This window comes from Coregonus clupeaformis, chromosome 28 (assembly GCF_020615455.1).
Source record: "Coregonus clupeaformis isolate EN_2021a chromosome 28, ASM2061545v1, whole genome shotgun sequence".
In the NCBI taxonomy this organism is placed as follows: Eukaryota; Metazoa; Chordata; class Actinopteri; order Salmoniformes; family Salmonidae; genus Coregonus; species Coregonus clupeaformis.
Genome location: NC_059219.1, coordinates 5,303,285 through 5,375,373, shown reverse-complemented (window position 1 = coordinate 5,375,373; position 72,089 = coordinate 5,303,285). Strand labels below are relative to the sequence as shown.

General features: G+C 45.7%; 1 protein-coding gene across 1 annotated transcript; it reads left to right on the top strand.

Annotated features, from left to right (window-relative positions):
• Positions 1-37,248: 37,248 nt before the first annotated feature.
• LOC121542317 (protein asteroid homolog 1-like) lies at positions 37,249-69,506 on the top strand. The gene is made up of 9 exons (XM_045208300.1): positions 37,249-38,018; positions 43,521-44,047; positions 46,619-46,832; positions 46,949-47,114; positions 47,321-47,469; positions 59,742-60,841; positions 68,659-68,854; positions 68,952-69,126; positions 69,236-69,506. The coding sequence occupies exons 1-9, from the start codon at positions 37,268-37,270 to the stop codon at positions 69,420-69,422; spliced, it is 3,465 nt and encodes a 1,154-aa protein (XP_045064235.1). The 5' UTR covers positions 37,249-37,267; the 3' UTR covers positions 69,423-69,506.
• Positions 69,507-72,089: the final 2,583 nt, after the last annotated feature.

Genomic DNA, 72,089 nt, shown 5'->3' with positions numbered 1-72,089 from the left:
AGATCCACTAGCTGACTGAACAATGCTGTCATTATCATTATGGAGAGAGAAATATCCGCAAGCTGACTGAACAATGCTGTCATTATCATTATGGAGAGAGAAAGATCCACTAGCTGACTGAACAATGCTGTCATTATCATTGTATGGAGAGAAAGATCCACTAGCTGACTGAACAATGCTGTCATTATCATTATGGAGAGAGAAATATCCACTAGCTGACTGAACAATGCTGTCATTATCATTATGGAGAGAGAAAGATCCACTAGCTGACTGAACAATGCTGTCATTATCATTATGGAGAGAGAAATATCCGCTAGCTGACTGAACAATGCTGTCATTATCATTATGGAGAGAGAAATATCCGCTAGCTGACTGAACAATGCTGTCATTATCATTATGGAGAGAGAAATATCCGCTAGCTGACTGAACAATGCTGTCATTATCATTATGGAGAGAGAAAGATCCACTAGCTGACTGAACAATGCTGTCATTATCATTATGGGGAGATAAATATCCACTAGCTGACTGAACAATGCTGTCACAATCATTATGGGGAGAGAAATATCCGCTAGCTGACTGAACAATGCTGTCATTATCATTATGGAGAGAGAAAGATCCACTAGCTGACTGAACAATGCTGTCACAATCATTATGGGGAGAGAAATATCCGCTAGCTGACTGAACAATGCTGTCATAATCATTATGGGGAGAGAAATATCCGCTAGCTGACTGAACAATGCTGTCATAATCATTATGGGGAGAGAAATATCCACTAGCTGACTGAACAATGCTGTCATAATCATTATGGGGAGAGAAATATCCGCTAGCTGACTGAACAATGCTGTCACAATCATTATGGGGAGAGAAATATCCGCTAGCTGACTGAACAATGCTGTCATTATCATTATGGAGAGAGAAATATCCACTAGCTGACTGAACAATGCTGTCGTCATCATTATGGAGAGAGAAATATCCGTTAGCTGACTGAACAATGCTGTCATAATCATTATGGGGAGAGAAATATCCGCTAGCTGACTGAACAATGCTGTCATTATCATTATGGGGAGAGAAATATCCGCTAGCTGACTGAACAATGCTGTCATTATCATTATGGGGAGAGAAATATCCACTAGCTGACTGAACAATGCTGTCATAATCATTATGGAGAGAGAAATATCCACTAGCTGACTGAACAATGCTGTCATAATCATTATGGGGAGAGAAATATCCACTAGCTGACTGAACAATGCTGTCATTATCATTATGGAGAGAGAGAATATCCGCTAGCTGACTGAACAATGCTGTCATTATCATTATGGAGAGAGAAAAATATCCGCCAGCTGACTGAACAATGCTGTCATTATCATTATGGAGAGAGAAATATCCACTAGCTGACTGAACAATGCTGTCATAATCATTATGGAGAGAGAAATATCCACTAGCTGACTGAACAATGCTGTCATTATCATTATGGAGAGAGAAAGATCCACTAGCTGACTGAACAATGCTGTCATTATCGTTAAGGGGAGAGAAATATCCACCAGCTGACTGAACAATGCTGTCATAATCATTAGGGAGAGAAATATCCACTAGCTGACTGAACAATGCTGTCATAATCATTATGGGGAGAGAAATATCCACTAGCTGACTGAACAATGCTGTCATTATCATTATGGAGAAGAAATATCCGCTAGCTGACTGAACAATGCTGTCATTATCATTATGGAGAGAGAAATATCCGCTAGCTGACTGAACAATGCTGTCACAATCATTATGGGAGAGAAATATCCACTAGCTGACTGAACAATGCTGTCATAATCATTATGGGGAGAGAAAGATCCACTAGCTGACTGAACAACGCTGTCGTTATCATTATGGAGAGAGAAATATCCGCTAGCTGACTGAACAATGCTGTCATTATCATTATGGAGAGAGAAAGATCCACTAGCTGACTGAACAATGCTGTCATAATCATTATGGGGAGAGAAATATCCGCAGCTGACTGAACAATGCTGTCATTATCATTATGGAGAGAGAAATATCCGCTAGCTGACTGAACAATGCTGTCACAATCATTATGGGAGAGGAAATATCCACTAGCTGACTGAACAATGCTGTCATAATCATTATGGGGAGAGAAAGATCCACTAGCTGACTGGACTCAAACGCTGTCATTATCATTATGGAGAGAGAAATATCCGCTAGCTGACTGAACAATGCTGTCATAATCATTATGGGGAGAGAAATATCCACTAGCTGACTGAACAATGCTGTCATAATCATTATGGGGAGAGAAATATCCACTAGCTGACTGAACAATGCTGTCATAATCATTATGGGGAGAGAAAGATCCAGCTAGCTGACTGAACAACGCTCCTAATGTCATTATGGAGAGCGAAAGATCCACTAGCTGACTGAACAATGCTCCTAATGTCATTATGGAGAGAGAAAGATCCACTAGCTGACTGAACAATGCTGTCATAATCATTATGGAGAGAAATATCCGCTAGCTGACTGAACAATGCTCCTAATGTCATTATGGATCATGAACAGCAGAGTTGCCTAGGTGGATGATTAATGCTCCTAATGTCATCATCATTATGGATAGTGAAAGGTACAATAGAAGACTCACAGTAGACAAGGTGGCTGGAAACAGCACAGTAGGTAACAATGGTCCTAGCTAGTGTTATTATAGATAATGTAGATGGCTGAGCAGAACAACATGCCTAAATGTCAATATACTCCTGCCTTCACAACCCCTGCTAGCTTAGCTTTCCTATCTTCACAACTGTTGATGATCACAAGTTTACTGGAGAACGGAGACCAAGTAGAGACTTTCGGACAAGGTGGATAATTGTATAATATGAGGCAGTTTATTCAGAGGTAAAGATATCTGTAAATAGCGTGCACGACCCGTTCCGCCAACCTCGTAGGGAGATATCTGAGAGAGCGAGCCCCTAAACATTGTGTGCTGACATTTTATACAATAAAATAAAGTAGGTTGATTCTAGTAGTTCTGATCTTCTGATTGGTCCTGATGAGTTGGTCGAGGTCACTTCCATTGCATTGGCTCTGAGTCGGGTTCTCTGTCTTCAGATGTTCAGCCTAAGAGAAGGGGGTTTTTGTGTGTGTGTGCTTAACAATGATGATGTGTGTGTGTGTGTGTGTGTCGTGTGTGTATGTGTGTGTGTGTGTGTGTGTGTGTGTGTATGTGTGTGTGTGTGTATGTGTGTGTATGTGTGTGTGTGTGTATGTGTGTATGTTTAACAATGATGATGTGTGTGTGTGTGTTGTGTGTGTGTGTGGGGGTGTGTGTGTGTATGTCCTCAGAGCAATAACTCGTGAGTTGGGAGAACTGAGAGACCTATGGCGTGGGTGTTGTCCATAGCCACCTGCTGATAAGGCCGACAAGATAGAAGTCTTTGTGCATTGTATTAAATCCAAAGGCCCAACACAAGATGGGTCATGCACAAGATTTTAGTCAGACCAAGCTATAACATAATATATTTACTACGACACAACCCCTGCTAGCTTAACTTCCTACCTTCACAACCCCTGCTAGCTTAACTTCCTACCTTCACAACCCCTGCTAGCTTAACTTCCTACCTTCACAACCCCTGCTAGCTTAACTTCCTGCCTGCTCTTAGCCTCACAGCAGCAGTCTGCTTTCACAACCCCCTGCTAGCTTAGCTTCCTGCCTTCACAACCCCTGCTAGCTCAATTTCCTAACTTCACAACCCCTGCTAGCTTAGCTTCCTGCCTTCACAACCCTTACTAGCTTAACTTCCTACCTTCACAACCCCTCTGCTAACTTCCCTTCATTCACAGCCCTGCTAGGTTAGCTTCCTGCCTTCACAACCCCTGCTAGCACGGGTTGTGAAGGCAGGAAGCTTAAGCTAGCACGGGTTGTGAAGCCAGACTGCTGCTGTGAGGCTAGGAGCAGGCAGGAAGTTAAGTTAGCAGGGGTTGTGAAGGCAGAGTTAGGTAGCAGGGGTTGTGAAGGCAGGAAGCTGCTGTGAGGCTAGAACCAACCGCAGCTACAGGAGAGAGAGTGTAGGCTGTGTATAGCATGCCTATGTGTGTATAAGTGAGGTGGGGGTGGATGTGTGTGTGTGGCTGCTACTCCTCCTACACCCAGTGGAAATCAACTGAACACAGCTGCCTGCATGGAGAAATGACAGCTCTTTCTCATGAACACCCCACTCCCTCTCTCCTCTCTCCCCCTCTCTCTCTCTCTCTCTCTCGCTCTCTCTCTCTCTCTCTCTATCTCTCTCCTGCTCTCTCTCTCTTTCCTGCTCTCTCTCTCTCTTTCTCTCTCCATCTCTGTCTCTCTCTCCCCCTTCTCTCCCCCTCTCTCTCTCTCTCCTGCTCTCTCTCTCTTCCTTTCTGTCTCTCCCTCTCTCTCTCTCCCTCTCTCCCTCTCTCTCTCTCCCTCTCTCTCTCTCTCCTGCTCTCTCTCTTTCTCTCTCCATCTCTGTCTCTCTCTCCCCCTTCTCTCCCTCTCTCTCTCTCCTGCTCTCTCTCTCTCTTTCTCTCTGTCTCTCCCTCTCTCTCTCCTCCCTCTCTCTCTCTCTCTCTCTCTCTCTCGCCCTCTCTCTCTCTCTCTCCATCTGTGATGTTGTTGTCCCTGCAGAAGATCGGAGACCCTTCCATAGCAGGTAGTACAGAAGTGGCAAGAACTGATGGAGGGTGGCGTTGCACATCTCTACAAGTGTGAGAAATTACATGATCTGAAGATTAAGTGTTTTCCCACAGCCGTGCTCCATGTGAAACATGTGATCAATACATATGCAATTTCTTCCACAGTGGTACATTTCTGTCCATTTCCATCTAATCAGTTTTAATGAGAACAAGGCCCAGTAACAGGGGAGTATAAAATGACTTTTTCATAGTCTAATTTCTGCTGTAACCTTTCTCAAGACAAGTCTCAATGCAACAGGACAGCTGCTGAACAATGCTATAGGGACTTGTCTTGAGAAAGACCTTCACATTAAAAAAGTATAATTGATAACTTCACTGTAATTTGGTAATTTCTCTTTCTTTGTTTATATTATAAAAGCATTAATGATACAGTACACATGCAATGGTTGTAAGATACCTGGGGTAAGTTAAATGTTGTGTCATGACACCATTTGTGGAACCCTGAAAAGTGCTGAACCCTAAAATAACAGAATTCAGTCCCATTTAGTGAATTGATGTTTTGAAAGGACAGGTTACGTACCATTCCATCCATGCAACACTCCACAGTTCACAGAGTTGGGCAAATAAGACAAATAAAACAGATTTCCTGGCTGTTGGTAAACTGTTTTAAACCATCACAGAGGATACGTCCCAAATGGCACCCTATTCCTACAAAGAGTACTACTTTGGCTATGGGCCCTGGTCAAAAGTAGTGCACTTCATAGGAATAAGGGATCCATTGGGACTAAGAAGGAAGGAAACAGACTGAGGCTTTAAGATGAAGTGAACCCTTTCATCAGAGAAACCGCTCTCCCTCCTCTCTCCATCTCTCTATCCTTCTCGCTCTCTTTTGCTCCCAGTCTGCAGCCAGTCTGATTGAAATTGAGCAAGGTGTATGATCAGAATGAATTTATCCTCTTCGTTCAGCACCATTTCCAGGGCAGTATTGTATCGTTCGGTGCCTGATGGAGGTCGGTGGCGTACAATCTTATCAAGAGAAGGAGGCTGCCTTGAGATTCTAAGCGTGTCCCAGCGCTTCAGTCACTTATTACACAGTGTGATGGCTTCAATGCTTTATCATAGAGCCAACAGCATAACAGAGGATAATCTTTGCTGCTTTTTGCTAGCCGGCGTGTCTGCACTTCAGTCTATCAGCCCCAGGCACAGTCGCAATCTCCTCTCACTTTTATATCGATGGAATGGAACCAATACCGTCTGCATATTTTTAATGTGGCCTATTGTGCTGTAAATGAGACTTTGGAAAAGTATGGAGCGAAATAAATGATGTGTTCAAACATTATTTTGATATGTTAAAGTGCTGAGTATTAGCTAAGTACATACAGCGATGCCAATTCCTCCTTTTGAAAAGTGTGAGAGAGACAGATACTTTAGTCCGTACACATCTCTATATACTGTAGGGCTCTGCATAAGCCTACTTTACAATCAACTCACATGTACATGGATTAAGTCACGTAGGATACATCATAAACCTACTTTACAATCAACTCACATGTTACATGGATTAAGTCATGTAGGATACGTCATAAACCTACTTTACAATCAACTCACATGTACATGGATTAAGTCATGTAGGATACATCACCGAATAAGGAATGTGTGCTTTGTTCCACTGACCAACTGACCCAGTAAGATGCTTAACAGGTCTACTTCATATGGTGCCTAGTGGAGGATAATGAAATCAATCTGTAAAGTGTGGGCTATTTTTCAGGGTGGACTTGAACTCCACTACTGGTATTGATTTACATTAAACAACATGAAGCACATATGGAAATGAATAAGTAGGGTCTACATAGTGTAAACCACCTCCTCTCACTGTGTAGGGTCTACATAGTGTAACCACCTCCTCTCTCACTGTGTAGGGTCTACATAGTGTAACCACCTCCTCTCACTGTGTAGGGTCTACAGACTGTAACCACCTCCTCTCACTGTGTAGGGTCTACATAGTGTAACCACCTCCTCTCACTGTGTAGGGTCTACATAGTGTAACCACCTCCTCTCACCGTTTAGGTCTACATAGTGTAACCACCTCCTCTCACCGTTTAGGGTCTACATAGTGTAACCACCTCCACTCACTGTGTAGGGTCCAGATACTGTAACCACCTCCTCTCACTGTGTAGGGTCTACATAGTGTAACCACCTCCTCTCACTGTGTAGGGTCTACATAGTGTAACCACCTCCTCTCACTGTGTAGGGTCTACATAGTGTAACCACCTCCTCTCACTGTGTAGGCTCCACATAGTGTAACCACCTCCTCTCACTGTGTAGGGTCTCATAGTGTAACCACCCCTCCTCTCACTGTGTAGGGTCTACATAGTGTAACCACCTCCTCTCACTGTGTAGGGTCATAGGACCACCAACTCTCTCACTGTGTAGGGTCTACAGACTGTAACCACCTCACTCTCACTGTTGTAGGTCTACATAGTGTAACCACCTCCTCTCACTGTGTAGGGTCTACATAGTGTAACCACCCCTCCTCTCACTGTGTAGGGTCTACATAGTGTAACCACCTCTCTCACTGTGTAGGGTCACATAGTGTAACCACCTCCTCTCACTGTGTAGGGTCCACTAGTGTATCCACCTCCTCTAACTGTGTAGGGTCTACAGACTGTAACCACCTCCTCTCTACTGTGTAGGGTCTACATAGTAAACCACCTCCTCTCACTGTGTAGGGTCTACAGACTGTAACCACCTCCTCTCACTGTGTAGGGTCTACAGACTGTAACCACCTCCTCTCACTGTGTAGGGTCTACACTAGTGTAACCACCTCCTCTCACTGTGTAGGGTCTACAGACTGTAACCACCTCCTCTCACTGTGTAGGGTCTACAGACTGTAACCACCTCCTCTCACTGTGTAGGGTCTACATAGTGTAACCACCTCTCTCACTGTGTAGGGTCTACATAGTGTAACCACCTCCTCTCACTGTGTAGGGTCTACATAGTGTAACCACCTCCTCTCACTGTGTAGGGGTCTACATAGTGTAACCACCTCCTCTCACTGTGTAGGGTCTACATAGTGTAACCACCTCCTCTCACTGTGTAGGGTCTACATAGTGTAACCACCTCCTCTCACTGTGTAGGGTCTACATAGTGTAACCACCTCCTCTCACTGTGTAGGGTCTACATAGTGTAACCACCCTCCTCTCACTGTGTAGGGTCTACATAGTGTAACCACCTCCTCTCACTGTGTAGGGTCTACAGTGTAACCACCTCCTCTCACTGTGTAGGGTCTACATAGTGTAACCACCTCCTCTCACTGTGTAGGGTCTACAGACTGTAACCACCTCCTCTCACTGTGTAGGGTCTACAGACTGTAACCACCTCCTCTCACTGTGTAGGGTCTACATAGTGTAACCACCTCCTCTCACTGTGTAGGGTCTACATAGTGTAACCACCTCCTCTCACTGTGTAGGGTCTACATAGTGTAACCACCTCCTCTCACTGTGTAGGGTCTACATAGTGTAACCACCTCCTCTCACTGTGTAGGGTCTACATAGTGTAACCACCTCCTCTCACTGTGTAGGGTCTACAGACTGTAACCACCTCCTCTCACTGTGTAGGGTCTACATAGTGTAACCACCTCCTCTCACTGTGTAGGGTCTACAGATGTAACCACCCTCCTCTCACTGTGTAGGGTCTACATAGTGTAACCACCTCCTCTCTCACTGTGTAGGGTCTACATAGTGTAACCACCTCCTCTCACTGTGTAGGGTCTACCAGACTGTAACCACCTCCTCTCACTGTGTAGGGTCTACATAGTGTAACCACCTCCTCTCACTGTGTAGGGTCTACAGACTGTAACCACCTCCTCTCACTGTGTAGGGTCTACAGACTGCACCCACCTCCTCTCACTGTGTAGGGTCTACACAAGGTAACCACCTCCTCTCACTGTGTAGGGTCTACATAGTGTAACCACCTCCTCTCACTGTGTAGGGTCTACATAGTGTAACCACCTCCTCTCTCACTGTGTAGGGTCTACATAGTGTAACCACCTCCTCTCACTGTGTAGGGTCTACATAGTGTAACCACCTCCTCTCACTGTGTAGGGTCTACATAGTGTAACCTCTCACTGTGCTACATTGTACCACTGTGTAGGGTCTACAGACTGTAACCACCTCCTCTCACTGTGTAGGGTCTACAGACTGTAACCACCTCCTCTCACTGTGTAGGGTCTACATAGTGTAACCACTTCCTCTCACTGTGTAGGGTCTACACAGTGTAACCACCTCCTCTCACTGTGTAGGGGTCTACATAGTGTAACCACCTCCTCTCACTGTGTAGGGTCTACATAGTGTAACCACCTCCTCTCACTGTGTAGGGTCTACATAGTGTAACCACCTCCTCTAACTGTGTAGGGTCTACAGACTGTAACCACCTCCTCTCACTGTGTAGGGTCTACATAGTGTAACCACCTCCTCTCACTGTGTAGGGTCTACAGACTGTAACCACCTCCTCTCACTGTGTAGGGTCACAGACTGTAACCACCTCCTCTCACTGTGTAGGGTCTACATAGTGTAACCACCTCCTCTCACTGTGTAGGGTCTGCATAGTGTAACCACCCCTCCTCTCACTGTGTAGGGTCTCACATAGTGTAACCACCTCCTCTCACTGTGTAGGGTCTACATAGTGTAACCACCTCCTCTCACTGTGTAGGGTCTACATAGTGTAACCACCTCCTCTCACTGTGTAGGGTCTACAGACTGTAACCACCTCCTCTCACTGTGTAGGGTCTACATAGTGTAACCACCTCCTCTCACTGTGTAGGGTCTACAGACTGTAACCACCTCCTCTCACTGTGTAGGGTCTACATACTGTAACCACCTCCTCTCACTGTGTAGGGTCTACATAGTGTAACCACCTCCTCTCACTGTGTAGGGTCTACATAGTGTAACCACCTCCTCTCACTGTGTAGGGTCTACATAGTGTAACCACCTCCTCTCACTGTGTGTAGGGTCTACAGACTGTAACCACCTCCTCTCACTGTGTAGGGTCTACATAGTGTAACCACCTCCTCTCTCACTGTGTAGGGTCTACAGACTGTAACCACCTCCTCTCACTGTGTAGGGTCTACAGACTGTAACCACCTCCTCTCACTGTGTAGGGTCTACATAGTGTAACCACCTCCTCTCACTGTGTAGGGTCTACATAGTGTAACCACTCTCCTCTCACTGTGTAGGGTCTACATAGTGTAACCACCTCCTCTCACTGTGTAGGGTTTAGCATAGTGTAACCACCTCTCTCACTGTGTAGGGTCTACAGACTGTAACCACCTCCTCTCACTGTGTAGGGTCTACATAGTGTAACCACCTCCTCTCACTGTGTAGGGTCTACATAGTGTAACCACCTCCTCTCACTGTGTAGGGTCTACAGACTGTAACCACCTCCTCTCACTGTGTAGGGTCTACAGACTGTAACCACCTCCTCTCACTGTGTAGGGTCTACATAGTGTAACCACCTCCTCTCACTGTGTAGGGTCTACATAGTGTAACCACCTCCTCTCACTGTGTAGGGTCTACATAGTGTAACCACCTCCTCTCACTGTGTAGGGTCTCCATAGTGTAACCACCTCCTCTCACTGTGTAGGGTCTACATAGTGTAACCACCTCCTCTAACTGTGTAGGGTCTACAGACTGCACCACCTCCTCTCACTGTGTAGGGTCTACATAGTGTAACCACCTCCTCTCACTGTGTAGGGTCTACAGACTGTAACCACCTCCTCTCACTGTGAGGTCTACAGACGCCTCAGACTGTAACCACCTCCTCTCACTGTGTAGGGTCTACATAGTGTAACCACCTCCTCTCACTGTGTAGGGTCTACATAGTGTAACCACCTCCTCTCACTGTGTAGGGTCTACATAGTGTAACCACCTCCTCTCACTGTGTAGGGTCTACATAGTGTAACCACCTCCTCTCACTGTGTAGGGTCTACAGACTGTAACCACCTCCTCTCACTGTGTAGGGTCTACATAGTGTAACCACCTCCTCTCACTGTGTAGGGTCTACATAGTGTAACCACCTCCTCTCACTGTGTAGGGTCTACAGACTGTAACCACCTCCCTCTCACGTGTAGGGTCTACATAGTGTAACCACCTCCTCTCACTGTGTAGGGTCTACATAGTGTAACCACCTCCTCTCACTGTGTAGGGTCTACATAGTGTAACCACCTCCTCTCACTGTGTAGGGTCTACATAGTGTAACCACCTCCTCTCACTGTGTAGGGTCTACATAGTGCAACCACCTCCTCTCACTGTGTAGGGTCTACATAGTGTAACCACCTCCTCTCACTGTGTAGGGTCTACATAGTGTAACCACCTCCTCTCACTGTGTAGGGTCTACATAGTGTAACCACCTCCTCTCACTGTGTAGGGTCTACAGTGTAACCACCTCCTCTCACTGTGTAGGGTCTACATAGTGTAACCACCTCCTCTCACTGTGTAGGGTCTACATAGTGTAACCACCTCCTCTCACTGTGCAGGGTCTACATAGTGTAACCACCTCCTCTCACTGTGCTAGGGTCTACATAGTGTAACCACCTCCTCTCACTGTGTAGGGTCTACATAGTGTAACCACCTCCTCTCACTGTGTAGGGTCTACATACTGTAACCACCCTCCTCTCACTGTGTAGGGTCTACATAGTGTAACCACCTCCTCTCACTGTGTAGGGTCTACATAGTGTAACCACCTCCTCTCACTGTGTAGGGTCTACATAGTGTAACCACCTCCTCTCACTGTGTAGGGTCTACATAGTGTAACCACCTCCTCTCACTGTGTAGGGTCTACATAGTGTAACCACCTCCTCTCACTGTGTAGGGTCTACATAGTGTAACCACCTCCTCTCACTGTGTAGGGTCTACATAGATGTAACCACCTCCTCTCACTGTGTAGGGTCTACATAGTGTAACCACCTCCTCTCACTGTGTAGGGTCTACATAGTGTAACCACCTCCTCTCACTGTGTAGGGTCTACATAGTGTAACCACCTCCCTCTCACTGTGTAGGGTCTACATAGTGTAACCACCTCCTCTCACTGTGTAGGGTCCACAGTGTAACCACCTCCTCTCACTGTGTAGGGCTACATAGTGTAACCACCTCCTCTCACTGTGTGGGGTCTATAGTGTAACCACCTCCCCTCACTGTGTAGGGTCTACATAGTGTAACCACCTCTCACTGTGTAGGGTCTACATAGTGTAACCACCTCTCACTGTGTAGGGTCTACATAGTGTAACCACCTCCTCTCACTGTGTAGGGTCTACATAGTGTGAACCACCTCCTCTCACTGTGTAGGGTCTACATAGTGTAACCACCTCCTCTCACTGTGTAGGGTCTACATAGTGTAACCACCTCCTCTCACTGTGTAGGGTCTACATAGTGTAACCACCTCCTCTCACTGTGTAGGGTCTACATAGTGTAACCACCTCCTCTCACTGTGTAGGGTCTACATAGTGTAACCACCTCCTCTCACTGTGTAGGGTCTACATAGTGTAACCACCTCCTCTCACTGTGTAGGGTCTACATAGTGTAACCACCTCCCTCTCACTGTGTAGGGTCTACATAGTGTAACCACCTCCTCTCACTGTGTAGGGTCTACATAGTGTAACCACCTCCTCTCACTGTGTAGGGTCTACATAGTGTAACCACCTCCTCTCACTGTGTAGGGTCTACATAGTGTAACCACCTCCTCTCACTGTGTAGGGTCTACATAGTGTAACCACCTCCTCTCACTGTGTAGGGTCTACATAGTGTAACCACCTCCTCTCACTGTGTAGGGTCTACATAGTGTAACCACCTCCTCTCACTGTGTAGGGTCTACATAGTGTAACCACCTCCTCTCACTGTGTAGGGTCTACAGACTGTAACCACCTCCTCTCACTGTGTAGGGTCTACATAGTGTAACCACCTCCTCTCACTGTGTAGGGTCTACATAGTGTAACCACCTCCTCTCACTGTGTAGGGTCTACATAGTGTAACCACCTCCTCTCTACTGTGTAGGGTCTACATAGTGCAAACCACCTCTCACTGTGTAGGGTCTACATAGGTAACCACCTCCTCTCACTGTGTAGGGTCTACATAGTGTAACCACCTCCTCTCACTGTGTAGGGTCTACATAGTGTAACCACCTCCTCTCACTGTGTAGGGTCTACATAGTGTAACCACCTCCTCTCACTGTGTAGGGTCTACATAGTGTAACCACCTCCTCTCACTGTGTAGGGTCTACATAGTGTAACCACCCCTCCTCTCACTGTGTAGGGTCTACATAGTGTAACCACCTCCTCTCACTGTGTAGGGTCTACATAGTGTAACCACCTCCTCTCACTGTGTAGGGTCTACATAGTGTAACCACCTCCTCTCACTGTGTAGGGTCTACAAGTAGTAACCACCTCCTCTCACTGTGTAGGGTCTACATAGTGTAACCACCTCCTCTCACTGTGTAGGGTCTACATAGTGTAACCACCTCCTCTCACTGTGTAGGGTCTACATAGTGTAACCACCTCCTCTAACTGTGTAGGGTCTACATAGTGTAACCACCTCCTCTCTACTGTGTAGGGTCTACATAGTGTAACCACCTCCTCTCACTGTGTAGGGTCTACATAGTGTAACCACCTCCTCTCACTGTGTAGGGTCACCATAGTGTAACCACCTCCTCTCACTGTGTAGGGTCTACATGACTGTAACCACCTCCTCTCACTGTGTAGGGTCTACATAGTGTAACCACCTCCTCTCACTGTGTAGGGTCTACATACTGTAACCACCTCCTCTCACTGTGTAGGGTCTACATAGTGTAACCACCTCCTCTCACTGTGTAGGGTCTACATAGTGTAACCACCTCCTCTCACTGTAGGGTCTACATACGTGTAACCACCTCCTCTCACTGTGTAGGGTCTACATAGTGTAACCACCTCCTCTCACTGTGTAGGGTCTACATAGTGTAACCACCTCCTCTCACTGTGTAGGGTCTACAGGTGTAACCACCTCCTCTCACTGTGTAGGGTCTACATAGTGTAACCACCTCCTCTCACTGTGTAGGGTCCAGATACTGTAACCACCTCCTCTCACTGTGTAGGGTCTACAGACTGTAACCACCTCCTCTCACTGTGTAGGGTCTACATAGTGTAACCACCTCCTCTCACTGTGTAGGGTCTACATAGTGTAACCACCTCCTCTCACTGTGTAGGGTCTACATAGTGTAACCACCTCCTCTCACTGTGTAGGGTCTACATAGTGTAACCACCTCCTCTCACTGTGTAGGGCTCTACATAGTGTAACCACCTCCTCTCACTGTGTAGGGTCTACATAGTGTAACCACCCTCCTCTCACTGTGTAGGGTCTACATAGTGTAACCACCTCCTCTCACTGTGTAGGGTCTACATAGTGTAACCACCTCCTCTCACTGTGTAGGGTCTACATAGTGTAACCACCCTCCTCTACTGTGTAGGGTCTACATAGTGTAACCACCTCCTCTCACTGTGTAGGGTCTACATAGTGTAACCACCTCCTCTCACTGTGTAGGGTCTACATAGTGTAACCACTTCCTCTCACTGTGTAGGGTCTACATAGTGTAACCACCTCCTCTCACTGTGTAGGGTCTACAGACTGTAACCACCTCCTCTCACTGTGTAGGGTCTACATAGTGTAACCACCTCCTCTCACTGTGTAGGGTCTACATACTGTAACCACCTCCTCTCACTGTGTAGGGTCTACATAGTGTAACCACCTCCTCTCACTGTGTAGGGTCTACATAGTGTAACCACCTCCTCTCTCACTGTGTAGGGTCTACATAGTGTAACCACCTCCTCTCACTGTGTAGGGTCTACATAGTGTAACCACCTCCTCTCACTGTGTAGGGTCTACATAGTGTAACCACCTCCTCTCACTGTGTAGGGTCTACATAGTGTAACCACCCCTCCTCTCACTGTGTAGGGTCTACATAGTGTAACCACCTCCTCTCACTGTGTAGGGTCTACATAGTGTAACCACCTCCTCTCACTGTGTAGGGTCTACATAGTGTAACCACCTCCTCTCACTGTGTAGGGTCTACATAGTGTAACCACCTCCTCTCACTGTGTAGGGTCTACATAGTGTAACCACCTCCTCTCACTGTGTAGGGTCTACATAGTGTAACCACCTCCTCTCACTGTGTAGGGTCTACATAGTGTAACCACCTCCTCTCACTGTGTAGGGTCTACATAGTGTAACCACCTCCTCTAACTGTGTAGGGTCTACATAGTGTAACCACCTCCTCTCACTGTGTAGGGTCTACTAGTGTAACCACCTCCTCTCACTGTGTAGGGTCTACAGTGTAACCACCTCCTCTCACTGTGTAGGGTCCACATGTGTAACCACCTCCTCTCACTGTGTAGGGCTCTACATAGTGTAACCACCTCCTCTCTCACTGTGTAGGGTCTACATAGTGTAACCACCTCTCTCTCACTGTGTAGTGGGTCTCCATAGTGTAACCACCTCCCTCTCACTGTGTAGGGTCTACATAGTGTAACCACCTCCTCTCACTGTGTAGGGTCTACATAGTGTAACCACCTCCTCTCACTGTGTAGGGTCTACATGTAACCACCTCACTGTGTAGGGTCACAGTGTAACCACCTCCTCTCACTGTGTAGGGTCTACATAGTGTAACCACCTCTCTCTCACTGTGTAGGGTCTACATAGTGTAACCACCTCCTCTCACTGTGTAGGGTCTACATGATGTAACCACCTCCTCTCACTGTGTAGGGTCTACATAGTGTAACCACCTCCTCTCACTGTGTAGGGTCTACATAGTGTAACCACCTCCTCTCACTGTGTAGGGTCTACATAGTGTAACCACCTCCTCTCACTGTGTAGGGTCTACATAGTGTAACCACCTCCTCTCACTGTGTAGGGTCTACATAGTGTAACCACCTCCTCTCACTGTGTAGGGTCTACATAGTGTAACCACCTCCTCTCACTGTGTAGGGTCTACATAGTGTAACCACCTCCTCTCACTGTGTAGGGTCTACATAGTGTAACCACCTCCTCTCACTGTGTAGGGTCTACATAGTGTAACCACCTCCTCTCACTGTGTAGGGTCTACATAGTGTAACCACCTCTCTACTGTGTAGGGTCTCATAGTGTAACCACCTCCTCTCACTGTGTAGGGTCTACATAGTGTAACCACCTCCTCTCACTGTGTAGGGTCTACATACTGTAACCACCTCCTCTCACTGTGTAGGGTCTACATAGTGTAACCACCTCCTCTCACTGTGTAGGGGTCTACATAGTGTAACCACCTCCTCTCACTGTGTAGGGTCTACATAGTGTAACCACCTCCTCTCACTGTGTAGGGTCTACATAGTGTAACCACCTCCTCTCACTGTGTAGGGTCTACATAGTGTAACCACCTCCTCTCACTGTGTAGGGTCTACATAGTGTAACCACCTCCTCTCACTGTGTAGGGTCTACATAGTGTAACCACCTCCTCTCACTGTGTAGGGTCTACATAGTGTAACCACCTCCTCTCACTGTGTAGGGTCTACAGTGTAACCACCTCCTCTCACTGTGTAGGGTCTACATAGTGTAACCACCTCCTCTCACTGTGTAGGGTCTACATACTGTAACCACCTCCTCTCACTGTGTAGGGTCTACATACTGTAACCACCTCCTCTCACTGTGTAGGGTCTACATAGTGTAACCACCTCCTCTCACTGTGTAGGGTCTACATAGTGTAACCACCTCCTCTCACTGTGTAGGGTCTACATAGTGTAACCACCTCCTCTCACTGTGTAGGGTCTAATAGTGTAACCACCTCCTCTCACTGTGTAGGGTCTACATAGTGTAACCACCTCCTCTCACTGTGTAGGGTCTACATAGTGTAACCACCTCCTCTCACTGTGTAGGGTCTACAGTGTAACCACCTCCCTCACTGTGTAGGGTCCTACAGACTGTCCACCTCCTCTCACTGTGTAGGGTCTACATAGTGTAACCACCTCCTCTCACTGTGTAGGGTCTACATAGTGTAACCACCTCCTCTCACTGTGTAGGGTCTACATAGTGTAACCACCTCCTCTCACTGTGTAGGGTCTACATAGTGTAACCACCTCCTCTCACTGTGTAGGGTCTACATAGTGTAACCACCTCCTCTCACTGTGTAGGGTCTACATACTGTAACCACCTCCTCTCACTGTGTAGGGTCTACATAGTGTAACCACCTCCTCTCACTGTGTAGGGTCTACAGAGTGTAACCACCTCCTCTCACTGTGTAGGGTCTACATAGTGTAACCACCTCCTCTCACTGTGTAGGGTCCATAGTGTAACCACCTCCTCACTGTGTAGGGCACATAGTGTAACCACCTCCTCTCACTGTGTAGGGTCTACATAGTGTAACCACCTCCTCTCACTGTGTAGGGTCTACATAGTGTAACCACCTCCTCTCACTGTGTAGCACCCTTGTAGGTCTACATAGTGTAACCACCTCCTCTCACTGTGTAGGGTCTACATAGTGTAACCACCTCCTCTCACTGTGTAGGGTCTACATAGTGTAACCACCTCCTCTCACTGTGTAGGGTCTACATAGTGTAACCACCTCTCTCATTGTGTAGGGTCTACATAGTGTAACCACCTCCTCTCACTGTGTAGGGTCTACATAGTGTAACCACCTCCTCTCACTGTGTAGGGTCTACATAGTGTAACCACCTCCTCTCACTGTGTAGGGACATCACTCTACTGTGCATACAGACTGTAACCACCTCCTCTCACTGTGTAGGGTCTACATAGTGTAACCACCTCCTCTCACTGTGTAGGGTCTACAGACTGTAACCACCTCCTCTCACTGTGTAGGGTCTACAGACTGTAACCACCTCCTCTCACTGTGTAGGGTCTACATAGTGTAACCACCTCCTCTCACTGTGTAGGGTCTACATAGTGTAACCACCTCCTCTCACTGTGTAGGGTCTACATAGTGTAACCACCTCCTCTCACTGTGTAGGGTCTACATAGTGTAACCACCTCCTCTCACTGTGTAGGGTCTACATAGTGTAACCACCTCCTCTCACTGTGTAGGGTCTACATAGTGTAACCACCTCCTCTCACTGTGTAGGGTCTACATAGTGTAACCACCTCCTCTCACTGTGTAGGGTCTACAGACTGTAACCACCTCCTCTCACTGTGTAGGGTCTACAGACTGTAACCACCTCCTCTCACTGTGTAGGGTCTACATAGTGTAACCACTTCCTCTCACTGTGTAGGGTCTACATAGTGTAACCACCTCCTCTCACTGTGTAGGGTCTACATAGTGTAACCACCTCCTCTCACTGTGTAGGGTCTACATAGTGTAACCACCTCCTCTCACTGTGTAGGGTCTACATAGTGTAACCACCTCCTCTCACTGTGTAGGGTCTACAGACTGTAACCACCTCCTCTCACTGTGTAGGGTCTACATAGTGTAACCACCTCCTCTCACTGTGTAGGGTCTACAGACTGTAACCACCTCCTCTCACTGTGTAGGGTCTACAGACTGTAACCACCTCCTCTCACTGTGTAGGGTCTACATAGTGTAACCACCTCCTCTCACTGTGTAGGGTCTACATAGTGTAACCACCTCCTCTCACTGTGTAGGGTCTACATAGTGTAACCACCTCCTCTCACTGTGTAGGGTCTACATAGTGTAACCACCTCCTCTCACTGTGTAGGGTCTACATAGTGTAACCACCCTCCTCTCACTGTGTAGGGTCTACAGACTGTAACCACCTCCTCTCACTGTGTAGGGTCTACATAGGGTAACCACCTCCTCTCACTGTGTAGGGTCTACAGACTGTAACCACCTCCTCTCACTGTGTAGGGTCTACATAGTGTAACCACCTCCTCTCACTGTGTAGGGTCTACATAGTGTAACCACCTCCTCTCACTGTGTAGGGTCTACATAGTGTAACCACCTCCTCTCACTGTGTAGGGTCTACATAGTGTAACCACCTCCTCTCACTGTGTAGGGTCTACAGACTGTAACCACCTCCTCTCACTGTGTAGGGTCTACATAGTGTAACCACCTCCTCTCACTGTGTAGGGTCTACAGACTGTAACCACCTCCTCTCACTGTGTAGGGTCTACAGACTGTAACCACCTCCTCTCACTGTGTAGGGTCTACATAGTGTAACCACCTCCTCTCACTGTGTAGGGTCTACATAGTGTAACCACCTCCTCTCACTGTGTAGGGTCTACATAGTGTAACCACCTCCTCTCACTGTGTAGGGTCTACATAGTGTAACCACCTCCTCTCACTGTGTAGGGTCTACAGACTGTAACCACCTCCTCTCACTGTGTAGGGTCTACATAGTGTAACCACCTCCTCTCACTGTGTAGGGTCTACATAGTGTAACCACCTCCTCTCACTGTGTAGGGTCTACAGACTGTAACCACCTCCTCTCACTGTGTAGGGTCTACATACTGTAACCACCTCCTCTCACTGTGTAGGGTCTACATAGTGTAACCACCTCCTCTCACTGTGTAGGGTCTACATAGTGTAACCACCTCCTCTCACTGTGTAGGGTCTACATAGTGTAACCACCTCCTCTCACTGTGTAGGGTCTACATAGTGTAACCACCTCCTCTCACTGTGTAGGGTCTACATAGTGTAACCACCTCCTCTCACTGTGTAGGGTCTACAGACTGTAACCACCTCCTCTCACTGTGTAGGGTCTACATAGTGTAACCACCTCCTCTCACTGTGTAGGGTCTACAGCTGTAACCACCTCCTCTCACTGTGTAGGGTCTACAGACTGTAACCACCTCCTCTCACTGTGTAGGGTCTACATAGTGTAACCACCTCCTCTCACTGTGTAGGGTCTACATAGTGTAACCACCTCCTCTCACTGTGTAGGGTCTACATAGTGTAACCACCTCCTCTCACTGTGTAGGGTCTCATAGTGTAACCACCTCCTCTCACTGTGTAGGGTCTACATAGTGTAACCACCTCCTCTCACTGTGTAGGGTCTACAGACTGTAACCACCTCCTCTCTCACTGTGTAGGGTCTACATAGTGTAACCACCTCCTCTCACTGTGTAGGGTCTACAGAGTGTAACCACCTCCTCTCACTGTGTAGGGTCTACAGACTGTAACCACCTCCTCTCACTGTGTAGGGTCTACATAGTGTAACCACCTCCTCTCACTGTGTAGGGTCTACATAGTGTAACCACCTCCTCTCACTGTGTAGGGTCTACATAGTGTAACCACCTCCTCTCACTGTGTAGGGTCTACATAGTGTAACCACCTCCTCTCACTGTGTAGGGTCTACATAGTGTAACCACCTCCTCTCACTGTGTAGGGTCTACATAGTGTAACCACCTCCTCTCACTGTGTAGGGTCTACATAGTGTAACCACCTCCTCTCACTGTGTAGGGTCTACATAGTGTAACCACCTCCTCTCACTGTGTAGGGTCTCACAGACTGTAACCACCTCCTCTCACTGTGTAGGGTCTACATAGTGTAACCACCTCCTCTCACTGTGTAGGGTCTACATAGTGTAACCACCTCCTCTCACTGTGTAGGGTCTACAGACTGTAACCACCCCCTCTCACTGTGTAGGGTCTACATAGTGTAACCACCTCCTCTCACTGTGTAGGGTCTACAGACTGTAACCACCTCCTCTCACTGTGTAGGGTCTACAGACTGTAACCACCTCCTCTCACTGTGTAGGGTCTACATAGTGTAACCACCTCCTCTCACTGTGTAGGGTCTACATAGTGTAACCGCCTCCTCTCACTGTGTAGGGGTCTACATAGTGTAACCACCTCCTCTCACTGTGTAGGGTCTACATAGTGTAACCACCTCCTCTCACTGTGTAGGGTCTACATAGTGTAACCACCTCCTCTCACTGTGTAGGGTCTACATAGTGTAACCACCTCCTCTCACTGTGTAGGGTCTACATAGTGTAACCACCTCCTCTCACTGTGTAGGGTCTACATAGTGTAACCACCTCCTCTCACTGTGTAGGGTCTACATAGTGTAACCACCTCCTCTCACTGTGTAGGGTCTACATAGTGTAACCACCTCCTCTCACTGTGTAGGGTCTACATAGTGTAACCACCTCCTCTCACTGTGTAGGGTCTACATAGTGTAACCACCTCCTCTCACTGTGTAGGGTCTACATAGTGTAACCACCTCCTCTCACTGTGTAGGGTCTACATAGTGTAACCACCTCCTCTCACTGTGTAGGGTCTACATAGTGTAACCACCTCCTCTCACTGTGTAGGGTCTACATAGTGTAACCACCTCCTCTCACTGTGTAGGGTCCACATAGTGTAACCACCTCCTCTCACTGTGTAGGGTCTACATAGTGTAACCACCTCCTCTCACTGTGTAGGGTCTATAGTGTAACCACCTCCTCTCACTGTGTAGGGTCTACATAGTGTAACCACCTCCTCTCACTGTGTAGGGTCTACATAGTGTAACCACCTCCTCTCACTGTGTAGGGTCTACATAGTGTAACCACCTCCTCTCACTGTGTAGGGTCTACATAGTGTAACCACCTCCTCTCACTGTGTAGGGTCTATAGTGTAACCACCTCCTCTCACTGTGTAGGGTCTATAGTGTAACCACCTCCTCTCACTGTGTAGGGTCTATAGTGTAACCACCTCCTCTCACTGTGTAGGGTCTATAGTGTAACCACCTCCTCTCACTGTGTAGGGTCTATAGTGTAACCACCTCCTCTCACTGTGTAGGGTCTACATACTGTAACCACCTCCTCTCTCTGTGTAGGGACTACATACTGTAACCACCTCCTCTCACTGTGTAGAGTCTACATAGTGTAACCACCTCCTCTCACTGTGTAGGGTCTATAGTGTAACCACCTCCTCTCACTGTGTAGGGTCTACATAGTGTAACCACCTCCTCTCACTGTGTAGGGTCTACAGACTGTAACCACCTCCTCTCTCTGTGTAGGGTCTACAGACTGTAACCACCTCCTCTCACTGTGTAGGGTCTACATAGTGTAACCACCTCCTCTCACTGTGTAGGGTCTACATAGTGTAACCACCTCCTCTCACTGTGTAGGGTCTACATAGTGTAACCACCTCCTCTCACTGTGTTGTGTCTACATAGTGTAACCTCCTCCTCTCACTGTGTAGGGTCTACATAGTGTAACCACCTCCTCTCACTGTGTAGGGTCTACATAGTGTAACCACCTCCTCTCACTGTGTAGGGTCTACATAGTGTAACCACCTCCTCTCACTGTGTAGTGTCCACATAGTGTAACCACCCTCCTCTCACTGTGTAGGGTCTACATAGTGTAACCACCTCCTCTCACTGTGTAGGGTCTACATAGTGTAACCACCTCCTCTCACTGTGTAGGGTCTACATAGTGTAACCACCTCCTCTCACTGTGTAGGGTCTACATAGTGTAACCACCTCCTCTCATTGTGTAGGGTCTACATAGTGTAACCACCTCCTCTCACTGTGTAGGGTCTACATAGTGTAACCACCTCCTCTCACTGTGTAGGGTCTACATAGTGTAACCACCTCCTCTCACTGTGTAGGGTCTACATAGTGTAACCACCTCCTCTAACTGTGTAGGGTCTACATAGTGTAACCACCTCCTCTCACTGTGTAGGGTCTACATAGTGTAACCACCTCCTCTAACTGTGTAGGGTCTACATAGTGTAACCACCCTCCTCTCACTGTGTAGGGTCTATAGTGTAACCACCTCCTCTCACTGTGTAGGGTCTACAGACTGTAACCACCTCCTCTCACTGTGTAGGGTCTACATAGTGTAACCACCTCCTCTCACTGTGTAGGGTCTACATACTGTAACCACCTCCTCTCACTGTGTAGGGTCTACATAGTGTAACCACCTCCTCTCACTGTGTAGGGTCTACATAGTGTAACCACCTCCTCTCACTGTGTAGGGTCTACATAATGTAACCACCTCCTCTCACTGTGTAGGGTCTACATAGTGTAACCACCTCCTCTCACTGTGTAGGGTCTACATAGTGTAACCACCTCCTCTCACTGTGTAGGGTCTACATAGTGTAACCACCTCCTCTCACTGTGTAGGGTCTACATAGTGTAACCACCTCCTCTCACTGTGTAGGGTCTATAGTGTAACCACCTCCTCTCACTGTGTAGGGTCTACAGACTGTAACCACCTCCTCTCACTGTGTAGGGTCTACATAGTGTAACCACCTCCTCTCACTGTGTAGGGTCTACATAGTGTAACCACCTCCTCTCACTGTGTAGGGTCTACATAGTGTAACCACCTCCTCTCACTGTGTAGGGTCTACATAGTGTAACCACCTCCTCTCACTGTGTAGGGTCTACATAGTGTAACCACCTCCTCTCATTGTGTAGGGTCTACATAGTGTAACCACCTCCTCTCACTGTGTAGGGTCTACATAGTGTAACCACCTCCTCTCACTGTGTAGGGTCTACATAGTGTAACCACCTCCTCTCACTGTGTAGGGTCTACATAGTGTAACCACCTCCTCTAACTGTGTAGGGTCTACATAGTGTAACCACCTCCTCTCACTGTGTAGGGTCTACATAGTGTAACCACCTCCTCTAACTGTGTAGGGTCTACATAGTGTAACCACCTCCTCTCACTGTGTAGGGTCTATAGTGTAACCACCTCCTCTCTACTGTGTAGGGTCTACAGACTGTAACCACCTCCTCTCACTGTGTAGGGTCTACATAGTGTAACCACCTCCTCTCACTGTGTAGGGTCTACATACTGTAACCACCTCCTCTCACTGTGTAGGGTCTACATAGTGTAACCACCTCCTCTCACTGTGTAGGGTCTACATAGTGTAACCACCTCCTCTCACTGTGTAGGGTCTACATAGTGTAACCACCTCCTCTCACTGTGTAGGGTCTACATAGTGTAACCACCTCCTCTCACTGTGTAGGGTCTACATAGTGTAACCACCTCCTCTCACTGTGTAGGGTCTACAGACTGTAACCACCTCCTCTCACTGTGTAGGGTCTACATAGTGTAACCACCTCCTCTCACTGTGTAGGGTCTACATAGTGTAACCACCTCCTCTCATTGTGTAGGGTCTACATAGTGTAACCACCTCCTCTCACTGTGTAGGGTCTACATAGTGTAACCACCTCCTCTCACTGTGTAGGGTCTACATAGTGTAACCACCTCCTCTCACTGTGTAGGGTCTACATAGTGTAACCACCTCCTCTAACTGTGTAGGGTCTACATAGTGTAACCACCTCCTCTCACTGTGTAGGGTCTACATAGTGTAACCACCTCCTCTAACTGTGTAGGGTCTACATAGTGTAACCACCTCCTCTCACTGTGTAGGGTCTATAGTGTAACCACCTCCTCTCACTGTGTAGGGTCTACAGACTGTAACCACCTCCTCTCACTGTGTAGGGTCTACATAGTGTAACCACCTCCTCTCACTGTGTAGGGTCTACATACTGTAACCACCTCCTCTCACTGTGTAGGGTCTACATAGTGTAACCACCTCCTCTCACTGTGTAGGGTCTACATAGTGTAACCACCTCCTCTCACTGTGTAGGGTCTACATAATGTAACCACCTCCTCTCACTGTGTAGGGTCTACATAGTGTAACCACCTCCTCTCACTGTGTAGGGTCTACATAGTGTAACCACCTCCTCTCACTGTGTAGGGTCTACATAGTGTAACCACCTCCTCTCACTGTGTAGGGTCTACATAGTGTAACCACCTCCTCTCACTGTGTAGGGTCTATAGTGTAACCACCTCCTCTCACTGTGTAGGGTCTACAGACTGTAACCACCTCCTCTCACTGTGTAGGGTCTACATAGTGTAACCACCTCCTCTCACTGTGTAGGGTCTACATAGTGTAACCACCTCCTCTCACTGTGTAGGGTCTACATAGTGTAACCACCTCCTCTCACTGTGTAGGGTCTACATAGTGTAACCACCTCCTCTCACTGTGTAGGGTCTACATAGTGTAACCACCTCCTCTCATTGTGTAGGGTCTACATAGTGTAACCACCTCCTCTCACTGTGTAGGGTCTACATAGTGTAACCACCTCCTCTCACTGTGTAGGGTCTACATAGTGTAACCACCTCCTCTCACTGTGTAGGGTCTACATAGTGTAACCACCTCCTCTAACTGTGTAGGGTCTACATAGTGTAACCACCTCCTCTCACTGTGTAGGGTCTACATAGTGTAACCACCTCCTCTAACTGTGTAGGGTCTACATAGTGTAACCACCTCCTCTCACTGTGTAGGGTCTATAGTGTAACCACCTCCTCTCACTGTGTAGGGTCTACAGACTGTAACCACCTCCTCTCACTGTGTAGGGTCTACATAGTGTAACCACCTCCTCTCACTGTGTAGGGTCTACATACTGTAACCACCTCCTCTCTACTGTGTAGGGTCTACATAGTGTAACCACCTCCTCTCACTGTGTAGGGTCTACATAGTGTAACCACCTCCTCTCACTGTGTAGGGTCTACATAGTGTAACCACCTCCTCTCACTGTGTAGGGTCTACATAGTGTAACCACCTCCTCTCACTGTGTAGGGTCTACATAGTGTAACCACCTCCTCTCACTGTGTAGGGTCTACAGACTGTAACCACCTCCTCTCACTGTGTAGGGTCTACATAGTGTAACCACCTCCTCTCACTGTGTAGGGTCTACATAGTGTAACCACCTCCTCTCACTGTGTAGGGTCTACATTATGATACCACCTCCTAATTCTCTACATGACTTCTATGACTGTGGGAACGTTTTCTCATAGTGGGACATCACCTTTATCTTAGTAAGAGACATAAAAGTATAAGGTCCTGTCTGACTGTCTGACTCACTGTCTGACTGACTGACTGACTGACTGTCTGACTGACTGACTGACTGACTGACTGACTGACTGACTGTCTGACTGTCTGACTGACTGACTGACTGTCTGACTGACTGACTGACTGACTGACTGACTGTCTGACTGACTGACTGTCTGACTGACTGTCTGACTGTCTGACTGACTGACTGTCTGACTGACTGTCTGACTGACTGACTGACTGACTGACTGACTGTCTGACTGACTGACTGTCTGACTGACTGTCTGACTGACTGACTGTCTGACTGACTGACTGACTGACTGACTGTCTGACTGACTGACTGACTGACTGACTGACTGTCTGACTGACTGACTGACTGACTGACTGACTGACTGACTGACTGTCTGACTGACTGACTGTCTGACTGACTGACTGACTGACTGTCTGACTGACTGACTGACTGACTGACTGACTGACTGACTGTCTGACTGACTGACTGACTGACTGACTGACTGACTGACTGACTGACTGTCTGACTGACTGACTGACTGACTGACTGACTGTCTGACTGACTGACTGACTGACTGACTGACTGTCTGACTGACTGACTGACTGACTGACTGACTGCTTTAGGCCCAGCCAATGTTCAATAATACTCTATGTTATACATATTGGACTTGTTAGATATTTCAGTATCTCCTTTATATTGGCTGTACTGATACTTCAGTATATTTCAGTATCTCCTTTATATTGGCTGTACTGATACTTCAGTATATTTCAGTATTTCCTTTATATTGGCTGTACTGATACTTCAGTATATTTCAGTATACCTTTATATTGGCTGTACTGATACTTCAGTATATTTCAGTATACCTTTATATTGGCTGTACTGATACTTCAGTATATTTCAGTATTTCCTTTATATTGGCTGTACTGATACTTCAGTATATTTCAGTATTTCCTTTATATTGCCTGTACTGATACTTCAGTATATTTCAGTATACCTTTATATTGGCTGTACTGATACTTCAGTATATTTCAGTATACCTTTATATTGGCTGTACTGATACTTCAGTATATTTCAGTATCTCCTTTATATTGGCTGTACTGATACTTCAGTATATTTCAGTATCTCCTTTATATTGGCTGTACTGATACTTCAGTATATTTCAGTATTTCCTTTATATTGGCTGTACTGATACTTCAGTATATTTCAGTATTTCCTTTATATTGCCTGTACTGATACTTCAGTATATTTCAGTATACCTTTATATTGGCTGTACTGATACTTCAGTATATTTCAGTATACCTTTATATTGGCTGTACTGATACTTCAGTATATTTTAGTATTTCCTTTATATTGGCTGTACTGATACTTCAGTATATTTTAGTATCTCCTTTATATTGGCTGTACTGATACTTCAGTATATTTTAGTATTTCCTTTATATTGGCTGTACTGATACTTCAGTATATTTTAGTATTTCCTTTATATTGCCTGTACTGATACTTCAGTATATTTCAGTATACCTTTATATTGGCTGTACTGATACTTCAGTATATTTTAGTATCTCCTTTATATTGGCTGTACTGATACTTCAGTATATTTTAGTATTTCCTTTATATTGCCTGTACTGATACTTCAGTATATTTCAGTATACCTTTATATTAGCTGTACTGATACTTCAGTATATTTCAGTATCTCCTGTAACCAGCCCAAGGGAGAGATATATGTAATCATGGAGCTTGCAGCAATCCTACAGTCTGATTGGAGGGCTAATTTTGGGATATTGGTTTGGCTGGGTAAATGAGGAGACTTTACAGAGATGGTGCAGTTGCATAGCAACTGTTGGAAGTTAATTTTCAGCTAGCAGGGTTTGATATTAGGGGGCTGGAAATGGCTTTAATGGAAGTCTGGATGGATGGAAAGACAGATATTTTTGGTTTCATGCCAAAAAATACGGGTTGAGTAGAAAACATGTCAACGTTTGTCCTGGTAAAGTGGATTTCACTTTGCAACGCATAAATACAGCCAAAGTATAGTGAATTATATAAAGCCGTAGTATAGTGAATTATATAAAGCCATAGTATAGTGAATTATATACAGCCATAGTATAGTGAATTATATAAAGCCATAGTATAGTGAATTATATACAGCCATAGTATAGTGAATTATATAAAGCCGTAGTATAGTGAATTATATAAAGCCATAGTATAGTGAATTATATAAAGCCGTAGTATAGTGAATTATATAAAGCCATAGTATAATGAATTATATACAGCCATAGTATAGTGAATTATATAAAGCCATAGTATAGTGAATTATATACAGCCATAGTATAGTGAATTATATAAAGCCGTAGTATAGTGAATTATATAAAGCCATAGTATAGTGAATTATATAAAGCCGTAGTATAGTGAATTATATAAAGCCGTAGTATAGTGAATTATATAAAGCCATAGTATAGTGAATTATATAAAGCCGTAGTATAGTGAATTATATAAAGCCATAGTATAGTGAATTATATACAGCCTTAGTATAGTGAATTATATACAGCCATAGTATAGTGAATTATATAAAGCCATAGTATAGTGAATTATATACAGCCATAGTATAGTGAATTATATAAAGCCGTAGTATAGTGAATTATATAAAGCCATAGTATAGTGAATTATATAAAGCCGTAGTATAGTGAATTATATAAAGCCATAGTATAGTGAATTATATACAGCCATAGTATAGTGAATTATATAAAGCCATAGTATAGTGAATTATATACAGCCATAGTATAGTGAATTATATAAAGCCGTAGTATAGTGAATTATATAAAGCCATAGTATAGTGAATTATATAAAGCCGTAGTATAGTGAATTATATAAAGCCGTAGTATAGTGAATTATATAAAGCCATAGTATAGTGAATTATATAAAGCCGTAGTATAGTGAATTATATAAAGCCATAGTATAGTGAATTATATACAGCCTTAGTATAGTGAATTATATACAGCCATAGTATAGTGAATTATATAAAGCCATAGTATAGTGAATTATATACAGCCATAGTATAGTGAATTATATTCCCCTTGTTCCGTGATAGGAACAGTATATGATCATTATTCATTTACTGTATCTACAGTATAAATACTAAACAGATTAAGTGGTAACTCTTGTTAAAGTGGATTTTGCTTTCTATTCATATAATACCATACTATGTTAAGTTCCACTTGTTCTATGGAGTTTATGTAATCATATTCATATATCTACAGAATGAAAATGGTCTGTAGGTTATAACTGTAATACTAAAGGAAATACTAAGTTGCCCAGTGGTTTCCTTCAACAGGGTCTAGTTTTAGGTCCAACAGGGTCTAGTTTTAGGTCCAACAGGGTCTAGCATTAGGTCCAACGGGGTCTAGCATTAGGTCCAACAGGGTCTAGCATTAGGTCCAACAGGGTCTAGCATTAGGTCCAGCAGGGTCTAGCATTAGGTCCAGCAGGGTCTAGCATTAGGTCCAGCAGGGTCTAGCATTAGGTCCAACAGGGTCTAGCATTAGGTCCAGCAGGGTCTAGCATTAGGTCCAACAGGGTCTATCATTAGGTCCAGCAGGGTCTAGCATTAGGTCCAACAGGGTCTAGCATTAGGTCCAGCAGGGTCTAGCATTAGGTCCAGCAGGGTCTAGCATTAGGTCCAACAGGGTCTAGCATTAGGTCCAACAGGGTCTAGCATTAGGTCCAGCAGGGTCTAGCATTAGGTCCAACAGGGTCTAGCATTAGGTCCAACAGGGTCTAGCATTAGGTCCAACAGGGTCTAGCATTAGGTCCAACAGGGTCTAGCATTAGGTCCAACAGGGTCTAGCATTAGGTCCAACAGGGTCTAGCATTAGGTACAACAGGGTCTAGCATTAGGTCCAGCAGGGTCTAGCATTAGGTCCAACAGGGTCTAGCATTAGGTCCAACAGGGTCTAGCATTAGGTACAACAGGGTCTAGCATTAGGTCCAGCAGGGTCTAGCATTAGGTCCAACAGGGTCTAGCATTAGGTCCAACAGGGTCTAGCATTAGGTCCAACAGGGTCTAGCATTAGGTCCAGCAGGGTCTAGCATTAGGTCCAGCAGGGTCTAGCATTAGGTCCAGTAGGGTCTAGCATTAGGTCCAGCAGGGTCTAGCATTAGGTCCAGCAGTGTAACTGCATCATCATAATGTGTACATGGAGGCTCTATGGCTGCAGCTTGGCTACTACTGTGTAATATTAAAGTAAAAGTTGTCCAATGGTTTCCTATGGCGAGGTCTAGCTGTGCTACATTACAACATTACTCTAGTTAGAATTTATAACTGAAATCACAAACAGACCACTGACATTCATTCTGTTCATCAGAGACAACTGGTCAAATGCAAGCGGCAGCTCACAACATAGTTGAAATTACCATATGAAACGCCATACAGCGACAGTAGCTTGATTTTGATTTTGTAAACAAATACTACAAGCCTAGAAACAGAATGAAGTGCTTCCACCAGATAAGTGTTTCTTCAGAGATTAAAAGAGTAAAATTAACATTTTATGAGCAGGAATGCATAAATAATGTACAGGCTTAATTTTACTGCCTGGCTGGAAGCCTCTCTCTTTTGACGCCTAAAATTGAATGAGACATTAAGAGAGAGAGAGAGAGAGAGAGAGAGAGAGAGATTGTATGTGTAGTTAACCTCAATGTGTGTGTGTGCGTTTTTGTGTTCATACTCGTGTATATGTGTGTGTGTAAGTAGTTAATGTACTGCTGCAGAGGTTTCTGTCATATCTCTTCCCCCCAATGATTCTTGGGCCCTAAATGGTTTCCATGTAATCACAGTCATAAAACTACAGATGTCTTTTAATGCATTTCAAACAGTGATTATCAGCCCCCAAACCTCCATATTGGTAAACATGATCTTTATCTTTGTGTTAGTAGAGGACTCAATAAAGACTATATGTATTTTGCTATATAGTGCACTACTTTTGACCAGGAATGTAATCTGACCATGGCACCGGTTCCAATCCAAGTGCCAATACTGTTGATCAAACTCCAGGCGGTGCTATGGTCAGATGGCATGAAAATAGAACTCTTTGACCACGCACACCAGTGGTGAGTTTGGCGTAAAAAAACGGAAGCATATGTAGAAAAGTAGCTCATACCTACGGTAAAATATGGTGGTGCATCTTTGACGTTATGGGGCTATTTTGCTTCCACTGGTCCTGTGGACCTTGTTAAAGGTCAATGGCCATCTCAGTCTCCGGACTTGAACCCCATTGAAAATCTGTGGTTTGAACTGAACAGGTCAGTCCATAAGTGCAGACGAAGGATGTTGAGGACCTGGAATGATTCTGTATGGAGTGAATGGTCTAAGATCCATCCCAATATGTTCTCCAACTCATAAAACATTTTAGAAAAAGGCTCAGTGTCTACCAGTATCTGCCCACAAGGGGAGGGTGCCAGAGTATTAGAAACAGGGGTGCCAATAATTTTCTTTTTGAGAACAAAAAGTATTACTTGTTAATCAAAATGTATTTCTCTGAGCAATTGTATAAAATAATATAATTTACAAATGTTTTCAAACATACAATATTGCTCAGTATTTGTATGATTTATTTTATAGTCTTCTTTTGCTCATTTTTATCAAGGGTGTCAATATTTTTGGAGGTATTTTACAAATAGTGTGCAGCCGTTTATCAGTTATGGAGGTTTTATTTCCAAATAAGATGGAACAGAAAACTAGACAAGGAAAGTCAGTTTCCTGAGAGTGCCTACGTGATCATGTGTGATAAGCAGTGTTTGCATAATACATTCCTCCTCTAGGGCGTTAGCATATTAGGTTAAGTTTTCATACGTGGCATTGGGCTCCCGAGTGGCGCAGTGGTCTAAGGCACTGCATCTCAGTGCTTGAGGCGTCACTACAGACCCCCTGGTTCGATTCCAGACAACCGGCCGTGATTGGGAGTCCCATAGGGCGGCGCACAATTGTCCCAGTGTCGTCCGGGTTTGGCTGGTGTAGGCCGTCATTGTAAATAAGAATTTGTTCTTAACTGACTTGCCTAGTTAAATAAATGTCACGGTTTACTAAGCCAGAACCCAGAAGCAGACCAGGACAAGGTACGTTGAGACAAAGATGAGTGTTTATTTACTAGATTCCCGAGTGAGGTTGAATAATCCAGGGAACAGAGCGGGTGGCGTGGATGGGTTGTTGAGGGTGCAGTGGTTGGTCCGGTAATGGCTCGGCAGCCGCCGACCATCAGGCAGAGGTTGGGAGAAGGTTCCGGGTGAGAGACTGTAGATAGAAACAAACGGAGGTAAGTACACGGCAAGCCAACAAGGTGCAAAACAACAAAACTAACACTAGTAGCTCAGAGGCTGATACGCTGACAAACATACTGTTCATGGCTAACGATCCGGCAGGAACTGGATGTTAGGCCAGAGCCTAAGAAGGGTGATGATCAGGACCAGGTGTGCAGATTGCTGATGGGATGCAGGTGCGGAAATCAAGAGCGCTCCCCCGGAGCGTTCCCGAACCCTCGGGAAACTGGAGCTCACGAACAGAAACACTAGTCACCAGACAGGACCCGACTCAGACTGCCGGGATCGTTACAGTACCCCCCCTCCGACGAACGCCACCGGGCGGACTCCCCGGAGCGCCAGGATGGAGGCGGTAGAAGTCACTGATGAGGTCCGCATCTAGGACCTGTCGCCGCGGAATCCAACTCCTCTCTTCAGGGCCATACCCCTCCCAGTCCACGAGATACTGGAAACCCCGGCCCCGCCGTCTGGAATCCATGATGCGACGCACCGTGTAGGCAGGACCACCTCCGATCATCCGAGGAGGAGGAGGAGGAGGCGGAGGAGGCAACAGAGGACTGAGGAAGACAGGCTTGAGGCAGGAGACATGAAAGGTGGGATGGACTCTGAGCGTCCTCGGTAGTTTGAGTCGAACTGCCACTGGATTGATCACCTTCTCCACCACAAACGGACCAATGAACTTCGGTAACAACTTCCTAGACTCAGTCCGTAACGGAAGATCCCGTGTGGCCAACCAAACCCTATCTCCGATGGTATAGGTGGGAGCGGGGATCCGGCGACGATTCGCCTGGAGCTGATACCGGTCCGAACCTCTAAGGAGTACCTTTCTAGCCCGATGCCAGGTCCGGTGGCAACGACGAATATGGACCTGAACAGAAGGCACTGAGAGCTCCTTCTCCTGAGAAGGGAACAGGGGAGGTTGGTAGCCATACAGGCACTGGAAGGGAGACATCCCAGTGGCAGATGTAGGGAGAGTATTGTGGGCATACTCAACCCAAGGCAACTGAGAGACCCAGGAGGTGGGGTTGGAAGAGACCAGACAGCGTAGCGTGGATTCCATCTTCTGGTTGGCTCTCTCCGCCTGACCATTGGATTGGGGGTGAAAACCAGATGTGAGACTGACTGTAGCTCCAATGGCCAAACAGAAGGACTTCCAGACAGCAGAGGTAAACTGAGGACCACGGTCGGAAACGATATCACTGGGCAAACCGTGGACCCTGAAAACCTCCCTAACCAGGATCTCGGACGTCTCCGAGGCAGAGGGAAGCTTGGCAATTGGCACAAAGTGGGCGAACTTGCTGAATCTGTCCACGATAGTCAGAACGACCGTGTTCCCCTCAGAAGCGGGCAACCCAGTGACGAAGTCCAGGGCCAGATGCGACCATGGTCGCCGGGAATAGGAAGGGGGTGAAGTAGTCCAGAGCTGGGCCGATTGGTACTCTTATTCTGTGCACACACTGGACAGGCAGCAACAAAACCCCGAGTATCCTCGGCCATGGCAGGCCACCAAAACGTCTGCGAAGAAACGCCATTGTCCGAGCCACGCCAGGGTGACAAGCCATCTTGCTGGCGTGGGACCATTTGAGGACAGCAGGACGAACCGACTCAGGCACAAACAACCGACCGGGTGGACCGTTACGGGACCGGGCTGAGTCCGAAGGGCCGCCAGCACCTCCTCCTCAATCTTCCACATAACTGCTCCCACGACGCAGTTCCGGGGGAGAATAGTCTCGGTCTTGGACCCACTCTCCTCCGTCTTGGAGAACATCCGGGACAAGGCGTCCGCCTTGCCGTTCTTAGATCCAGGTCGGAACGTCAGGGAAAAACTTGAATCGTCCGAAAAACAACGCCCACCTGGCCTGACGGGAGTTGAGACGTTTAGCCGATTGCACGTAAGCAAGATTCTTGTGGTCAGTCCAGACAGTAAATGGTTGCTCCGCCCCTCCAACCAGTGGCGCCACTCCTCCAAGGCAAGTTTCACCGCGAGAAGCTCCCGGTTACCCACATCGTAATTCCTCTCCGCAGGCGAAGGGCGACGAGAGTAGTAGGCGCAGGGATGGAGTTTACTGTCCGTGGAGCATCGCTGCGACAGGATGGCGCCAACTCCCACATCAGACGCGTCCACTTCAACGCACGAACTGACGGGCCGTGTCCGGTTGAGAGAGAATCGGTGCGTTGGTGAATCGCCTCTTCAAATCCAGAAACGCTCGATCCGCCTCCGGATTCCACTTGAAGGTCCTGATACTGGAAGTCAAGGCAGTTAACGGAGCGGCCACACGGCTGTAATCCCGGATGAATCTGCGGTAGAAATTCGCAAACCCCAAAAATCTCTGGAGCTGCAATCTCGTACCGGGCTGGGCCCATTCCAGAACCGCTCTAACCTTCTCCTGGTCCATCCTAATCTCTCCCCTGGAGATGATGTACCCGAGAAAGGATGTCGTGTGGGCGTGAAACTCGCACTTCTCGGCCTTCACGAACAGGCGATTCTCCAACAATCGCTGCAGAACCTGCCGGACATGCTGGACGTGGTCGGAAGGTTCCTTCGAGAAGATCAGAATGTCATCCAGGTAAACAAACACAAAGAGACCGATCATATCTCTCAGGACGTCGTTCACCATACTCTGGAATACCGCTGGAGCATTGGTCAGTCCAAACGGCATCACCTGATACTCGAGTGACCCATCGGTGTATTGAAACCCGTCAACCACTCGTCCCCCTCTCTGATCCGGACCATGTGATACGCATTGCGTAGGTCTAGCTTGGTGAATACCGTAGCACCCTGTAAGGAGTCGAAGGCAGAACTCATCAAGGGCAGGGGATACTTGTTCTTGACCGTGATGGCATTCAACCCCCGATAATCAATACACGGTCGAAGAGAGCCATCCTTCTTACCCACAAAGAAGAATCCTGCCCCCAGGGGTGATGACGAGGGACGAACGAGACCAGCCGCTAGGGACTCCTTGATGTAGGTCTCCAACGCCTCACGTTCAGGTCGGGAGATACTGTATAACCTTCCCTTGGGGTAGACAGCTCCCGGGAACAGGTTGATGGCACAATCATATGGTCGGTGGGGAGGGAGTGACAGAGCCTTCTGCTTACTGAAAACTTTCCCCAAATCGTGATATGTCTCGGGAACCAGGGACAAATCTGGGGGTTTAGCCTCAATCACCTGACTGGGAACCGAGTGGGGGCAGGCAGTCTTGAGACAGTTAGCATGACAATCAAGGCTCCAACTCGTTACCTTGCCCGTCACCCAATCGAACGTGGGATTGTGTTCCTTCAGCCAGGGGTATCCAAGGACCAGAGGAACATGGGAAGACGGCAGAATGAAGAATGAAATCATCTCAGAATGATTCCCGACAACCGCATCTTAACCGGTTCAGTCCTCATCGTGATACGTGCCAGACTACTGCCGTTCAGAGTGGTCGCTTCAATGGCTTCCGGCAATTGCTCCTTGGAAAGCCCCAGCTGTTCCACCAACTCGGCATCAAGAAAGCTTCCATCGGCACCTGAATCGATAAAAGCGTTAATCGCTAAGCTTTGATTCCTGTTCACAAGGGTAGCCGGGAAACGGGGTCTGACAGAGGTACTGAGAGGTTGAAACTGGCTCGCTAAAAGTCCTCCCAACTTTAGCGAGCCGGGCAGTTTGACGACCGCCGGGAACAAGTGGAGATGTAATGTCCCGAGCGACCACAGTAGAGGCAGCAGTTGGTCTCACGTCTATGTTGACGCTCCTCCTTGGTTAACCCGTGCCGCCCCACTTGCATGGGTTCAGAATCGGGAGAGAGGTCCTCTCCACTAATCCTTTGTGGTGGAGACTGATCGACGTGTTCTGGTCCACCACCCGACCCGACTGGGAACTGAGAAGCTGATCGATTGGACGGACCCCATTGCTTCTCCCTCCTTCGCTCTCGGACTCGATTATCCACCCGAATAGACAAGGCTACCAAGCTGTCCAGGTCACTAGGCTCCGGATAGGAGATCAACTCATCCTTGAGCTGCTCCGACAGACCCTGGTAAAAGACCGCTTGCAGAGACTCCTCGTTCCACCCACTCTCCACAGCCAACGTCTTGAACTCGATCACGAAGTCGGCCACGCTGCGAGTTCCTTGGTGAAGAGAAAACAGGCGCCTAGCTGCGTCCCTCCCTCGGACGGAATGGTCGAAGAGCTTCTTCATCTCGGCCGTGAACCCCTGGTATGAAGCCATGCAGGGATCCTGTCGTTCCCAAACGGCTGAAGCCCACTCCAGCGCTCGCCCACGCAGCAACTCAATCACAAAGGCTATCCTAGCCTTGTCTGTGGCATAAGAGTAGGGCTGTAGATCGAACACTAATCCACACTGCATAAGGAAGGAACGGCATCTTCCCAGCTCCCCCTCATATTTATCCGGCGTCGGAACCTTGGGCTCACGGAGGGACACAACTTCAGAAGCGGCAGGCGAGATGGGTGAAACCGGTAGTGGATCCTCCACCGGACACTTGCGTTGGTTCTGGACCTCCGTCAGACCGGTAGAAAGGTTCCGAACTGACAACGCGATCTCCTGTAGTACCGTGCTATGATGGCCCAACATCTTCTCCTGCTGGGTAATGGCATGGCGAACAGAGTCCAGGTCCGCTGGGTTCATTACTGGCCGGATCGTTCTGTCACGGTTTACTAAGCCAGAACCCAGAAGCAGACCAGGACAAGGTACGTTGAGACAAAGATGAGTGTTTATTTACTAGATTCCCGAGTGAGGTTGAATAATCCAGGGAACAGAGCGGGTGGCGTGGATGGGTTGTTGAGGGTGCAGTGGTTGGTCCGGTAATGGCTCGGCAGCCGCCGACCATCAGGCAGAGGTTGGGAGAAGGTTCCGGGTGAGAGACTGTAGATAGAAACAAACGGAGGTAAGTACACGGCAAGCCAACAAGGTGCAAAACAACAAAACTAACACTAGTAGCTCAGAGGCTGATACGCTGACAAACATACTGTTCATGGCTAACGATCCGGCAGGAACTGGATGTTAGGCCAGAGCCTAAGAAGGGTGATGATCAGGACCAGGTGTGCAGATTGCTGATGGGATGCAGGTGCGGAAATCAAGAGCGCTCCCCGGAGCGTTCCCGAACCCTCGGGAAACTGGAGCTCACGAACAGAAACACTAGTCACCAGACAGGACCCGACTCAGACTGCCGGGATCGTTACAATAAAGGAAAAATAAATAAATAAATGGGTATGTTTCATTTTTGGTCATGGCTTAGTCACTAGACAACTGGAGAGACCACCATTTTTATTTCTAGACCACCGTTTTTATTTCTCTGTGTGTGTTATTTTCATAGAGGATTAAAAAAATAATGATCCCATGAACTAATCTAGACCTACTCAGCATCAGAAGTGACCATTAAAAGATTGTGAGGGAGATATGACGTATGAAAGTGAAACTTAAGGAAATGGAAACTCATCCATTGTAATGATGCATATAAATAGCCCTGTGACTGAAACTCTTCACTTGGAAAAACATCACATCCCAGACAGAGCAACAACATGGGTATCCAGGGTTTGACCAGCTTTATAGATGATAATGGAACGTTTTTAAATGATGATCACTTCAGAAACAGCAAGCTGGTCATAGATGGTAGTAATCTCTACCACTCGCTTTATTTTAACTCATGTTTGGATCAGAAGCATGGAGGGGATTATGATGCTTTTGAGGACCAGGTCTGTGAGTTCTTCAAGGTTCTGAGAGATTGCGACATTGACCCTTATGTGATTATAGATGGAGGCTCCGACCACACCGACAACAAGTTTAAAACTCTCCACCAACGAGCTCAATCAAAGATCAACACAGCCGACGACTTGTCCATGGGGCTTCAGGGGGGCAGTATAGTACCAACCCTCGTCAAACATGTCTTCAAACAGGTCCTCTCCAGCCTGAAGGTGTCGTTCGCACAGTGCATCTGTGAGGCAGACCAAGAAATAGTCTCCCTGGCTCAAAGGTGGACCTGTCCAGTTCTGTCCAATGACAGTGACTTTTATATTTTTGACATCCAGGCAGGATATCTGCCCATGTCCCATTTTCAGTGGCAGAAAACATCTGTGCAACGTGGGAGTTCTCAAAGATCCATTCCCTGCAAGCTCTACACCACAACAAGCTTCTGCAGCCAAGTCAACATCAACAGACAGCTTCTCCCAGTCTTTGCTGTCATCGCAGGAAACGACTATGTCAACTTGCGTAACATGGGCGTGTCCATTAGGTGGGAAGATTACTCGTCGATGAAACCCAATCGGAAGCCAAGTAAGTTTTAATAAAGTATGTGTATGCTGAAGTATACTTAATTACTACAGACTCATAATACTGTAGCGAACGGCGGGGCACACAAGCGAACCCAGGTAGCTGCGTGAAATGCAAACACCCTACACATCATGCCAACAGGGTTATCCCACTTGGTGGGAATTGTAACGTTGCTCATATAGCGAGGATCGGTACAATATACTTAAATTACAAGATTTTTGATTTATTAGGATCCCCATTAGCCGACGACAATGGCGACAGCTAGTCTTACTGGGGTCCGACACATAACGAAAAATACAATAGAGACAAAAGACGTCACAATTTACATTTAAAAACATTAACATGTAGTGTGTGTGCATCTATCAGTTACACATACATACAGTGCACACAGTACCAGTCAAAAGTTTGGACACACCTACTCATTCAAAGGTTTTCTTTATTTTTACTATTTTCTACGTTGTTGAATAATAGTGAAGACATCAAAACTATTAAATAACATATATGGAATCATGTAGTAACCAAAAAACTGTTAAACAAATCAAAATATATTTTATATTTGAGATTCTTCAAATAGCCACCCTTTGCCTTGATGACAGCTTTGCACACTCTTGGCATTCTCTCAACCAGCTTCACCTGGAATGCTTTTCCAACAGTCTTGTTGACTTGTTGACTGCTTTTCCTTTTTTCCACTCTGCGGTCCGACTCATCCCAAACCATCTCAATTGGGTTGAGGTCGGGGGATTCTGGAGGCCAGGTCATCTGATTCAGCACTCCATCACTCTCCTTCTTCGTAAAACAGCCCTTACACGCCTGGAGGTGTGTTGGGTCATTGTCCTGTTGAAAAACAAATGATAGTCCCACTAAGCCCAAACCAGATGTGATGGCGTGTCACTGCAGAATGCTGTGGTAGCCATGCTGATTAAGTGTGCCTTGAATTCTAAATAAATCCCAGACAGTGTCACCAGCAAAGCACACCCACACCATAACACATTTACATTTACATTTACATTTGAGTCATTTAGCAGACGCTCTTATCCAGAGCGACTTACAGTTAGTGAATGCATACGTTTATTTTTTTATACTGGCCCCCGTGGGAAACGAACCCACATCCCTGCCGGCCAAACCCTCCCCTACCTTGTACGACACTGGACCAATTGTGCGCCGCCCATGGGTCTAACACCTCCTCCTCCATACTTTATGGTGGGAAATACACATTCGGAGATCATCCGTTCACCCACACCGCGTCTCATAAAGACATGGCGGTTGGAACCAAAAATCTCCAATTTGGACTCCAGACCAAAGGACAAATTTCCACTGGTCTAATGTCCATTGCTCGTGTTTCTTGGCCCAAGCAAGTCTCTTCTTCTTATTGGTGTCCTTTAGTAGTGGTTTCTTTGCAGCAATTCGACCATGAAGGCCTGATTCACACAGTCTCCTCTGAACAGTTGATGTTGAGATGTGTCTGTTACTTGAACTCTGTGAAGCATTTATTTGGGCTGCAATTTCTGAGGCTGGTAACTCTAATTAACTTATCCTCTGCAGCAGAGGTAACTCTGAGTCTTCCATTCCTGTGGCGGTCCTCATGAGAGCCAGTTTCATCATAGCGCTGGATGGTTTTTGCAACTGCACTTGAAGAAACTTTCAAAGTTCTTGACATTTTCCGTATTGACTGACCTACATGTCTTAAGGTAATGATGGACTATCATTTCTCTTTACTTATTTGAGCTGTTCTTGCCATAATATGGACTTGGTATTTTACCAAATAGGGCTATCTTCTGTATACACCCCTACCTTGTCACAACACAACTGATTGGCTCAAACGCATTAAGAAGGAAAGAAATTCCACAAATTAACTTTTAAGAAGGCACACCTGTTAATTGAAATGCATTCCAGGTGACTACCTCATGAAGCTGGTTGAGAGAATGCCAAGAGTGTGCAAAGCTGTCATCAAGGCAAAGGGTGGCTATTTGAAGAATCTCAAATATAAAATATTTTTTGATTTGTTTAACACTTTTTTGGTTACTACATGATTCCATATGTGTTATTTCATAGTTTTGATGTCTTCACTATTATTCTACAATGTAAAAAATAGTACAAATAAAGAAAAACCCTTGATTGAGTAGGTGTGTCCAAACGTTTGACTGGTAGTGTATAAATATATATATACAGCTCTGGAAAAGTTTAAGAGACCACTGCAGATTTTTCTTAAATCAGCATCTCTACATGTATGACAGCCATTCCATTCCAGTGTCTGTTGAATTCCAACACAGGCACACCTCATTCTACTGAATTAAGTACTGATTAGGTGATCACATGAACCAAATATTATTTAACGAGGAAAAGTATAAAAACCACTGCTGTGGTCATCACTATCCTCTTGCAATAGGACCAGCTGGATGGCAAAAACAGTGCTAATAGTACCTCAAAAGCAATATTAATCAAAAAAGAACTATTGACCATGCCAAAAGAGTTGAAAAGGAACGTTTTGAGTGAGGAAAAGAAAGAGGTTCAATTCTGGCTTTACCGGCAGAGGGATACAGTGAGCGTCAGGTTGCTTCCATCCTTAAAATGTCAAAGACAGCGGTTCATAAGAACAAGGTCAAGCAGCAGACATTGGGGACAACAAAGCTACACACTGGCAGAGGGTGAAAACGACTCTCTACTGACCGGGATGACCGCCAACTCATTCGAATGTCACTCAACAACCGTAGGATGACATCAAGTGACCTACAAAAAGAATGGCAAACGGCAGCTGGGGTGAAGTGCACGGCGAGGACAGTTCGAAACAGGCTCCTAGGGGCAGGGCTGAAGTCGTGCAAAGCTAGAAAAAAGCCCTTCATCAATGAGAAGCAAAGAAGAGCCAGGCTGAGGTTTGCAAAAGACCATAAGGATTGGACCGTAGAGGACTGGAGTAAGGTAATCTTCTCTGATGAGTCCAATATTCAGCTTTGCCCAACACCTGGTCGTCTATTGGTTAGACGGAGACCTGGAGAGGCTTACAAGCCACAGTGTCTCGCACCCACTGTGAAATTTGGTGGAGGATCGGTGATGACATGGGGGTGCTTCAGCAAGGCTGGAATCGGGCAGATTTGTCTTTGTGAAGGATGCATGAATCAAGCCACGTACAAGGTTGTCCTGGAAGAAAACTTGCTTCCTTTTGCTCTGACATTGTTCCCCAACTCTGAGGATTGGTTTTTCCAGCAGGACAATGCGCCATGCCACACAGCCAGGTCAATCAAGGTGTGGATGGAGGACCACCAGATCAAGACCCTGTCATGGCCAGTCCAATCTCCAGACCTGGACGCTATTGAAAACTTCTGGAATGTGATCAAGAGGAAGATGGATGGTCACAAGCCATCAAACAAAGCCGAGCTGCTTGAATTTTTGCGCCAGAAGTGGCATAAAGTCACCCAACATCAATGTGAAAGACTGGTGGAGAGCATGCCAAGACGTATGAAAGCTGTGATTGAAAATCAGGGTTATTCCACCAAATATTGATTTCTGAACTCTTCCTAAGTTAAAACATTACTATTGTGTTGTTTAAAAATGAACATGAACTTATTTTCTTAGCATTATTCGAGGTGTGACAACACTGCAATTTTTTTGTTATTTTTTTGTTATTTTGACCAGTTGTCATTTTCTGCAAATAAATGCTCTAAATGACAATATTTTTATTTGGAATTTGGGAGAAATTTTAGTAGTTTATAGAATAAAAGAAAAATATTATTTTTACCAAAACACATATCTTGAAATAGTAAAACCAGAGAAACTGATAATTTTGCAGTGGTCTCTTAATTTTTTCCGCAGCTGTATATACACTGCTCCAAAAAATAAAGGGAACACTTAAACAACACAATGTAACTCCAAGTCAATCACACTTCTGTGAAATCAAACTGTCCACTTAGGAAGCAACACTGATTGACAATAAATTTCACATGCTGTTGTGCAAATTGAATATACAACAGGTGGAAATTATAGGCAATTAGCAAAACACCCCCAATAAAGGAGTGGTTCTGCAGGTGGTGACCACAGACCACTTCTCAGTTCCTATGCTTCCTGGCTGATGTTTTGGTCACTTTTGAATGCTGGCGGTGCTTTCACTCTAGTGGTAGCATGAGACGGAGTCTACAACCCACACAAGTGGCTCAGGTAGTGCAGCTCATCCAGGATGGCACATCAATGCGAGCTGTGGCAAGAAGGTTTGCTGTGTCTGTCAGCGTAGTGTCCAGAGCATGGAGGCGCTACCAGGAGACAGGCCAGTACATCAGGAGACGTGGAGGAGGCCGCGTCAGGCCAACAACCCAGCATCAGGACCGCTACCTCCGCCTTTGTGCAAGGAGGAGCACTGCCAGAGCCCTGCAAAATGACCTCCAGCAGGCCACAAATGTGCATGTGTCTGCTCAAACGGTCAGAAACAGACTCCATGAGGGTGGTATGAGGGCCCGACGTCCACAGGTGGGGGTTGTGCTTACAGCCCAACACCGTGCAGGACGTTTGGCATTTGCCAGAGAACACCAAGATTGGCAAATTCGCCACTGGCGCCCTGTGCTCTTCACAGATGAAAGCAGGTTCACACTGAGCACAAGTGACAGACGTGACAGAGTCTGGAGACGCCGTGGAGAACGTTCTGCTGCCTGCAACATCCTCCAGCATGACCGGTTTGGCAGTGGGTCTGTCATGGTGTGGGGTGGCATTTCTTTGGGGGGCCGCACAGCCCTCCATGTGCTCGCCAGATGTAGCCTGACTGCCATTAGGTACCGAGATGAGATCCTCAGACCCCTTGTGAGACCATATGCTGGTGCGGTTGGCCCTGGGTTCCTCCTAATGCAAGACAATGCTAGACCTCATGTGGCTGGAGTGTGTCAGCAGTTCCTGCAAGAGGAAGGCATTGATGCTATGGACCGCTCGTTCCCAGACCTGAATCAAATTGAGCACATCTGGGACATCATGTCTCGCTCCATCCACCAACGCCACGTTGCACCACAGACTGTCCAGGAGTTGGCGGATGCTTTAGTCCAGGTCTGGGAGGAGATCCCTCAGGAGACCATCCGCCACCTCATCAGGAGCATGCCCAGGCGTTGTAGGGAGGTCATACAGGCACGTGGAGGCCACACACACTACTGAGCCTCATTTTGACTTGTTTTAAGGACATTACATCAAAGTTGGATCAGCCTGTAGTGTGGTTTTCCACTTTAATTTTGAGTGTGACTCCAAATCCAGACCTCCATGGGTTGATACATTTGATTTCCATTGATAATTTTTGTGTGATTTTGTTGTCAGCACATTCAACTATGTAAAGAAAAAAGTATTTAATAAGATTCATTCATTCATTCAGATCTAGGATGTGTTATTTTAGTGTTCCCTTTATTTTTTTGAGCAGTGTATAAAGTTGTTCCAATTTAGATCCGTTTAAATATGTTAAAGTACATTTATCACTGACATACTTCAATATACTTAAAATATATGAATGAAGTATATTTAAGTGTTTTCTTTCTGCTTGGGAAGGGTTTGCCTTCTTCGACAGATTGCTGAATTGGCTGGCCCGCTTTCAGGGGCAGCAGGAGGCCTTGAACTCTGTGCCCAGGCTCATCGGTCATGGGAACAACAGACACAAGATGGCTGCTGCCCTCCAGGCCCTCTCTCTGGGCATAGTAGAGTACCAGCTTCCACCCGATTACCTGGAGAGGTTCTTCAACGATGACGTGGCGCCTGACCCCGACCATCTCCCAGAACCTCTGAGGGTCCTTCCAGACTGGACCCTGCTGCCGTTGACCAAGGGGAGACTTCCCACCCGCATGGTGGACGTGCTGCAGCTGAGGAAAGTGATACAGGGTGTCCAAGTGGAAGATCTCCACTTGCCCAGTGGGAACACCACCTCTCGGCCCATACGGCAGGTACTCTACGGGCTGCTGCTGGGTGAGAGGAGGGAAGTGGAGGAGTATGACAGGGAAGGCAAGAACCTGACCAGCAGCAAGGTTGAAGCCTTCCTGCCCAGTGCTGCACAACAGCTGCAGCTAGCCACACTGGATCAGGTATGTATACATGTGTATGATATTCACTGAGTGTACAAAACATTATAAACACCTGCTCTCTCCGTGACATAGACTGACCAGGTGATTTCAGAGGGTGAATGGGCAAAACAAAAGATTGAAGTGCCTTTGAACAGGGTATGGTAGTAGGTACCAGGTGCACCGGTTTGTGTCAAGAACTGCAACGCTGCTGGGTTTTTTCACACTCAACAGTTTCCCGTGTGCATCACGAATGGTTCACCACCCAATGGACATCCAGCCAACTTGACACAACTGTGGGAAGCATTGGAGTCAACATGGCTCAGCATCCCTGTGGAACGCTTTTGAAAAATGTGGCTGTTCTGAGGGGTGCAACTTAGTATAAGGAAGGTGTTTCTAATGTTTTGTGTACTCAGTGTAAACAGTATACAGTAGGGGTCATCAGCTATATTCAGCTGCATGCTGATTTTTCTTGAAAGGATGGTTAGGTGGCCGGAAAATAATTACAAATAATTTTTAGACTGTGAATTAACTGCAAGAAGCCCAAACATATATAATATTTGACTAAAACAATAATAATTTAAAACCTTGCTTACATTTGTATATGATAACATATACTGTATATCTCTATTATGCATTATTTCCTAAATTAAAATCACTTGGAGCTGAATTGCTGATGTTTTTTACAGTCCTTGATGTCCAACAATAAAAATTATTATAACAATAAAAAACATTTGCTCAGAAAACAAATAAAATCACCTGCTGGACATATTCTGCCACAGTATAATATGCTATACAGCATGGTTAAAGCCTTCTGCACAACAACTGAAGCTAGACAAGCTGGATCAGGTATATATACATGTGATATAGTATACAGTATATCAGGTATATATACATGTGATATAGTATACAGTATATCAGGTATATATACATGTGATATAGTATACAGTATATCAGGTATATGTACATGTGATATAGTATACAGTATATCAGGTATATATACATGTGATATAGTATACAGTATATCAGGTATATATACATGTGATATAGTATACAGTATATCAGGTATATATACATGTGATATAGTATACAGTATATCAGGTATATATACATGTGATATAGTATACAGTATATCAGATATATACATGTAATATAGTATACAGTATATCAGGTATATATACATGTGATATAGTATACAGTATATCAGGTATATATACATGTGATATAGTATACAGTATATCAGGTATATATACATGTGATATAGTATACAGTATATCAGATATATATACATGTGATATAGTATACAGTATATCAGCTATATATACATGTGATATAGTATACAGTATATCAGGTATATATACATGTGATATAGTATACAGTATATCAGGTATATACATGTGATATAGTATACAGTATATCAGATATATATACATGTGATATAGTATACAGTATATCAGATATATATACATGTGATATAGTATACAGTATATCAGGTATATATACATGTGATATAGTATACAGTATATCAGGTATATATACATGTGATATAGTATACAGTATATCAGATATATACACATGTGATATAGTATACAGTATATCAGATATATATACATGTGATATAGTATACAGTATATCAGGTATATATACATGTGATATAGTATACAGTATATCAGGTATGTATACATGTGATAGAGTATACAGTATATCAGGTATATATACATGTGATATAGTATACAGTATATCAGGTATATATACATGTGATATAGTATACAGTATATCAGGTATATATACATGTGATATAGTATACAGTATATCAGATATATATACATGTGATATAGTATACAGTATATCAGGTATATATACATGTGATATAGTATACAGTATATCAGATATATATACATGTGATATAGTATACAGTATATCAGATATATATACATGTGATATAGTATACAGTATATCAGGTATATATACATGTGATATAGTATACAGTATATCAGATATATATACATGTGATATAGTATACAGTATATCAGATATATATACATGTGATATAGTATACAGTATATCAGGTATATATACATGTGATATAGTATACAGTATATCAGGTATATATACATGTGATATAGTATACAGGATATCAGGTATATATACATGTGATATAGTATACAGTATATCAGATATATATATACATGTGATATAGTATACAGTATATCAGATATATATACATGTGATATAGTATACAGTATATCAGGTATATATACATGTGATATAGTATACAGTATATCAGATATATATACATGTGATATAGTATACAGTATATCAGATATATATACTTGTGATATAGTATACAGTATATCAGGTATATATACATGTGATATAGTATACAGTATATCAGGTATATATACATGTGATATAGTATACAGGATATCAGGTATATATACATGTGATATAGTATACAGTATATCAGGTATATATACATGTGATATAGTATACAGTATATCAGGTATATATACATGTGATATAGTATACTGTATAAAATAAACATACTGCTGTTGATTCTGAAATGTCTTCTCATTCTCTTGCTCGGTTCCTTAGGCTCCACAGTCAGTGCGGCATAAGGTGTTTTTGGAGACCCTTGGTGTGTCCCAGTCCACTTTGAATGGTCTCCCACCTCATCTGGAACTTCCTGTGGCTGTTACGTGCTACTGGCTGAGGCACGCCCATCCCCGACCAGACCTTCCTCTCCTGCAGGCCCTGCTACTAGGACTGGTGTATGGAGAGCTCTGCAGACAGAGGAAGAGCCAGAGAGGTATGACCCAGAGCATGGACCAAAACACACACAGGCACACACAACTTAGAATTTATAAATGAAGTGTGTGAAGTGCAGCCAATGACTTCTCCCCTTTGTGTGTATCGAGTTTATAGATGAGGGACCAGTGTTGGAGAGGCTGGTAGGGCTGATTCAGAGAGGTGCTAGGGGTCTAGACCTGGGTGTAGCCCACGCCTACAGCCAATGGCAGTGCTGCATGAGGGAGGGCCTTGACCTGAACCAACTGCTGTGCCTCCCTCTAACTGAGCCTCAGTGTGCTTGGTAAGGTGTTACTTCCTAAATCAACCTAAATCAATTCCTTTCCATTTTATCCTATACCAGCAGCAACACAGCTAATGCAACCATCTGTTGTTTCCCTGTTGGAGTCTAGGCTGTACAGGGGTACTCTGGTGCACCAGCTTGTGGCCGAACTGAGACAGGGGATGAACCCGGATTCTCTCCTGATGGAAGACCCTCCCTCTGTGCAGTTGTACAGTGCCATGCTGGGCGCCACACGCAGCTCCCAGGAAACGGAGGCCACTGGACAACCTGACGGACCCTAGGCAGATTCTGGCGCTGGAGAAAGAAGATTATGATGATGATGATGATGATGATGATGATGGTGCTGGAGGAGGTTGTACTGAAGTCCCAATGTCCCACTGCAAGAGGAAGGAAAGGTTCAACGAAGCTCTGTTGAGTTATAGATATAGAGACCACTATATAGGGACCACATAAACAACTGTTAAGAATAGTAGGCTAAGGCCCAGTTTAGTAGGCTAAGGCCCAGTTTAGTAGGCTAAGGCCCAGTTTAGTAGGCTAAGGCCCAGTTTAGTAGGCTAAGGCCCAGTTTTCTGTGACATTTTAGTGACAGAGGGCATGGGTAGGAAGGCCCCACTTGCATACCCCCCCCACACACACGCTCATGAAGAAGTTTCACTTTCACTCACACATGGAGCATAAAGAAGAATGAACATGGAGAAGAGAATTGACATTGATTAAAGAGAAGAAGAAAAGGGAGAAGTAACGAATTGGGAAATTAGAATGAAAGGTTAAAGGTTAAAGGTTGAAAACATTGGGAAATATACAATGGGAAATATTAAAAGGGGATTAAAGTAGTGCAGTAAGATGGTTAAGAATGTTATAATGTTGTTTGCTTTAAGGTGTGATGCATATAGACTATGTTTGTTAGGCTTAGAGGACATACAGGCCTTAGGAGGTTGATAATGAAATGTCATTAAAAAAAAAATTATGTTGCATGTTTAGAAGGTAATGGGAGTAGTAGGATTAGAATTGAGTGGAATAAAAAACGTTAATGTTTGAAAATGTATGTTTTAAAAGTTAATAATAATGGAGTATACTAAGGTTGCTAGCTTGAATTGGAAATCCCCAGGTCGGGACAGCCAGGCAGGAGTTGGACGTCCTGTTGAAGCGCATGTTCTGCTTAGTTGAGAAAAGGTGGGGGTTAGTTGATGCTGAAAAGGCACCTTTTGAGCGATGGCCGCATTAGGTGTTAATGCATCATTGGAGCAGGTGATAGCCACAATGAGTTAGCAGAAAGGAAGACTGAGGGTATAAAAGAAGGGTACAACTCCCTTTGAGCTTTCTAGAAGAACCTGTCACCTGCTGGAAAAAGTATTTTGCTGTAGCTTTTTAGCTTGAGATTTTTATTATATATATTTTGATTTGTATTGTACTTGGTTAAAGTAAAATTCTAGGAGGAATCCTTAAGGTTACCTCATTGATAGAAGTGTGTTAAAGTAGCTGTTAGAGTTTTATAGACACCATCTGAGGGGGAGACATGAGCTGTTTATAAATTGTAGAAGAAAAATAACATTTAAAAAAATAATACTGTGCTTCTCATAAAATTGTGATAGACGAATAACATTTTATTGGCACACCCCACTAAGGGTTTAGTCAAGGGCGCTGGAGTTATCTATGAAGTTAATCCATGGTTGATTTTAGCTCATCATTGGTCCCGTGTAGCTCAGTTGGTAGAGCATGGCGCTTGCAACGCCAGGGTTGTGGGTTCGATTCCCACGGGGGGCCAGTATGAAAAAATGTATGCACTCACTAACTGTAAGTCACTCTGGATAAGAGCGTCTGCTAAACTACTAAAATGTAAAATGATTGATTGATCTGGGTTTTTATATGCCTGTTTCTGGAATTTTGAATAAACTTGTTTTATTGTTCTGAAACCCTGTGTCTTCAAAGAGTCATACAAGTGCATGTCGTTTTACTCGATGTATCTGTAATAGACTGGATTCATTGAGGATTTTTAGCATCTGGTTAGTTAGTCTATCGGGAACCAGAGTTGCTGGTATAAAGGAGCCTGAGACCCAACTATAGGTACTGAGTGCATTGGAATAACTGACCTGCTATTGTGTTGGCAGGGATTAGTTGAAATGTTAAATCCTGCAGAGGTGGTATTTTAGCTTTGACAGTACCTTTAATGACTGTCATTAACTTAGTTTTTATCATTAACTATAAAATACGTTTATAAAAGATACATTAAAAGATAGATTTAAAAAATATTTCACCTTTATTTAACCAGGTAGGCCAGTTGAGAACAAGTTCTCATTTACAACTGCGACCTGGCCAAGATAAAGCAAAGCAGTGCGATAAAAACAACAACAACACAGAGTTACATATGGGATAAACATAACGTACAGTCAATAACACAATAGAAACATCTATATACAGTGTGTGCAAATGTAGTAAGTTATGGAGGTAAGGCAAGAAATAGGCCATAGTGCAAAATAATTACAATTTAGTATTAACACTGGAATGATAGATATGCAGAAGATGATGTGCAAATAGAGATACTGGGGTGCAAATAAGCAAAATAAATAACAATATGGGGATGAGGTATTTGGGTGGGCTAATTACAGATGGGCTGTGTACAGGTGCAGTGATCGTTAAGCTGCTCTGATAACTGATGTTTAAAGTTTAGTGAGGGAGAGAAGAGTCTCCAGCTTCAGAGATTTTTGCAGTTCGTTCCAGTCATTGGCAGCAGAGAACTGGAAGGAATGGCGGCCAAAGGAGGTGTTGGCTTTGGGGATGACCAGTGAGATATACCTGCTGGAGCGCATACTACGGGTGGGTGTTGCTATGGTGACCAATGACCTAAGATAAGGCGGGGATTTGCCTAGCAATGATTTATAGATGACATGGAGCCAGTGGGTTTGGCGAAGAATATGTAGTGAGGGCCAGCCAACGAGAGCGTACAGGTCACAATGGTGGGTAGTATATGGGGCTTTGGTGACAAAACAGATGGCGCTGTGATAGACTACATCCAATTTGCTGAGTAGAGTGTTGGAGGCTATTTTGTAAATGACATCCCCGAAGTCAAGGATTGGTAGGATAGTCAGTTTTACGAGGGCATGTTTGGCAGCATGAGTGAAGGAGGCTTTGTTGCGAAATAGGAAGCCGATTCTAGATTTAACTTTGGATTGGAGATGCTTAATGTGAGTCTGGAAGGAGAGTTTACGGTCTAACCAGACACCTAGGTATTTGTAGTTGTCCACATATTCTAGGTCAGACCCGCCAGGAGTAGTGATTCTAGTCGGGCGTAGAGGTGGATCTGAGAGTCACCAGCAGCAAGAGCGACATCATTGATATACACAGATAATAGAGTTGGCCCAAGAATTGAACCCTGTGGCACCCCCATAGAGACTGCCAGAGGTCCAGACCACAGGCCCTCCGATTTGACACATTGAACTCTATCTGAGAAGTAGTTGGTGAACCAGGCGAGGCAGTAATTTGAGAAACCAAGGCTATTTAGTCTGCCAATAAGAATGCGGTGATTGACAGAGTCGAAAGCCTTGGCCAGGTCAATGAAGACGGCTGCACAGTACTGTCTTTTATCGATCGCGGTTATAATATAGTTTAGGACCTTGAGCGTGGCTGAGGTGCACCCATGACCAGCTCGGAAACCAGATTGCATAGCGGAGAAGGTACGGTGGGATTCGAAATGGTCGGTGATCTGTTTGTTAACTTGGCTTTCAAATACTTTCGAAAGGCAGGGCAGGATGGATATAGGTCTGTAACAGTTTGGATCTAAAGTGTCCCTTTGAAGAGGGGGATGACCGTGGCAGCTTTCCAATCTCTGGGGATCTCAGACGATACGAAAAAGAGGCTAGTAATAGGGGTTGCAACAATTTCGGCGGCTAATTTTAGAAAGAAAAGGTCCAGATTGTCTAGCCCAGCTGATTTGTAGGGGTCCAGATTTTGCAGCTCTTTCAGAACATCAGCTATCTGAATTTGGGTGAAGGAGAAGCGGGGGGTGCATGGGCAAGTTGCAGCGGAGGGTGCAGCGCTGGTGGCCGGGGTAGGGGTAGCCAGGTGGAAAGCGTGGCCAGCCGTAGCAAAATGCTTGTTGAAATTCTCGATTGTCGTAGATTTATCGGTGGTGACAGTGTTTCCTAGCCTCAGTGCAGTGGGCAGCTGGGGGAAGGTGCTCTTATTCTCCATGGACTTTACAGTGTCCCAAAAGTTTTTGGAATTAGTGCTACAGGATGCAAATTTCTGTTTGAAAAAGCTAGCCTTTGCTTTCCTAACTGATTGTGTATATTGCTTCCTGACTTCCCTGAAAAGTTGCATATCGCGGGGGCTGTCCGATGCTAATGCAGTACTCCACAGGATGTTTTTGTGCTGATCAAGGGCAGTCAAGTCTGGGGTGAACCAGGGGCTATATCTGTTCTTAGTTCTGATTTTTTTTTAATGGGGCATGCTTATTTAAGATGGAGAGGAAAGCCCTTTTAAAGAACAACCAGGCATCCTCTACTGATGGAATGAGGTCAATATCCTTCCAGGATACCCGGGCCAGGTCAATTAGAAAGGCCTGCTCGCTGAAATGTTTTAGGGAGCGTTTGACAGTGATGAGGGGTGGTCGTTTGACCGCGGACCCATTACGGACGCAGGCAATGAGGCAGTGATCGCAGAGATCCTGGTTGAAGACAGCGGAGGTGTATTTAGAGGGTAAATTAGTCAGGATGATATCTATGAGGGTGCCCATGTTTACAGATGTAGGGTTGTACCTGGTAGGTTCCTTGATAATTTGTGTGAGATTGAGGGCATCTAGTTTGGATTGTAGGATGGCCGGGGTGTTAAGCATATCCCAGTTTAGGTCACCAAGCAGTACGAACTCTGAGGATAGATGGGGGGCAATCAATTCACATATGGTGTCCAGGGCACAGCTGGGGGCTGAGGGGGGTCTGTAGCAAGCGGCAACAGTGAGAGACTTATTTCTGGAAAGGTGGATTTTTAGAAGTAGAAGCTCAAACTGTTTGGTTATAGACCTGGATAGAATGATAGAGCTCTGCAGGCTATCTCTACAGTAGATTGCAACTCCGCCCCCTTTGGCAGTTCTATCTAGATGGAAAATGTTGTAGTTGGGGATGGAAATTTCAGAATTTTTGGTGGCCTTCCTAAGCCAGATTTCAGACACTGCTCGAACATCAGAGTTGGCGGAGTGTGCTAACGCAGTGAATAACTCAAACTTAGGGTGGAGTCTTCTGATGTTAACATGCAAGAAACCTAGGTTTTTACGGTTACAGAAGTCAACATATGATAGCGCCTGGGGAGTAGGAGTGATACTGGGGGCTACAGGGCCTGGGTTAACCTCTACATCACCAGAGGAACAGAGGAGGAATAGAATAAGGATACGGCTAAAGGCTTTAAGAACTGGTCTTCTAGTGCGTTGGGTACAGAGAATAAAAGGGGCAGAATTCCGGGCGTTGTAGAATAGATTCAGGGCATTATGTACAGACAAGGATATAGAAGGATATGAGTACAGTGGCGGTGAACCTAAGTGTTGGGTAACGATGAAAGAGATAGCATCACTGGAGGCACCGATTGAGCCGGTCTCCGCGTGAATGGGGGGTGGGACAAAGGAGCTATCTGAGGCAGGTTGAGCGGGACTGGAGGCGCTACAGTGAAATGGTACAATAGGAACTAACCGAAACAGCAATAGGCAAAGCATATTGACATGGGAGAGAGGCATAAAGCAATCACAGGTGTTATTCGAGAGAGCTAAGACAACAACTGGTAATGGTGACACAATTTTGGCCTGAGGCTAAACAGATAAACAGGATGGGGTACCGTGTAAAGGAACAGTCCAGCAGGCATCAGCTGTGTAGCTGAGTGATCATAAGGTCCAGTGAACAGCAATAGGTGAGACCGGGAGCAGTTCGGTGGCCGCTACGGCTCAGGCGAGCAGGAGGCACGGCTGTTGATTGCGTGTTCTAGCGGGCCGGGGATAGCAGATAGATCTTCGTGGTCGTCGCAACGGGAAGCCTGTTGAAACCACATCAGACGATTACGTCGGCAGACCAGTCGTGATGGATCGGCAGGGCTCCATGTCGACACTAGGAGGTCCCGTTCGGTTGACAGAGAGGTAGATAGCCGGTAGATGGGCCTGGCTCGAGGCTAGCTCAAGGCTAACTGGTGCTTGTTTCGGGACAGTGGTGATTTGCCAACAACAGCAACATCCATTCGGCTGCAGCTAGCTAGTTGCGATGATCCGGTGTTAAGGTCCAGTGATTCAGTGATTCCGGCAGAAAATCCGATATGCTCTGGGTCGATAGCACGCTGTGCAGACTGTGCAGACTGGACGATAATTGTCCAGGCTAGAGCTGGCTGGTAGGTAGTGCAGGCCACGGACAATGGTGAAGACCGCTAACTTTGGCTAATAGCAAGTGGCTTGTTAGCTGGCTAGCTGGCTAGTTTCAGCAAGAGGTTCTAGATAAAAAGGTATATAAAAAATAATAGAATCCGTTCCACATTGGGTGAGGCGGGTTGCAGGAACGGGGGGCCAGTATGAAAAAAATATATGCACTCACTAACTGTAAGTCGCTCTGGATAAGAGCGTCTGCTAAATGACTAAAATGTAAAATGTAAATGTAAAGTATATATAGTTAAAAGATGGAAAGTGAGATTGAGAAATATATACGAAAAATAAAATAAAACGGACTATTTACACGAGGACACTACAAAATACCCGACCACACTGCTACGCCATCTTGGATATGATGGAATGCAAATCTTATAAATGATAAAAATGTGTGGGCAGAACTGAAAAAGCGTGTGCGAGCAAGGAGGCCTACAAACCTGACTCAGTTATACCAGCTCTGTCAGGAGGAATGGGCCAAAATTCACCCAACTTATTGTGGGAAGTTTGTGGAAGGCTACCCAAAACATTTGACCCAAGTCAAACAATTTAAAGGCAATGCTGACAAATACTAACAGAGTGTATGTAAACTTCTGACCCACTGGGAATGTGATGAAAGAAATAAAAGCATTCTCAAAATAAAGTAGTGATCCTAACTGACCTAAAACAGGGCATTTTTACTAGGATTAAATGTCAGGAATTGTGAAAAACTGAGTTTAAATGTATTTGGCTAAGGTGTATGCAAACTTCCGACTTCAACTGTATGTTTTCATGGAAAACAAGGACATTTCTAAGTGACCCCAAACTTTCGAACGGTAGTGTATATATCTATCTATATAGGGCTCTGCATAAACCTACTTTACAATGAAGTCACATGTACATGGATTAAGTCATGTAGGATACATCATAAACCTACTTTACAATCAACTCACATGTACATGGATTAAGTCATGTAGGATACATCATAAACCTACTTTACAATCAACTCACATGTACATGGATTAAGTCATGTAGGATACATCATAAACCTACTTTACAATGAAGTCACATGTACATGGATTAAGTCATGTAGGATACATCATAAACCTACTTTACAATCAACTCACATGTACATGGATTAAGTCATGTAGGATACATCATAAACCTACTTTACAATCAACTCACATGTACATGGATTAAGTCACGTAGGATACATCACCAGAATAAGGCATGTGTGCCTTGTTCCACTGAACAACTTCCTTCTGGCTCGGGCAGGCTTCGGCGTTCGTCGTCACCGGAGTACTAGCTGCTGCCGCTCTGTGTTATATGTTTCTATGTTCACTTGATTGTTGTCTGTTGTTGCGCACCTGTTCCCCATTATGTTAGTTTGTCTGCCTATTTAACCTGTTCCCGTCCACTGTTTGGTGTGCGTGTTTATTGGATTGTACGAGTGTCATTAGTGTGAGCGGGTTTTGCTCCTCCCTTGAGGTGATGTATGGAAAGGGTAACTTAAGGAAATGGAAACTCATCCATTTTGAATGTTGTTTGCATCCATGTAAATAGTCCCTTTCAGCATCAGGAAGTGTTCTTGTCATGGGCTGAATATGCCCAGAACTCTCTCCGTCACTCCTCCACTAACCTAACAGCATTCCAATGTCTTTTAGGTTACCAACCGGTTCTGGCACCGTGGCACCAGAGCCAGACCGAGGCTCCTGTGGTGGATGACTGTTTTCGGCGCGCGGAGGAGACGTGGGACGCTGCTCACGTCCACCTCCAATGCAACGTGCATCATCAGAAGGCCAACGCTGACCGCCACCGCAGTGAGGCCCCGGTCTTTGTACCGGGTGATCGGGTCTGGCTCTCGACCCGGAATCTGCCCCTCCGCCTGCCCTGCCGGAAGCTGAGCCCGCGGTTTGTGGGGCCGTTCAAAGTCCTGAGGAGAATCAACAAGGTTACCTATAGGTTATTACTCCCCCATGATTATCGTATTAACCTTTATCAATATTTTTGGAGGTGACTGTACAGTCTATCAACCTTCAATCCAATAATAAACTGGGCATTAGCCCTTTGACCTGTTACTCCATCTCCAACTGTGTTTTAACTGACACAATACCATGGTAGCCCACACCACCACTTCGGTAGCCCACACCACCACCTCAGTAGCCCACACCACCACGACGGTAGCCCACACCACCAACCTGGTAGCCCACAACACCACCACAGTAGCCCACACCACCACCTTGGTAGCCCACACCACCACCTCAGTAGCCCACACCACCACCACAGTAGCCCACACCACCACCACAGTAGCCCACACCACCACCAGGTAGCCCACACCACACCACCACCACAGTAGCCCACCACCTTACCACACCACGCAGTAGCCCACACCACCACCTCGGTAGCCCACACCACTACCACCACCACTGTAGCCAAACACCACCACCTTGGTAGCCCTACACCAAAACCACCACAGTAGCCCACACCACCACCTCTGTAGCCCACACCACCACCTCTGTAGCCCACACCACCACCTTGGTAGCCCACACCACCACCTCGGTAGCCCACACCACCACCTTGGTAGCCCACACCACCACCTCTGTAGCCCACACCACCACCTTGGTAGCCCACACCACCACCTCGGTAGCCCACACCACCACCACAGTAGCCCACACCACCACCTCTGTAGCCCACACCACCACCTTGGTAGCCCACACCACCACCTCTGTAGCCCACACCACCACCTGGCCCCACCCGTAGCCCACCCACCACCTCTGTAGCCCACACCACCACCTTGGTAGCCCACACCACCACCTCTGTAGCCCACACCACCACCTTGGTAGCCCACACCACCACCTCGGTAGCCCACACCACCACCACAGTAGCCCACACCACCACCTCTGAGCCCACACCACCACCTTGGTAGCCCACACCACCACCTTGGTAGCCCACACCACCACCTCGGTAGCCCACACCACCACCTCTGTAGCCCACACCACCACCACTACCACAGTAGCCCACACCACCACCACCACCATAGTAGCCGTCACCACCACCACCACAGTAGCCCACACCACCACCACAGTAGCCCACACAACCACCACAGTAGCCCACACCACCACCACAGTAGCCCACACCACCACCACAGTAGCCCACACAACCACCACAGTAGCCCACACCACCACCACAGTAGCCCACACCACCACCACGGTAGCCCACACCACCACCTTGGTAGCCCACACCACTACCACCACCACAGTAGCCAAAACCACCACCTTGGTAGCCTACACCAAAACCACCACAGTAGCCCACACCACCACCTCGGTAGCCCACACCACCACCTCTGTAGCCCACACCACCACCTTGGTAGCCCACACCACCACCTCGGTAGCCCACACCACCACCTCTGTAGCCCACACCACCACCTCGGTAGCCCACACCACCACCTTGGTAGCCCACATCACCACCTTGGTAGCCCACACCACCACCTTGGTAGCCCACACCACCACCTCTGTAGCCCACACCACCACCTTGGTAGCCCACACCACCACCTCGGTAGCCCACACCACCACCACAGTAGCCCACACCACCACCTTGGTAGCCCACACCACCACCTCTGTAGCCCACACCACCACCTTGGTAGCCCACACCACCACCTCGGTAGCCCACACCACCACCACAGTAGCCCACACCACCACCTCTGTAGCCCACACCACCACCTTGGTAGCCCACACCACCACCTCTGTAGCCCACACCACCACCTTGGTAGCCCACACCACCACCTCTGTAGCCCACACCACCACCTTGGTAGCCCACACCACCACCTCTGTAGCCCACACCACCACCTTGGTAGCCCACACCACCACCTCTGTAGCCCACACCACCACCACAGTAGCCCACACCACCACCTCTGAGCCCACACCACCACCTCTGTAGCCCACACCACCACCTTGGTAGCCCACACCACCACCTCGGTAGCCCACACCACCACCACAGTAGCCCACACCACCACCTCTGAGCCCACACCACCACCTTGGTAGCCCACACCACCACCTTGGTAGCCCACACCACCACCACAGTAGCCCACACCACCACCACAGTAGCCCACACCACCACCTCTGAGCCCACACCACCACCTTGGTAGCCCACACCACCACCTTGGTAGCCCACACCACCACCTCGGTAGCCCACACCACCACCTCTGTAGCCCACACCACCACCACTACCACAGTAGCCCACACCACCACCACCACCACAGTAGCCCACACCACCACCACAGTAGCCCACACAACCACCACAGTAGCCCACACCACCACCACAGTAGCCCACACCACCACCACAGTAGCCCACACAACCACCACAGTAGCCCACACCACCACCACAGTAGCCCACACAACCACCACAGTAGCCCACACCACCACCACAGTAGCCCACACCACCACCACAGTAGCCCACACAACCACCACAGTAGCCCACACCACCACCACAGTAGCCCACACCACCACCTTGGTAGCCCACACCACCACCACCACCACCACAGTAGCCCACACCACCACCACAGTAGCCCACACAACCACCACAGTAGCCCACACCACCACCTTGGGAGCCCACACCACCACCTTGGTAGCCCACACCACCACCACCACCTCAGTAGCCCACACCACCACCATAGTAGCCCACACCACCACCTCGGTAGCCCACACCACCACCTCGGTAGCCCACACCACCACCATAGTAGCCCACACCACCACCTCGGTAGCCCACACCACCACCTCGGTAGCCCACACCACCACCAGCAAGACAAACTAAATACAGTCCTTTGCCAACTATTCTGCCTTCTATTCTTTTGGCCAAGCGCCTTTTGATTTGTCGCCATCCAGTGGCTGTTTTTTGTAGCCGCAGCTAGCGTGTACTATGCTGTGCTGCTACTTTGTTGGTGGTAAAACAGGAAATAATTTAGAAAATTATGCAGTTTAGCCTCATTGTTGGAAAAGAGCGACGTAATGCTGCTGTTTATCTTCCACCATCCTTCTTGTTAAGCTTTCGTAAAGCATTGCCTTTAAGTACAAATCATCTCTAAGATATTCATCTTTTAGTATTGTAAGTATTTTCTGAAAGTCATGTATTAATTCTGAGTTTTTAAGTATATCGATTACGTGTATTCCCTCGCTAGCCTAGCCTGCCTGTTAAGTACTGTTTTGCAGCTAGCTTCTCTCTATATGTGATTTCTCTTTACACTTTAGTTAGCTCAAATGTTAATTAGATAGTAATCCTGTTTAGAACAATATTCAAGCAGGATACGAAGGTTTTCTATGTACAGTGCATATTGTTCACAATGCAACTAGGAAACATCGGATAGACTCTGTTGTGCATTTATATTGGCGTTTAGTCTGAGCTGCTCCAACAATGTCATTTTTCTGTATTGTTACAGTTTTATACCGTTTCAACTATAAAACTGGAGGTTTATGGAAAGCCTATCCCTGACTCTGGTTCAGTTCTTGATTGGAGTTTGGCTGGCTGTCAAATTATGGTTGCATACACCTTAAGGAGGGCAGTACACCAAGCAACCCGACCAGTTTGGGTTCCAGATCCTTGAAGTGCCTAAGTGATCTCCCACTGTTTGCACAATACATTCCTCGGCTACAGTGATTATAGAGCATTTTAGGTTTCAGTTTTATTCGTACAAATAGTTGGTAACAAAAGTAGTTGGGTAATCTTATTATTTAATCTAATCAAACAGAAATAAAAATGGTTGCCTCTCCAGTGGTCTAGTGACTAAGCCGTGACCAAAACTGAAAACCGAATACTCATAGAGGATTTCAATAAGAATGATCTCATAAACTGGTCTCAGCATCAGTTAACTTGACCATAAAGAGATAACGAGGGAAATATGACTGAGGTGATGTATGGAAAGGGTAACTTAAGGAAGTGGAAACTCCTCCATTTGGAATGTTGCTTGCATCCATATAAATAATCCCTTTGACTGAAACTCTTCACTTGGAAAGACATCACATCCCAGAAGGAGCACATCATGGGTGTCTCGTATTTGAAAAGCTTTATTAAGCATAATGGAAACATTTTAAGATCTGTTAAATTCAGTAACAGCAAGCTGATCATAGATGGTACTAATCTGTACAACATGCTTTTTTTTAAAGGACGTTTGGAGGGGCGTCATGGAGGGGATTATGATGATTTTAAGGACCAGGTCTGCAAGTTCTTTAAGGCTCTGAGAGACTGTGACATTACCCCTTATGTGATTATAGATGGAGGCTCCGACTCTACCGACAGAAAGTTTGACACTCTCCAAAAACGAGCTCAATCAACGATCAAGAAAGCCAAAGCCTTGGCTGAATCACAGAATCAGATGAGCGGTGTACTACCAACCCTCGTCAAATATGTCTTCAAACAAGTCCTCTCCAGCCTGAAAGTGCCGTTCACACAGTGCCTCTGTGAGGCAGACCAATGTATAGCCTCCCTGGCTCAAAAGTGGAAATGTCCAGTGCTGTCAGATGACAGCGACTTTTATATCTTTGACATCCAGGCAGGATGTCTGCCCATGTCTGGTTTTAAGTGGCAGTATCCATTTGTGAGCGCTCAAAAACGTATCCGCTGCCAGCTCTATACCACAGAAAGATTCTCCGAAAAATGTAAGATCAACAAACAGCTTCTCCCAGTCTTCGCTGTTATGGCAGGAAACGACAATGTCAACTTACATATCTGGTGGGGAGACAATGAAGACAAGCCGCAGATTGTGAACAAACAAGTAAAACAAGCTGCCGACAGGTTTCCCACCTTCAAACGCTTGCTGAAATGGCTGGCCAGCTTCAATGAGCTGCGGGAGGCCTTGGACAGTGTGCCCAGTCTTATCACACACCCAATTTCTGATGCCCTCTCTAAGGGCATAGAAGAGTACCAGATTCCACCAACTCTACCCAGTTACCTGGAGGAGTTCTTCAACAATGGCGTGGCGCCTAGCCGCAAGTGTCTCCCAAATCATCTGAGTGTCCTGCCAGATTGGACCGTGCTGCTGTTGATGAAGGGTAGGCTTTCCTCCTGCATTGTGAACGTGCTGCTGCATAAAAGGATGATACATCGTGTCCAAGTGGAAGATTTCGGCCGTCCCAGTGGGTACACCACCTCTCTGTACATACGGCAGGTTCTCTACGGGCTGCTGCTGGTTGAGAGGCCTTCAGTGAAGGAGGATGACAGCAAAGGCCAGAAGAGGGCGCACCCGAGCAGTCAGAGCCCCCCAGAGGTTTACGTGGAGGAGTATGACCGGGAAGACACAGAACTGGTCAGAAACGAGGTTAAAGCCATCTTGCCCAGTGGTGTACAACAGCTGCAGCTAGCCACACTGGATCAGGTATGTATACATGTGATATAGTATACAGTATATCAGGTATGTATACATGTGATATAGTATACAGTATATCAGATATATATACAGTGGGGGAAAAAAGTATTTAGTCAGCCACCAATTGTGCAAATTCTCCCACTTAAAAAGATGAGAGAGGCCTGTAATTTTCATCATAGGTACACGTCAACTATGACAGACAAAATGAGATTTTTTTTTCCAGAAAATCACATTGTAGGATTTTTAATGAATTTATTTGCAAATTATGGTGGAAAATAAGTATTTGGTCAATAACAAAAGTTTCTCAATACTTTGTTATATACCCTTTGTTGGCAATGACACAGGTCAAACGTTTTCTGTAAGTCTTCACAAGGTTTTCACACACTGTTGCTGGTATTTTGGCCCATTCCTCCATGCAGATCTCCTCTAGAGCAGTGATGTTTTGGGGCTGTCGCTGGGCAACACGGACTTTCAACTCCCTCCAAAGATTTTCTATGGGGTTGAGATCTGGAGACTGGCTAGGCCACTCCAGGACCTTGAAATGCTTCTTACGAAGCCACTCCTTCGTTGCCCGGGCAGTGTGTTTGGGATCATTGTCATGCTGAAAGACCCAGCCACGTTTCATCTTCAATGCCCTTGCTGATGGAAGGAGGTTTTCACTCAAAATCTTACGATACATGGCCCCATTCATTCTTTCCTTTACACGGATCAGTCGTCCTGGTCCCTTTGCAGAAAAACAGCCCCAAAGCATGATGCTTCCACCCCCATGCTTCACAGTAGGTATGGTGTTCTTTGGATGCAACTCAGCATTCTTTGTCCTCCAAACACGACGAGTTGAGTTTTTACCAAAAAAGTTCTATTTTGGTTTCATCTGACCATATGACATTCTCCCCAATCCTCTTCTGGATAATCCAAATGCACTCTAGCAAACTTCAGACGGGCCTGGACATGTACTGGCTTAAGCAGGGGGACACGTCTTGCACTGCAGGATTTGAGTCCCTGGCGGCGTAGTGTATTACTGATGGTAGGCTTTGTTACTTTGGTCCCAGCTCTCTGCAGGTCATTCACTAGGTCCCCCCGTGTGGTTCTGGGATTTTTGCTCACCGTTCTTGTGATCATTTTGACCCCACAGGGTGAGATCTTGCGTGGAGCCCCAGATCGAGGGAGATTATCAGTGGTCTTGTATGTCTTCCATTTCCTAATAATTGCTCCCACAGTTGATTTCTTCAAACCAAGCTGCTTACCTATTGCAGATTCAGTCTTACCAGCCTGGTGCAGGTCTACAATTTTGTTTCTGGTGTCCTTTGACAGCTCTTTGGTCTTGGCCATAGTGGAGTTTGGAGTGTGACTGTTTGAGGTTGTGGACAGGTGTCTTTTATACTGATAACAAGTTCAAACAGGTGCCATTAATACAGGTAACGAGTGGAGGACAGAGGAGCCTCTTAAAGAAGAAGTTACAGGTCTGTGAGAGCCAGAAATCTTGCTTGTTTGTAGGTGACCAAATACTTATTTTCCACCATAATTTGCAAATAAATTCATAAAAAATCCTACAATGTGATTTTCTGGATTTGTTTTCTTCTCAATTTGTCTGTCATAGTTGACGTGTACCTATGATGAAAATTACAGGCCTCTCTCATCTTTTTAAGTGAGAGAACTTGCACAATTGGTGGCTGACTAAATACTTTTTTTCCCCACTGTACATGTGATATAGGTAGGTCCCCTGTAGCTCAGTTGGTAGAGCATGGCGCTTGCAACGCCAGGGTTGTGGGTTTGTTTCCCACGGGGGGCCAGTATGAAAAATGTATGCACTCACTAACTGTAAGTCGCTATGGATAAGAGCATCTGCTAAATGACTAAAATGTAAATGTAGTGTACAGTATATCAGATATATATACATGTGATAAAGTATACAGTATATCAGATATATACAGTGCCCTCCACTATTATTGGCACCCCTGTTTAAGATGTGGTCGAGGACTTCCAAAAATTATCCATTTTTTTTTAACAACATAGAACCCAAATGCAAAAAAAGAGAAAAATCCAACCTTTTATTTAAGTACATTACTTTGGTGGTAAAAAAAAAATTACACATTTAGAAATAAAAAAACTTGAAATCATGTGTCCCACAATTATTGGCACCCCTAACAATTCCGTTGAAAATTTTAATTTATTTTAAAAAAAATATATTTTTCTGTAGTTGCTAAAGTTGGTCAGGGTATCTAGGAACTTTTAATTAGTAATTCATGACTTCCTGTTTCCCTGGGGTATAAATATGACGTGACACAGAGGCCTAATTCTCTTACCCATTTGTCAACATGGCAAAGACAAGAGAACACACCTTTCAAGTAAGGCAGATTTGTGTCGACCTTCATAAGTCAGGCAATGGCTACAAGAAAATAGCCACTCGCCTTAACTTGCCCGTATCTACAGTCAGAGGAATCATTAAGAAGTTTAAAACAACTGGAACAGTGACAAACAAGGCTGGAAGAGGTCCCAAGTTTATCTTGCCACAACGCACAGTGAGGAGGATGGTAAGAGAAGTAAAAAAAAGTCCTAAGCTCACTGTCACAGAATTGCATCAAAGAGTGGCATCTTGGGGTCACAAAGTCTCCAAAACAACCATCAGACGCTCTTTACATGCCAACAAGCTGTTTGGGAGGCATGCAAGGAAAAAGCCTTTTCTCACTAATACTCACAAACGTAAACGTCTGGAGTTTGCTAAGCGGCACTGGGACTTCAACTGGGATTGTGTGCTTTGGTCAGATGAGACTAAGATTGAGCTTTTTGGCAACAAACACTCTAAGTGGGTCTGGCGTAAAACAAAAGATGAGTATGCCGAAAAGCACCTCATGCCCACCGTGAAGTATGGTGGAGGATCTGTGATGCTGTGGGCTTGTTTCTCTTCCAAAGGCCCTGGGAACCTTGTTAGGGTGCATGGCATTATGAACGCTTTGAACTACCAGGACATTTTAAATAAAAACCTGATGGCCTCTGCCAGAAAGCTGAAGATGGGTCGTCATTGGGTCTTTCAGCAGGATAATGATCCAAAACATGTGGCAAAATCTACACAAAAATGGTTCAGCAGTCACAAACTCAAGGTCCTCCCATGGCCATCTCAGTCCCCAGACCTCAACCCAATCGAAAACCTGTGGGGCGAGCTAAAGAGGAGAGTGCATAAGAGAGGACCCAGGACACTGGATGATCTAGAAAGATTGTGCAAAGAAGAATGGTCAAAGATCCCTCTCTCTGTGTTCTCCAATCTTGTGAAATGTTATAGGAGGAGATTAAGTGCTGTCTTGTTGGCAAAAGGGGGTTGTACAAAGTATTAACATCAGGGGTGCCAATAATTGTGGGACACATGATTTCAAGTTTTTTCTTTTCTAAATGTGTGATTTTTTTTTTTTACACCAAAGTAATGTACTTAAATAAAAGGTTGGATTTTTCTATTTTTTTGCATTTGGGTTCTATGTTGTTTAAAAAAAAAGGAGAATTTTTGGAAGTCCTCGACCACATCTTAAACAGGGGTGCCAATAATTGTGGAGGGCACTGTATATACATGTGATATAGTATACAGTATATCAGATATATATACATGTGATATAGTATACAGTATATCAGATATATATACATGTGATTTAGTATAGATATATACATGTGATGGCAGAGTATTGGCGCTAAACCGTGTTGCTGGAGTCCGGCATGCTAGCTGGCTGTGGCGTCATATGACTTGATGCCCGGACGATTTTCACGGAATAATACTGCACCTAGTTAGCTAGCTGAATAAACTGAGTTAGTCTATTCCTAGAAACATTGAACCGCTGTAGTTTACAACAATTATAGTTTCTGAGGTGGAAGTTGGGAGAGTTATATTTGGGAGTTGTGGTGAGGGAGGCCCCGCTCTCTCCTTTCCCAGATGTTTAGTTCATTTAATTCCGATCTCCTCTGCATTATTGTAGCTATTTGCTGCAGCCTGTCAACTATGCCTCTGCCTATCCCTGTTCTCTCCTCTCCGCACAGGCTACACAAACGCCTCACACCGCGTGGCTGCTGCCTCTCTAACCTGGTGGTCCCTGCACGCACCACACACCTGGAGTTCCAGGTCTTAGGCAGCCTCTGGAACTGCCGTTCTGCTGCCAAGAAGGCAGAGTTCATCCCAGCCTATGCTACCCTCCAGTCCCTCGACTTCTTGGCGCTGACGGAAACATGGATTACCACTGAAAACACTGCCACTCCTACTGCTCTCTCCTCGTCTGACCATGTGTTCTCGCATACCCCGAGAGCATCTGGTCAGCGGGGTGGTGGCACAGGAATCCTCATCTCTCCCAAGTGGACATTCTCTATTTTTCCCCTAACCCATCTGTCTATCTCCTCATTTGAATTCCATGCTGTCACAGTCACTAGCCCATTTAAGCTTAATATCCTTGTCATCTATCGCCCTCCAGGTTCCCTTGGAGAGTTCATCAATGAGCTTGATGCGTTGATAAGTTCCTTTCCTGAGGATGGCTCACCCCTCACAGTTTTGGGGGATTTCAACCTCCCTACGTCTACATTTGACTCATTTCTCTCTGCCTCCTTCTTTCCACTCCTCTCCTCTTTTGACCTCACCCTCTCACCGTCCCCCACTACTCACAAGGCAGGCAATACGCTTGACCTCATCTTTACTAGATGCTGTTCTTCTACTAATCTCACTGCAACTCCCCTCCATGTCTCCGACCACTACTTTGTATCCTTTTCTCTCTCGCTCTCCTCCAACACTACTCACTCTGCCCCTACACAGATGGTAATGCGCCGCCACAACCTTCGCTCTCTCTCTCCCGCTACTCTCTCCTCTTCCATCCTATCATCTCTTCCCTCTGCTCAATCCTTCTCCCTCCAATCTCCTGATTCTGCCTTCTCAACCATCCTCTCCTCCCTTTCTGCATCCTTTGACTCTCTATATCCCCTATCCTCCCGGCCGGCTCGGTCCTCCCCTCCAGCTCCGTGGCTTGATGACTCATTGCGAGCTCACAGAACAGAGCTCCGGGCAGCTGAGCGGAAATGGAAGAAAACTAGACTCCCTGCAGACCTGGCATCTTTTCACTCCCTCCCTCTCTACATTTTCTTCATCTGTTTCTGCTGCTAAGGCCACTTTCTACCACTCTAAATTCCAAGCATCCGCCTCTAACCCTAGGAAGCTCTTTGCCACATTCTCCTCCCTGCTGAATCCCCCCTCCCTCTCTGTGGATGACTTCGCAACCATTTTGAAATCAAGGTTGACGACATCCGATCCTCGTTTGTTAAGTCAAATGACACTGCTGGTCCTGCTCACACTGCCCTACCCTATGCTTTGACTTCTTTCTCCCCTCTCTCTCCAGATAAAATCTTGCGACTTGTGACGGCAGGCCGCCCAACAACCTGCCCGCTTGACCCTATCCCCTCCTCTCTTCTCCTGACCATCTCCGGTGACCTTCTCCCTTACCTCACCTCGCTGATCAACTCATCCTTGACCGCTGGCTATGTCCCTTCCGTCTTCAAGAGAGCGAGAGTTGCACCCCTTCTCAAAAAACCAACAGTCGATCCCTCTGATGTCAACAACTACAGACAAGTATCCCTTCTTTCTTTTCTCTCCAAAACTATTGAGCGTGCCGTCTTTAGCCAACTCTCTTGCTATCTCTCTCAGAATGACCTTCTTGATCCAAACCAGTCAGGTTTCAAGACTGGTCATTCAACTGAGACTGCTCTTCTCTGTGTCACAGAGGCTCTCCGCACTGCTAAAGCTAACTCTCTCTCCTCTGCTCTTGTCCTTCTAGACCTGTCTGCTGCCTTTGATACTGTGAACCATCAGATCCTCCTCTCCACCCTCTCCGAGCTGGGCATCTCCGGCGCGGCTCACTCTTGGATTGCGTCCTACCTGACCGGTCGCTCCTACCAAGTGGCGTGGCGAGAAGCTGTCTCCGCACCACGTGCTCTCACCACTGGTGTCCCCCAGGGCTCAGTTCTAGGCCCTCTCCTATTCTCGCTATACACCAAGTCACTTGGCTCTGTCATATCCTCACATGGCCTCTCCTTTCATTGCTACGCTGACGACACACAACTAATCTTCTCCTTTCCCCCTTCTGATAACCAGGTGGCGAATCGCATCTCTGCATGTCTGGCAGACATATCAGTATGGATGACGGATCACCACCTCAAGCTGAACCTCGGCAAGACGGAGCTGCTTTTCCTCCCGGGTAAGGACTGCCCGTTCCATGATCTCGCCATCACGGTTGACAACTCCGTTGTGTCCTCCTCCCAGAGTGCGAAGAGCCTTGGCGTGACCCTGGACAACACCCTGTCGTTCTCCGCTAACATCAAGGCGGTGACCCGATCCTGTAGGTTCATGCTCTACAACATTCGGAGAGTACGACCCTGCCTTACACAGGAAGTGGCACAGGTCCTAAACCAGGCACTTGTCATCTCCCGTCTGGATTACTGCAACTCGCTGTTGGCTGGGCTCCCTGCCTGTGCCATTAAACCCCTACAACTCATCCAGAATGCCGCAGCCCGTCTGGTGTTCAACCTTCCCAAGTTCTCTCACGTCACCCCGCTCCTCCGCACACTCCACTGGCTTCCAGTTGAAGCTCGCATCTGCTACAAGTCCATGGTGCTTGCCTACGGAGCTGTGAGGGGAACGGCACCTCCGTACCTTCAGGCTCTGATCAGTCCCTACACCCAAACGAGGGCACTGCGTTCATCCACCTCTGGCCTGCTGGCTCCCTACCTCTGCGGAAGCATAGTTCCCGCTCAGCCCAGTCAAAACTGTTCGCTGCTCTGGCACCCCAATGGTGGAACAAGCTCCCTCACGACGCCAGGACAGCGGAGTCACTCACCACCTTCCGGAGACATTTGAAACCCCACCTCTTTAAGGAATACCTGGGATAGAATAAAGTAATCCTTCTACCCCCTTTACTCCAACCCCCCAATTAAAAAAAAAATGTAATATAGTATAGATATGTACATGTGATATAGTATACAGTATATCAGATATATATACATGTGATATAGTATACTGTATATCAGGTATATATACATGTGATATAGTATACAGTATATCAGGTATATGTACATGTGATATAGTATGCAGTATATCAGGTATGTATACATGTGATATAGTATACAGTATATCAGATATGTATACATGTGATATAGTATACAGTATATCAGGTATATATATATATATATATATGTGATATAGTATACAGTATATCAGGTATATATATATATATGTGATATAGTATACAGTATATCAGGTATATATACATGTGATATAGTATACAGTATATCAGATATATACATGTGATATAGTATACAGTATATCAGGTATATATATATATATGTGATATAGTATACAGTATATCAGGTATATATATATATGTGATATAGTATACAGTATATCAGGTATATATACATGTGATATAGTATACAGTATATCAGATATATACATGTGATATAGTATACAGTATATCAGGTATATATACATGTGATATAGTATACAGTATATCAGGTATATATACATGTGATATAGTATACAGTATATCAGATTTACATTTACATTTACGTCATTTAGCAGACGCTCTTATCCAGAGCGACTTACAAATTGGTGCATTCACCTATATATACATGTGATATAGTATACTGTATATCAGGTATATATACATGTGATATAGTATACAGTATATCAGATATATACATGTGATATAGTATACAGTATGTCAGGTATGTATACATATGATATAGTATACTGTATAAAATAAACATACTGCTGTTGATTCTGAAAATTCTTCTCATTCTCTTGCTCTGTTCCTTAGGCTCCAGAGTCAGTGCGGCTTGAGGTGTTTTTGGAGACCCTTTGTGTGTCCCAGTCCACTTTGAATGGTCTCCCACCTCATCTGGAACTTCCTGTGGCTGTTACCTGCTACTGGCTGAGGCGCGCCCGTCCCCGACCAGACCGTCCTCTCCTGCAGGCCCTGCTACTAGGACTGGTGTATGGCCAGAACCAGAGCGGTATGGCCCAGAGCATGGACCAACACACACTGTAGAATTCATTAATATTCAAGTGTGTGAAGTGCAGCCAATGACTCCTCCCCTTTTTGTGTATCAGGGTTTATAGAGGAGGGGCCAGTGTTGGAGAGGCTGAGAAGGCTGAAGCCTGATTCAGGAGCTGATTTAGACCTGGGTGTGGCCCACGCCTACAGCCAATGGCAGTGCTGCATGAGGGATGGCCTTGACCTGAACCAACTGCTGTGCTTCCCTCTACCTGAGCCTCAGTGTGCTTGGTAAGGTGTCACTTCCTAAATCAACCTAAATCAATTCCTTTCCATTTTATCCTATACCAGCAGCAACACAGCTAATGCAACCGTCTGTTGTTTCCCTGTTGGAGTCTAGGCTGTACAGGGGCACTCTGGTGCACCAGCTTGTGGCCGAACTGAGACAGGGGATGAACCCGGATTCTCTCCTGATGGAAGACCCTCCCTCTGAGCAGCTGTACAGAGCCATGCTGGGCGCCACACGCAGCTCCCAGGAAACGGAGGCCACTGGACAACCTGATTCTGGCGCTGGAGAAAGAAGATGATGATGATGATGATGATGATGATGGTGCTGGAGGAGGTTGTGCTGAAGTCCCAATGTCCCACTGCAAGAGGAAGGAAAGGTTCAACGAAGCTCTGTTGAGTTATAGACATAGACACCACTATATAGGGACCACATAAACAACTGTTAAGAATTGTAGGCTAAGGCCCAGTTTAGTAGGCTAAGGCCCAGTTTAGTAGGCTAAGGCCCAGTTTAGTAGGCTAAGGCCCAGTTTAGTAGGCTAAGGCCCAGTTTAGTAGGCTAAGGCCCAGTTTAGTAGGCTAAGGCCCAGTTTAGTAGGCTAAGGCCCAGTTTTCTGTGACATTTTTGTGACAGAGGGCATGGCTAGGAAGGCCCCACTTGCATACCCCCCCCACACACACGCTCATGAAGAAGTTTCACTTTCACTCACACATGGAGCATAAAGAAGAATGAACACGGAGAAGAGAATTGACATTGATTAAAGAGAAGAAGAAAAGGGAGAAGAAACTAATTGGGAAATTAGAATGAAAGGTTAAAGGTTAAAGGTTAAAGGTTGAAAACATTGGGAAATATACATTGGGAAATATTAAAGGGGGATTAAAGTAGTGTAATAAGATGGTTAAGAATGTTATAATGTTGTTTGCTTTAAGATGTGATGCATATAGACTATGTTTGTTAGGCTTAGAGGACATACAGTCCTTAGGAGGTTGATAATGAAATGTCATTAAAAAAATAAATATATGTTGCATGTTTAGAAGGTAATGGGAGTAGTAGCTTAGGTTGGAGTAGGATTAGAATTGAGTGGAATAAGAAACGTTAATGTTTGAAAATGTATGTTTTCAAAGTTAATAATAATGGAGTATACTAAGGTTGCTAGCTTGAATTGGAAATCCCCAGGTCGGGACAGCCAGGCAGGAGTTGGACGTCCTCTTGAAGCGCATGTTCTGCTTAGTTGAGAAAAGGTGGGGGTTAGTTGATGCTGAAAAGGCACCTTTTGAGCGATGGCCGCATTAGGTGTTAATGCATCATTGGAGCAGGTGATAGCCACAATGAGTTAGCAGAAAGGAAGACTGAGGGTATAAAAGAAGGGTACAACTCCCTTTGAGCTTTCTAGAAGAACCTGTCACCTGCTGGAAAAAGTATTTTGCTGTAGCTTTTTAGCTTGAGATTTTTATTATATATATTTTGATTTGTATTGTACTTGGTTAAAGTAAAATTCTAGGAGGAATCCTTAAGGTTACCTCATTGATAGAAGTGTGTTAAAGTAGCTGTTAGAGTTTTATAGACACCATCTGAGGGGGAGACAAAGAGCTGTTTATAAATTGTAGAAGAAAAATAACATTTAAAAAAATAATACTGTGCTTCTCATAAAATTGTGATAGACGAATAACATTTTATTGGCACACCCCACTAAGGGTTTAGTCAAGGGCGCTGGAGGCATCTATGAAGTTAATCCATGGTTGATTTTAGTTCATCTTTGGTCCCGTGTAGCTCAGTTGGTAGAGCATGGCGCTTGCAACGCCAGGGTTGTGGGTTCGATTCCCACGGCCAGTATGAAAAAATGTATGCACTCACTAACTGTAAGTCACTCTGGATAAGAGCGTCTGCTAAATTACTAAAATGTAAAATGATTGATTGATCTGGGATTTTATATGCCTGTTTCTGGAATTTTGAATAAACTTGTTTTATTGTTCTGAAACCCTGTGTCATCAAAGAGTCATACAAGTGCATGTCGTTTTACTCGATGTATCTGTAATAGACTGGATTCATTGAGGATTTTTAGCATCTGGTTAGTTAGTCTATCGGGAACCAGAGTTGCTGGTATAAAGGAGCCTGAGACCCAACTATAGGTACTGAGTGCATTGGAATAACTGACCTGCCATTGTGTTGGCAGGGATTAGTTGAAATGTTAAATCCTGCAGAGGTGGTATTTTAGCTTTGACAGTACCTTTAATGACTGTCATTAACTTAGTTTTTATCATTAACTATAAAATACGTTTATAAAAGATACATTAAAAGATAGATTTAAAAAATATTTCACCTTTATTTAACCTGGTAGGCCAGTTGAAAACAAGTTCTCATTTACAACTGCGACCTGGCCAAGATAAAGCAAAGCAGTGCGATAAAAACAACAACAACACAGAGTTACATATGGGATAAACAAAACGTACAGTCAATAACACAATAGAAAAATCTATATACAGTGTGTGCAAATGTAGTAAGTTATGGAGGTAAGGCAAGAAATAGGCCATAGTGCAAAATAATTACAATTTAGTATTAACACTGGAATGATAGATATGCAGAAGATGATGTGCAAATAGAGATACTGGGGTGCAAATAAGCAAAATAAATAATAATATTGGGATGAGGTATTTGGGTGGGCTAATTACAGATGGGCTGTGTACAGGTGCAGTGATCGTTAAGCTGCTCTGATAACTGATGTTTAAAGTTTAGTGAGGGAGAGAAGAGTCTCCAGCGTCAGAGATTTTTGCAGTTCGTTCCAGTCATTGGCAGCAGAGAACTGGAAGGAATGGCGGCCAAAGGAGGTGTTGGCTTTGGGGATGACCAGTGAGATATACCTGCTGGAGCGCATACTACGGGTGGGTGTTGCTATGGTGACCAATGACCTAAGATAAGGCGGGGATTTGCCTAGCAATGATTTATAGATGACATGGAGCCAGTGGGTTTG

Coding starts and splice junctions, on each gene's coding strand:
- LOC121542317 (XM_045208300.1), top strand. CDS start 37,268: ATGGGTATCCAGGGTTTGACCAGCTTTATAGATGATAATGGAACGTTT. Junction 44,048..46,618: donor AGCTAGCCACACTGGATCAG/GTATGTATACAT, acceptor TCGGTTCCTTAG/GCTCCACAGTCAGTGCGGCA. Junction 47,470..59,741: donor TGATGGTGCTGGAGGAGGTT/GTACTGAAGTCC, acceptor ATGTGATTATAG/ATGGAGGCTCCGACTCTACC.